The sequence below is a fragment of the Microtus oregoni genome, unplaced genomic scaffold (genome assembly GCF_018167655.1).
Source record: "Microtus oregoni isolate MIOR12 unplaced genomic scaffold, Mior012 000021F_ref0000039, whole genome shotgun sequence".
In the NCBI taxonomy this organism is placed as follows: Eukaryota; Metazoa; Chordata; class Mammalia; order Rodentia; family Cricetidae; genus Microtus; species Microtus oregoni.
This window is the reverse complement of record NW_024543080.1, coordinates 36,716,887-36,788,975: the sequence shown is the minus strand read 5'-3', so window position 1 is coordinate 36,788,975 and position 72,089 is coordinate 36,716,887.

Genomic DNA, 72,089 nt, shown 5'->3' with positions numbered 1-72,089 from the left:
AAGAGTATTACACAGCTGTTTTTGTTTTGCTTTGTTTTTTAAAAAAGGATACCAGGAGATTTGAAGGCAAACAGATGGAACAAAAAAAAAAAAAATCTTCGTGAGTAAGGTAACCTAGACAGAGATAAACATGCATGGTAAATACTCATCCATAGGTGGATATTAGCTGTAAAATAAAGGATAACAATGCCACAATACTCAGACCCAAGGAGGTAATCATGTTGCAGGGTGGCCTGGGAGGAGAAAAAAAAAAAAGACTACTGAGATAGATTCATGGAGATGGGGAGGATTTCAGGGTCAGGTAAAATCCTGGCTTGAGGGAATCTCCCAGGAGTCTACAGGGAGGATCCCAGTTTAAGTTTCTAGCAGTAGCAGATAGGAAGCCTGAACTGGCATCACCAGGAACCAAGTTGTTGCCTTGCCCTGTTGTCATGAAAGAATGGTCAACCATCAACAAATGGAGATAGGTGAGGAACTACTTCCAAACATTAAGTGGAATTCAGGGATCCTGCAAAAAAAGCAGCCTATGGATTGTGGTAGCCAGAGAGGTCAAGGACACCACAAGACGCACTCACATGGTCAACTAAGTTTGACCCATGGGGGCTCAGGGAGCCTGAGTTTGCTTGAGACTGACTTAGGATCTCCGCATATATATTGCAGATGTGTTGTTTTGTCTTTTGTTGGACACCTGGTGGTGGGAACAGGCTCTGTTTCTCATAGTTTTTGCAAGTTTTTGAGCCCCTACTTCTCGTGTTGTGTTGCCTTGTCCAGCTTTGATGCATGGGGAGGTGTTTAGTCTTGCTGTGGCTTGATATGCCAGGCTTTGTTGATACTCCTGGGGAACTTGCCCTTTCCTAAGCGAAATGTAGGAGAAGTCAACTGGGGGAAGGAAGAGAGGGATTTGGGTTAGGTACTGGGAGAAGAAATAGATGGAGGAAGCTATGGCCATAATGTAACATAAATAAATATACTTAAAGATTGCTAGTCATTTGCAGAGGTATGAAACATACAATCCTGTTATTTAAAACCATCTGGTTATGAAGCCAAACAAAATCCTAGCAAGAAGAAGGAAAACTGAGCACAAAGTCTTAAGTCAAACCAAGAAGCTATTTGTAATTGATAGCTTTGGGGGGGAGGAAATACCAGGTTTTTGTTGGTTTTTTTTTTTTTTGTTGTTTTGTTTTTTGTTTTTACATTGGAGTGAAAATGAGTATATCAGCTACACACCAGGTCAGGTCTCATGCTGAGGAGCAAGTGACCCAACAAAACAAACTCCATGTTGTTTTTATTTGTTTTTTTTTTATATGTGTGTACATGTTCTGTTTAGATTTATTTGACTTTAGCTTTGTTCTTTTAAGAGAGGGAAAGTACATGGAGTTGGGTGGATAGAGAATGGGATGGGGAATTTTGTAAAGGTAGGGGATGAGCAATAATATAAAAATGTATCGTGTTAAATTTTTAAAAGTTTAAAGATTAGAAAGGTACTAGATTCTAATTAATGCGTAGCGATAGTTATGTAGATGAAACTAATGTAAGTGGAGTTTGCCATGACGCTGAAGGACCTTCTGTGTTTTTCAATGTCTGTCTATTTTTCCCGTTTTAAATTAGCACGTGGCTTTGAACAATCATAATTAAGCGTTTAGCTGTGGCCAACATGTAGGTAAAATAGAGCTGTCAGTAAATGGGAAGAAACTAGAAGCCAGAGAATATGCAGCATAGAATATGAAATCAAGGACAATCACTCATTTATATTCTATTATTCTGCATGAATGTAGCATAGTAGAGCTGTTTGCATTATGCATTTTGACCAGGCATGAGTGTCTTATTTAGAATTTACTATTGCTGTTTAGAGACTCCATGACCATGGAAACTCTTAAAAAGAAAACATTTAATTGAGCGGCTCACTTACAGTTTAGAGCTTCAGTCCATCATGGAGGGAGCATGAAGGCAGATGTGGTGCTGGAGCTGAGAGTTCTACATCTTGACTCAGAGGCAACAGAGTCCACTGACTGTCACACTGAGTGAAGCGTGAGAAAAAAATAAAAAAACAACTCAAATTCTGCCCCCACAATGATACACTTCCAATACAAGTTGTGGCCCAGATTAAAGTGTGCCCTCAAGCCTCGAGGTCTAGATTAAAGGCATGTGGCACACAGCCCTCTCCAACTAGAGTACACTTCCAAATGTGTTACTCTCTATGAGCTTATGTGGGCATTTAAACTACCACAAAGATTGAGGGATGTTTAGATCAGAGAGCAGTGAAATCTTAGCATTAAGGGAGGTGGTAAAATGCTTAGTGTTAAAAGAAAGCATGGAAGTAAAAAATGATAAGCAATAGAGTTAAAAGCTAATGAAACTAAAAGGAAAAAGAAGGGAGTAGGAGAGGATGTGGGATATAATAGAATTTTATGAGGACAGAGTCAGTCAGTGGAATAGGATACCCCAGATTAATTATGCTAGAAGTTTTAAATATTAAGTTTAGAAACTATTACTCTTGAAAAATTATTTATTCAATAACATATTTGTATTCTTTTTTATTTTTTTAGCTTTTTGGAAGAAATGGAACTGGTCAAAGAGCATAGTATTGAGTATAATAGTTATATAAAAAGGGTATATAAAGGGCTTGGCTATTGTCTGCAGTTCAGAAATTCTGTATAACCACCAGAAGCCATTGCTTGCATTTATATACATGATTAGTATGGACATCAATAAAAAGTTCCTTATATAAAATAAGTAAAATAAAGAAAAAATCTGTTTATTTTACTCTCTTTGAAAGCCCAGTAAATCAAGTTAACATGCCATCAAATGTAATATTACTTTGTTTTAAGAAGATGATAACTTATTTGTGTCCAATGTTAGCCAGTGTGGTACTTTGAGCAACATCGCCACTGCAGGCTCATTTGTGAGAATGCTTAGTAACCAGGGAGTAGAAATGTTTGACCAGATTAGAAGGATTAGGAGGTGTGTTTTTATTAGAGGAAGTGTGTAACTGTGCTTGAGGTTTAAAAAGCTCACTCTAAGTCAAATGCTGCCTATAGATCATGATGTAGTTATTAGAATCTGCCCGAATGCTGCCATGCTCACAGCAATGATGACAGTGAACCAAAAGCCTGAAACTGTAAGCAAGTCCTAGGTTAATGCTTTCTTTTCTAAGAATTGTATTGGTCATTGTGTCTCTTCATGGCAATAGAAAAGTGACTAAAGTAACTTATCTTGTCTTATGACATATGTTAAAATTTTTCTTTGTCAAATTTAGTGTTTTCACAGCAACCACACATACTAGAAAATACATATATAATGGCAAATATTTTAGTGGTATGCGTGTGTGTAAAATACCAACATGCTAAACATATACATACAAACCAACAACAACTACAACATTCGTTTTTCCCCAAACATTTCTTCATACTACCTTTAATCTTAGAAGATGTTTAGTTGACAACACACCATACATGAAATGTTACTGTTTCCATTGTCCCTAAATTCTACTTATTCTACTCACTGAGAAGTTATTTATGGTTCTTATATATCCCAATTGTTTTATAAAAATAGATAATATCAAAATACTTTCTTTGTTTGATATTCTATAGGGGATTTTCTCAGACATGTCTTAATTTATACTTATTTTCTTTGTAAACATTGTTTAGTAGTAAGTAGTTATGGTGAACCTGAAAATTATTAACTGTTAAATTTGAGGACATCCTTTGCCATTATGCTTCTCATTCTCCTAACTTTTTTATATATCTTTCAGTGACCACTCTTAATACCTGTTCTTTCTCCTCAAGTGCCATACTGTTTTATACCCTTCATATATAAGCCTCTTCATTTCTTCTATGATTCTATTTTTAAGATAACTTAATCTACCCAGACATAATTACACACAAACATGAATGCCTTATTAAATTTAATATTTTATAAAGAAGCCAGAAATACACACTGGAAACAAAAATCAAACAGCATCTTCAACAAATGTTGCTGGTCAAATTAGAGGTATGCATGCAGAAGAATTCAAACAGATGACTCAATTACAAAAGGATCAAAGACCCCAACATAAGACCATATACACTAAATCTTATAGAAGAAAATATGAAGAATAGCGTTGAACTCACTGAAACAGGTAAAGATTTTCCGAATAGAAAAACATTAACATAGGCACTACGGTCAAGAAATAATAAATGGATCTCATAAAATTGAAATCTTCTGCATGGCAAAACAGTTTCTTCTGAACAAAACTGCAGGTTACAGAATGGGGAGAAAATTTTTTTACCAATGACACATATGATAGGTTTCTAATACCCAAAATATATAAATAATATAAAAACTGGATATCAAGAAGAAAATAATGCAACCAAAAAATGGAATACAAATCCAATCTAACAGAGAATTCCGAGAGAGAGAGAGAGAGAGAGAGAGAGAGAGAGAGAGAGAGAAACTCAGATGGGTGAGAAACAATTAAAAACATGTTCAACATCCTTAGCCATCAAGGTAATGCAAATCAAACTACTTTGAGATTTCTTCTTATACCAGTCAGGAGTATGACTAAGATTAGTAAAACAAATAATATATCATGTTATTTTAAGAAAGGGAAACACTGCCCATTGCTGGAGGAGGGAAAACATATACAGATGTTTTAGAAATCAGTTTAGCAGTTCTTCAGGAGGAAGGGATATGCTCCATCTCAAGATCAAGCTATGTCACCCTTGGGCTATATTCAAAAGAAGCTTCATCCTATTACAGGGACACTTGCTCAGGCATATTCATTGTTGCTTTATTCAAAATAGTCAGAAATTGGAAACAACCTAGATGTCCAATTAACAGATAAATGGATAAAGAAAATGTGGTATATTTTCACAGTTGACTATTACTCAGCCATTGAAAAATGAAAGTATAAAATATGTAGGTAAACAATTCAACTAAGAAAAATAATCCTGAACGAGGCAATGTATATGCAGAATGAAAAATACGTTATGTGTGCATTTATGTGTTAACTGCTAAGTCAAAGATAAGCAAGCTATAAGCAGTAGAACCACAGTGATTAAGTATTGAGTAAGGGACTAGATGAAGGTAAAAGATCCCTAGGAAGGCAAAATAGAATAGATAGTTATAGATGGACCAGGGGAAAGGACTGAAATGGGAAGATAAAACTGAGAGGATGAGTAAATAACGAGATGAGGGAGAAGATACAGGGAGTGAAAGGTAAAATCAGGAAGCATTTGACTGTCCTCTGAAAACCCTATTAGTTTTCTCCAAGGCAGTCTAATTTGGAAAACAAATTATTCTCAAAGGTATACTGCTGGCTTAGAAGTAGATGGCCAACAAAAAAAAAATAAATAAATTCAATGCCATCTTTGGAGGGTTTTTTGTCTCTAATGTCATATTATAGCTTGTTTCTTTCATTATTTTCATTTTTATAAATTTTTATGCTTTTTGCTTTTAGTGTACAGTATATGATCTTGTTTTCTGTTTTATGGGATTACCAAATAGTTGAACAAGTGTGTTTTTGAGTCTATATCTGCTTCTATTTTTACTTGGGCTATTATTCTTCTTTTTATTTTCTCATATTCTGATTTATTTGTTTTTATTATATTGTATCTTAATTTATTATACCCTCAATGCCTTTTTATTTTTTAATTTGAGACAGAAAGGGTCTTGATACCACTAAGAGGGAGGTAGGAGAAACTGGAAGGATTAGGGGAAGGAGAAAACATAATCCGAATATATTATGTGAAAAAAAAATCTATTTCCAATAAAAGAAAAACAGAAAATGTAAAATTTAATTTAAAAGAACTCCCGTTATCTTCATCATTCTCTCTTCATGTTTATTGATTCCCTTGTATATTTCCTTAAGTCATTCATAAATACATATCATTCAGTATTAATATTTTGATTATTTTCTTTACTTGTATAAACATATGTCTTTTTTTGCATGTTGGTTGCCTGTTTCATAAGAATAATATCTACATTGTATTTTGGAGGCAATGTCTTTCTTTGTTTCTCTAAAATCTTCTCCTAGTTCCTTTAATTTTTTGTTGTTGGTTGGGTGTTTGATTCCAAGTTGATTTTATTTCTGCTAGAACTTTATCTATGGCATTTTGTAAGGTTTTGCTGAAAGCAATGCTCCAGAGATTGCTTGTATTTGTTTCTGCCTACTTCCTACAGCTACCCTGGATTACTTAAAAATAACTTTTCAGCTTGAGAGATTTGGATCACTACCGGCAAGCCAATATGGTGCCAGGTTGTATGAAATCTCATGAGAGATTTCTGTTTCTACCCTTCTCAGAATATCAACACACTTATCAAGTTTTCACTTCTATATGATACTGACTTACTTCTGTTTTAGTCTATGGAACCAATAGACTTTCAATTAAGTACAACTGATTTAAGAGTTTTACATTATTATCATTAAACATTCTTGTTCTACTTGGTTAATAATAGAAAATTCTCTTATTTGAATATATTTCACAGACAGGCCTCCATTGCTTCAATTTTGTAAATAAAAATGTTGATGCATTTTTCAGTTTTATAGAACAAATTAGATCAAGTTAAATTACAAAACTAAATAATAAATTGAAACATGGTCAGAAGACATACAAATAGTCAGAAAACAAATGAATGGGCCATTGACTCATATATAAGCATAATATCTAAAATAAATCAAGCATGGAAATATCTAATATATAATAAATGTGTTTCAAATTTTGAAAACATTCAACAATCAGAAGAGATATGGGATATAATGCCCTTTCTTGCTGAAAATGCTAGGTTATAGACAAGACATGGGTGTTGCCCAGAATTTTATTGGCCTTCATAATCAAAACCCAGAATCAGATATCAGGGGGTGGAAGCTGAAAGAGCAGAGAGGCAAAGGGACCAGTCACTGGCTATTACCTCTATAAAACCCTCAAGCTGAATAAGATATCCTATGTCTATACATGGTTCCAACAAATTTCTCACAGTTTGTTCGGAGTACAATAGAGTACTCATTTGGATATAGTTCTTTGAATATTTCCTTATGATTTATCTACTTTCTACTTGAATATGTTTTAAAGAAAAACAGTAAACTAATGGACGCTATGTATTATGTAACACTAAGGTCCTTCATACTGTTCCCAACTCAGCAGATCATGAAAAACATAATGCATGGTTACTTTTTCTTCCCAATTTTCTGTGTCTCAAGCAGAGCCAAGGTCTCTCAGACCTCACTTAAGTTACTGTGTCTCAGATCACGAGTTTCCTTCCTACAGCCTACATTCTATTCTTCTTTAATTCCTCTTACGGTGATATTGACTCATCAATACAAAACATGTAATTGTTATTTAATTACACATTCACACACACACATGCACGCATGCACGCACACCCCTACGATTATTTTCTGTAAGTCTCATGGTGAAAGGTTGTACTTTCATTTTACACTCTATCGTGCATACCATATAATCAATTCTAACTGGACACAAAGTTTGCTGAAAGAAGAAAAGTTTGATTAATCTTTACTGTTATGAAAAATAAATGCAGGATAAGAAACATAAATTAATCCCCTATCACTAATAATACTTTTAGTAATTACATTTCTTTCGTTTCTAAGAATCAAAGCCAGAATCTAAATAATGTTAAATATGCAGCCTACTATTGAGTCACTTCTCAAGTCACTGTAGCCACTGTGCTTCATGAAAGCAGAAATACCTCATGGACATTATGAGTTTCCTCCAGTCTTTATTTCCATAATGTATTTATCCTGATGCTCAAAAATAGAGTAGCATGAGAAAATATTTTGTGCATTATTTAGGTGAAGTACTAAATTGTGAAGCAAATACTTAGTGTGTAGCACTTATAAGATTATTCCTAACAATAGAATGTTGCTTGGACTGATTATTTAACAGCAGTTTGAGATAATCTGGACTAAGAAGGAGAATTCAATACAAATTGGATATGGAATTCAAGAGGAAATTTTTAAATGATTGAATAATATATAATTTATCTGTTATTGTTGCTGAAAACAAATGGATAAAGTCCATTTGAGATGGAAAGGGTTTGCTTCTGTTTACCGATTCATATCACATTCCAGCATCAAAGGAAGTCAGGACAACACTTTAAGGCAGAAACTTAGAGGAAAGAACAAGATAAGAATCCATGTTGCTTACTGGATTTCTCAACCTGCCTTCTTAGGTAACTCAGGACCACCTGCCTAGGGGTGACATCACCCACAATGCTCCCCACCTCAGGAATTACTGATTAATAAAATGCCTCACAGACTTACCCACAGGCCTGTCTTTAAAAGACATTTTCTAAGTTGATATTTCTTTCCAAATGACTCAAGCTTGTGTCAAGTTGATATAAACCAACCAAAGCAATATACCTAAAAGTTGTAAAGGTGAAAATTTGCAGAGCATTTGTTCACAAAATAAATTATATGTATTACTAGATGTGAACTCTGTGCAAATGGGGATATTAGAATGTCTGAGATCTATGACAGTATTCGTAAATAATGTAGAACAAGAAATTTTAAATACATATACACATATGTATATTCTGTATTTAACTTAAAGGTTCATTAATTATTTTGTTATGGTTTTTTATTATTATTAATGTCTGAAGGGTAAATGCCTGATATTTCAAAAATCCAGAAAAGTGTTGGCTATTTTCTGAAGGTATTGAAATCTTCAAATACACCCGTATCTATAGAGGGTAGATATGAATGATAAAATTCTAGGAAGAATAATCATTTAAAAACAAACATTTACCTCCAAAACATTTAGACAAGTTATAAGACCATAGTATATTTGGCATTAAGGCTGCCTTCTGTACTGCAGATCAAAATAGGATGGGAGTCCCATCCTGGAGGCTTCTATATTCTCTTTACAATTTAACCTATGAAGTGTAACTGATCACGTGGGTTACAGATGCATTGGGTTATAAGTGTGTATTCTTCCTTATAAAAGAGAGGAAAAACACATAAATGATGATCTCTGCCTTTATTCCATATCCCATATTTCAATAGGTTGCTAAAACACATGCCATCCTTTATGGCATTAGTCATATCAAAACTATTATGAAGGTGGAGCACTGTGACACAGATAATGTAGTATATGAACAAAATAAACCAAACGAAATTAAGAAAAGCTTTAGACTGTGGCTCTGAAAAGTACTGCAATGATTTTCAAGAATTGGCTTCATGCATGGCACCATGAATGTTGGTGGGAAATTTAAATCTTTGTTCATTAGAAATGTTAACTTTATTTGACTGGGGTATATTGAATGTGATGGGTAAGCCCATCTGCTTCCTCTTTTCCTGTTGGAGGAGGATGCTTGTTTGTCCCAGTCACCCAGAACCAAAATAACAACACAGAAACTGTATTAATTAAATCACTGCTTAGCCCATTAGCTCTAGCTTCTTATTGGCTAACACTTACATCTTAATTTAACCCATCTCCATTAATCTGTGTATTGCCACATTGCTGTGGTTTACCAGGTAATAGTCCCAGCATCTGTATCTGGTGGGGCTACATGACCTCTCTCTGACTCCACCTCATTTCTCCCAGCATTCAGCTTAGTTTTCCTCACCTACCTCTGTTTGCCTATAGCTCTGCTATGGGCCCAAAACAGTTCCTTTATATATCAGTGGCAATCACAGCATACAGAGGGAAATCCCACATCAATTTCCTTTCTTTATTCTTACTGAAAATATATTTTATACAATATATTCTGATTATGATTACCATTCGATTTTCTCCCATGATCTCCCCACCTACTGAATGCCATACTCAACGCATTCCATTTCTTTTTCTCTCTAATTAGAAAATAAGACAGCACTAAAATCATAAAATAAAATAAATACAGATTAACCAGAATAGTATATAAAGAAAGAAAGAAAAAAATATAGAGCTAAAGAAAAAGTGAAAGAAATACATATAGATTCAGAGACTCAGGCATTTTTCTTCTTTATTAAATTATTATTATTGTTGTTGTTATTTTATAAAACAGGGTGTCTCTATAGCTTTGGAGCCTGTCCTGGAACTAGTTCTTGTAGACCAGGTTGGCCTTGAACTCACAGAGATTGCATGCCTCTGTCTCCTGAATGCTGGGATTAAATGCATGTGCTACCACCAACCGGCTTTTTAAATTAATTTTAAAAACAATCTTTTCTCATTTTACACATGAATTCCAGTTCCCTCTCCATTCCCTCCTCCCACTCCCCTCACCTTCCATCCACCTCACCCCTTATCCACTCCTTAGAGAGGGTAAGGCTTCCCATTGGGAGTAAACGTATTCTGGCATACCACTTTGGGGACTCAGACATTCTTACAAACAAAAAAAAATCCCATAAAAGAAATAAAGCAGAAAGCATAAAATATAAGTGAAATACCTATACTGTTCAAAAATGCCTAGAGAAAGCATTTGAAACAACAAATGATGAAAATTCATTGAGTTCTTTTGTGTTGACCATCTATGCTGATTTAGGATCTGTCCTTACATGTGGTTTGTATACCCAATGATGTCCCTTAAAAAAAAGAAACACGTAAGTTTTACATTGTAAGCAGTTATCAAATAGAGATAGCTTCAGGTTTAGACATGGGCACCTGTTGTTACTTTCCCTCTCAGCACTAGGACCTCATGTGTCTCAGAACTGTGCTGGCCCTGTGCATGCTGCCATAGTCTCTCTGATTTCATACGAGTTTCAGCACTTGCTATGTTTAGAAGGCCTTGTTTCTTTGATGTCTTCCATCTCTACTGGCTCTTATATTCTTCCTACCTCATCTTCCCTAGGGTCCCCTGAACCCTAGAATTGATGAGGACATCTCACTTAGGTTTGGCCATTCCAAAGTCTCTTACTCTCTTCATTGTGTCTCCCTGTGGGCCACTAATTATTCTGACGACGGCTTAGCAATGCACTGAATTTTAAATATATCATAATGCCATTAGGAATGCTTTTATTGATACATTCTTTTAGCAGAACATTATCATTTACCATATTATCCCTTAGGTGCATAGCCTATTTTGTCTAAGAATCATGGCAACTTAAGCAGTGTTAGTCGTGGATTCGATCTCATGGAGTGAGCCTTAAATCCAATCAGATAATGGTTAGTTACTCTTACAATGTATATGCAACAATTGCAGCAGTGTTTCTTACACACAAGTTAAATTTGCAGATCAAAGGAGTTGTAGATGGGTCACTATTTGCTTTTTGCCTTTGGTAGCATGCCAAGTGCCTTCCAGTGATATGGACAGTAGTTAGTAAAGGTGATGCCTCTAGGCAGGCACCAACTTAACTTCTCTATTTCATTGACTTATATAGGTGCTGTCTTATGCAGTAATGCCTTACTGTTTTTGCTAGAGGAATCAATATTCTTGACAATATCCTGGCTTGTTTGGGAGGCTTCCATAGAGATTATTTGGCCAACAACTTGGTTTCCCAGAACTGGAGTCTTCATTTGGTGGCACTAGAAATGTAATTGGAACTTTGTATATCCCTTGTTATTTGGTGGTTCTATTTAGATTTCTATCACAAATATACAGATTTCAAGTAGCTTTCCTGTATTAGATTTCCAATTTGATATTAGGTTTAATTTGGCTCCCTTTGTTCTCCTCCTTAGCCTGTTTGTCTTCCCTCTCCCATTTGATCCTCCTGTTTTAATCCTCCTCCAACCATTTATCCATAACTGTCTAATTTATTTCCCCTTAATAGTGTGGCCCTTCTATCTCTTCTATCCCCCCTTACTCTACAACTAACCTCTATGGTAGTAGGGATTGTAATCTTTTTATAGGAAGTGAGCAGATTTGCCCTCCATCATGCTTCCTGTCCTGAGAGGTAGCCTAGTAGGAGGCATGAAAGCAACTGGGCAGACTGACTATTGAGTGAATCCTTTGACATTGTGAGTCAAGTAAAATTTCTGTTTATTAAAATTTTATTTTCTCAAGTATTTATTAAAGTACTAAAAGTATGATAAACATGGAATAGTGGGAATTCACCAATGAGATTAGATGTTTGTCAGAGTTTTGAAGAAAAATTGTGTTAAGTTCAGACAGAGAGAACAGGAAAAGTAGCATCACTAGGAAGTGTTCCTGCATCTCTTGAGGAAATACTTACTTACTAGAATCCAAGGCAGAAACTTCTCCAGAGAGATGAATTTCTGAGTGTTAGTCACAGATGATTACTAAAGAATGGGTTTATAACAACAACAAAAGAATAAATGTTCCACTAATAAACCATGGCTATTTAGGTGTTTTAATTTTAGTATATGTGAAACATTAAAATATTGACAATGTAGAAAATAAACTATTCTTACTTATAGTCATTTTAAATTGGTTTCTATCTCTTGAATTTGCATGATATTATATGATCTATTTATAGCATAACCCAAGTGTTCACCAAATATGACTATGGCTAATTTTAAAGAAAGTAGAAAGAAAAGTTAATTTGAAAATCTATTAAATTCTTATCATCTTTATGAAACAAATAAATGTTGGTATAAATTTAATTTATGTTCATTTAGATTTCACAAATAAGTGAATCTAAAAAATTATATCAAAAGGTTATAAAGCTAGCACTTATATTATCAGAAGCCAGATATAAATTCCCAGTATGAGAGTGCAGGCCAATATACTTTCTATATGTTGTACGGGAAAACAATTGATTTTTTGTTACTTTGTCTAAATCATTCAATAAACAGTATTTTCTATTATGTCAATCATCAATGATTTATTCAATTATCATGTTTAAGACAAACTACATATGTAGTTTTATCTCAAGTCATAGAGATACATAAGAAAAACATTTATAGAGTTGGATGGTATTTCTTGTCATAGAACACTGGAGGACTGTATAAAAGACTCATGGTTTGCCAGGCGGTGTGGTGAATGCCTTTAATCACAGCACTCGGAGGCAGAGGCATGCGGATCTCTGTGACTTCGAGGACAGCCTGGTATACAAGAGCTAGTTCCAGGACAGAAACCAAGAGCTACGGAGAAACACTGTCTAAATAATCAAACAAAAAAAAGAAAAAGAAGAAGAAAGAAAAAAGAAAAAAAACCTCAGGGTTTGGTTTTCAGTATTGCAAAAACATTTTGCAAGTTAAAAGTATAACTATAGTCATATTATCAACTATTCTTTTACTTTTTATTCTAAAGTGATGAATGCATTATGTAATTCATTTAGGTTAATGATTAGAAAATAAAGCATTTCTAAAGTAACATTCAATTAAAATTTAAACTCAAAATTATTTTCAATTTGAAGATAGGGTATTGTAAAACAGGAAAATAGTGAAAGTAAAGTTTAATATAAAATGAGTCACTTAGTCTTCTAAAATCATTAATTTAATCACCCCCACATACATTTTATTATAACATATTTCAAGTTTTCAAAGTATTAAGTGTGTGGAGAGAAAAGCAAAATATTTTTAAATAAATTTAGATTATCGATATGAGCAATCTCCCATTTACATAGTTTTTGGACTACTTATGTAGCTACTCTTATGGATGCCATGGCGATAAACCATTGCATTTGCAGAAGCATTTATGCAAACATCTTGTTTAAGAGAATGTTGGTACATTTTTCCATTTTACAGCTTTATTTATGTAGAAAATGTTTTATCCTTTTGGGGAAAAAGCATCTAATTGAACATAAGCAAAATCCATTATGGTAATATATAAGCCACAGTGGAGGTATAATTCAAAGTAAAAGTTGAAAAATATCTCACTGTGCAGTTTGAATGGTATAGAGACAATTATTTGAGCTAATTGTCACAACTGGGACTTAAACACATGGAGATTATTTAGTCAAGGAAAAGAAAACTAAGATGATCCTGCACAATTTCCTAACTCAGGACAATTATGTAGCACTTCTGAATGCCGAGACTTTTAATCACCATTTTATACACCCAAATAGCATATTGAATCTATATGTATTTTCTTAATCATAGAAAGGTATCACATGGTAGACACAAGACACCAAAGAAAAATTAGAGACTTGAGAAGGAAAAACAGTGTATCTAAATATAAAGTTTTGAGTCATATAAATCTACAGGTAGAGATATACAGATAAATAAATTTATACATAGATAGATAGACCTGTGGATAACTGAAAGCAAAATAGAGAGACAATAAACAGTAGGATTTCAGAACAAATATATACTGTTGTGAGTGTTAGGATGTTTGTTTTTGACACAGCTAGTTAACTGTCAGCCTTAGGTGTCCTTAACATACCACAGTGTTGTCAATATCATTCCCATCATTAAGGAAAGTGTGCTTTGTAACTAAAGCTAAAAAGGCTGTGCCCAATGGGTATAGAAGAGACAGATTAATCCTACAACAAATGGTTTTTATAAGTAACTGATCTGAAAAAATAAAAATGGCACTTAAGAGCTGAGTAGTCTTGTGATAAAGTTATACAGGTTTTCAACTTACGAAGCTGAGAAGTAGCCAACTTTCTTGATGTGCAGTAACTATAGCTCAGCTGTAACATTTCATTCATAGTCAGGGTTTATATTTCCTTAAGGTTCATAGTCAATGAGTCTCCTTAGGGGTAAGTGACCTTCTGTGCATTGATTACCATGTTGACTTTATAGTTCTTTAAAAACTCTTACCTCAAACTTACGAATGATAAATTTTTATATTTACTCATGTAATATGTTTCTTCAGAGAAATAAAAACAGTACTAAAAAGGGAAGGGGTAAAATTTGCATTGTACCCTCTGTATTGTGATTTAAAGGTATACTACAAACCTTAAAGGTACAGAAATAGCACCCAAACCAGCAGGATCAACAGTGTACCACCGAAATAATGAACCCATGCATTCAAACGCCTGTATTATGGTGAATGAGTTTGAAAAGTTTATTTCTCAACGCCTATTTATCCTCACTTGTATTTTCCTCCTAACACTGACAAGAGAGAGCCCAAATCCTGAAACTATAAACAGTCACAAAAAGGAAATATCCTAAATACTGGAACTATTGGTGAAGTGAAGGGGGAACTTGACAGTTTTTACTCTGAATTTACTATTATAGAAGAACACCAAGTTCCCAAATGTGCCAATGACTAATTTTCAAAGCTGGAGAATGTGTTAGTTCATACAACATAGCATTGTTGATTGATGTGTTTCTCTTTTTGGGCTACAGTGTCAAGGCACCATAGATGGGTGGCTTGCAAAATAGCTAATTTCCAGAGGAAATTCCCTCCCAGCTTGCTTTTCCCAGCAGTCTCTTTCTTTGACATGCATGTAGCCACCTTCACCTTACTGTGGTCTTGTGTTTTTGCACAGTCATTGCTAGTGTCAATTTTTCTTCTTGTAAGAATAACAGTTCTATTGAACTCAGGCAAGCACTTGAAACGTTCCTCTAATGCTAATTTGCCACTTAAATTAATGTCGAATCCAATCAAGTAGTGGAGGCTTGGAGATTCAACATCACAATCTGAGGCAAACAATTCCACTTAAGAAATGCTAGTATGAAGAGATGACCTTGATACACAGAGGCCATTTATTCTGCATTTTCAGGGATGACACTTAGGGATCACAAGGTTTTCCAAACATGGAATAGGAAAACAGAATAGTCATCTTCAGAGAGATATGAGCTGAGAATGAAGACAAGCAAAAGTGTTCCAAGACCAAGGGGAGTGGATATGCTGTTAAATCTGGAAAATAAAATAGGTACATAAATTGGCTGAGTATAGACTAATGAATGTCATCTCATGTGTCAACCCTTAGGTAGGTAAAATAATGAATTTTATTAAACTACCAAATCCATGACAATGTTTTACAGCTGCAACTAGAACTGACCTGAATTCTCTAGCTGCTCACCTGCCTGTATATATCCTGTTTCCAGGAAGTCTACTGCCTGCCATTAACTACCAAGCATGCTTTTCACTATATTATACTGTACTTAAATTGCATAATAAATGGCAGGAATAAAGTGATAACCAAAACATAGCATTTACATCTTCTCATCAGCACTCTGAATTAGGGAAATAAATTGACAGTCTGGCAATCCTCACATAGACAAATTTAATGATAAAAACAGAATTAGTTTAAAAAGAAAAAATGTATAAGTGGTACAGACTCATGGACATTGTGATAAGCATATTTCTTTTGGAGAAGAAGAAAAGTAAATCATTTAAATAAAGCAATTAGGCAAGTAAATTTTAAGTAACTATAAAGTAGTTTGGGAATGCAATAAAAGAGACTATTGTAAGAGATGTTGATCTATTTGGAAAAATGTATATACTATTAAGCAAAGTTACCAAAATATTTTGAATCCTACAAATTTGATAACTGTTTTGAAATCCAACAACATTTTTTTTCTGTTATTTTACCAGAAAATAAGCAGCAGTCCTTGAATGTCAGGGTCCTTGACGAAGATGAAGGAAGTGTCAAATTCTAGTGTAGACCAAACTCGGTGAAACCTAGCAGTTACTTCTACCTAACTGTCCTCTCTTTCCTGTTTGGGCTTTGAAAGACAGCGTTTTGTTCTTTGTGCTTTGAGGTACTTTGCATAAATAAAAGAATAATTTTAGAGATACTCAATGGAACTGTTTTACATATGATTTTCCCTATTTTGTGGAAATGGAATCAGAGTGGAGAAGGCTCTTGGGGTCAACCCAAGTGGGAAAATAAAAAGCTGTTAATCTACATCCAGAGAATATTGCTGGCTGGCCTGATGCCATTGAATAAATCATTTACTGCAAATATACTTATCTAAAGGTAATAATGAGAAGTTAGTAGGGTAGGGCACTTATCAAAGGGTTCCTGCTAAATATAAAATAGACGGAAATTTTACAGTACCATGAGCTAGTATCGAATACAGCAAACAAAGTTTGCAATAATTGAGAAATGAGATGTTAAGTATTCTATTGACTATCCACACAGGACAAGGCAGCCAGGTGGAAAGTTCTATAAAATATTTGAAACTCAGATTCTCAATCATGTAGTTTGACCAAAGAACCCTACGTGCATACACATAATACACACAGAAACACAAAGATACACACACACAGAGAGAGACAGAGAGAGACAGAGAGAGACCTACCACACACTCATTCACAGAAGAGCATTCAAAATCTTCAAATTTATTTTTGTTTCACATTTAATTTTATTTTGTTGAAATATGTATTGAAAAGTATCAGATGGCTTAAATTCACTTCATTGGTACTTATTAATTTTCTTTAATATAAAATTCAGCCATAATATTGGATCACTTTAGTTTTACATCCTACCTATTCTGGAAGACTATATCTGTTCACTTTATCAGGATTCTTACATCTCATCAAATAATCTTCCAGGCCAAGACAGCTTATTGGGTATCATCCTAAACTCTAAGTACATGCAAAAAGAAAATCTGACTCTTTTAAGTTTTAATTCCAAATTAGTTTGCCAAATAAATAGTCACTCTTTAAAAATAAGAAACAAGCACAATTATAAGTACAATCATCTGTTACTGTAAAAAATACTTTTTTTGTTTTAAAATAGATGGTCCATGTTAAGAGTATTAAATCACTGTATTGACCAAAACTAGCTTATGTGCACACCAATAGAGACTATGGAGAATTACAGGAATATTACAATAATAAATTTACAGGTATTTACTTAAATCTAGTCAATGGGAAGAAATGGTATACTTCACTTTCTATGAATCTGCTGTCTGATAAAGATTATTATATTTTAGTTGTTTGAAAGTATAATAACTGCTTGCTAAAGCATATTTCAGACTGTTAGTAGTAGTACTATTTTCATTTTATTAATTAGGTTTATAAGTTGCTATCTATGATTTCCCTTCTTGGGAGAGTTTTATTAATTAACCCAACAACACACAGTTTTTCACAAAAAGAAAATGCACATAGCCAATAATATTGACTATAGCTACCCTAGCTTTGTTTCAACACTGAGTGTCAGAGAAAATACAATTGATCAATTAAAAGAGAAAATTATATTTTATGAGCATGGAAGTTACAAATCTGAGATAAGACATTCTATGTCTGATTTCATTCTAATGCTGCTTTCTTGACCATTAGGAGCCATCCTTTCCTTGTGACTTTACAGTTTATTTGTGGGTCTCTATCCTAATACTTTTAAAGGAACATTGACCATCCTAGAATCAGAAAAAAGGTATCTTTCTTTTTTTTTTAAATCTAGGTGCCTTCCAAGTTCCTACCTCCAAAATCAGTCACATTCAAGGGCACCCAGGGAACAAACAGAGAGTACCAGGAAGAAAAAACTTCAACTTTGAAAATGAACAGTATTTTGCGTTTATATTTTATACATTTTTCTATCTTTTTTTCTCCTTCAGATTCAGTTATGTCAGTGAACCACAGACTCCCATTTGTTGATTATAAAAATAGGAAGATAGACTCATTTGTCTCTTATAGTGGCTTGCTGTCTATGGTTAAGAACTGGCTTTTCTATTGTACTTGAAACACGCTTTGTTGACCAGTTTTCACACTCATAAATCATTAATGGCAAAATGGAGAGTGTGAAAAATGAATTTGCCCTCTCCTAGGCAATCTGTCATGCACAAATATCTTCATTTTAATGAAGACTTGTTTGCTCATGCTACATTTCTCTTAAAGTTCGTATTCTGTTTTTCTCCCTAACTGAGCAAGATTATTTGTATAAATCCAGTGGTATTTATTCTTCCATATGAGAAAAATCAATATTTAAGAAAAAATATTAGTTCCTAAAGTTACAAATCTGACTTAATTCATGGATGAACATAATTTAATATTATTATTCCTGAGCTCTTAACATTTGCTTTTAGTTGTATGCATTTAATACCTTCCATATTGAGATCTATCATAATTATGCATTAAAATTCCTGAATTTTAATTTACATTGGTCATGATAGTCAGATATAGTAAGTCATATGTTTTATATTTATTTATAAATTATATTATTTGAAAAGTTAAAACTATATTTTATGTAACTTAGGAGATTCTCATATTATTTTTACAATTTTATCAGTTACAATACCTATAACTTGTTGCTTGTGATATATGTGTATTGATTGCATAATAATATATGCTTTTCAATAATTGTAAGGAATATAGGATTTAGCAATATTCATTTAATTGTTATGGAAATGAGCACTTATTATTAAGTGACTTATAGAAAATCTTTTCTGTTTGATGTGCATGTAATTAACTTTGAAACTTTCTGATTGTGTGTGTATGTATGTGTTTGTAAGTTAATGTGTATGCACATGTGATAGAGTATATGTGTACTGCTTCCTTAGCAAATGGCATTTGTATCGACTATATATTTTATATATTCATTCATGAATACTGAATCTACACAATTACTACCTCCTGTCTTTTCGACCTTTAACTCTTCCCACACCATGTGGTCCCTCTTCAATTTATAATCTATTCTGTATTTATTATAATATATTTTTATTAATGAATTTGACTATGCTCCCCACAAAATAAATTCATTTTTCTGAATGTGTGTTCGACCATGACTGTTACCATTACATTAACTAACTATATAGTTTTTATTACAGTAAACAGTAAATGAAACCATTTATTTAAAGCCAAATATTTAGTTTATAATTTAATTGACTTTAAAATTTTCTTGGAGACTGTATATATTTTTATTTAGGCATGTAGGTCGTTTGCTTGAATGTTAATCTTTTCACCATGTAGTTTGCATTGCCCTCAGAGGCTAGGAAACTACAGTGGCTACCTGGAATTGGAGTTACAGGCAGTTGTTAGTCATCATATGAGTTTTAGGAATCCATCACAAGTCCTCTGGAAGAATAGCCAGTGATCTTAACCATATGGCAAGTTATGCATCCCTAAAAAAATGCATGTACAGAAATCTTTGATCTTTAAATGAGGAAAATATTTATATTTCTCTTACATTGATTCAGAGGCTCACAGAATTAGAATCTCAATATTATCTTTTTTCTGTTAGAGTAAAAATAAAGTGTCCTATGAAAATGTCTTACTGATTTTTTTTGAGAAATATATCATGTCCTCTGGTATCTTGAAATGTACTATAATATGGATTATATTAGTAAATATACTTGTTATTTGATAAATATTTTTTAGAGTGGATCTTAAATGTATAGAAAACTGGGCAGTAAAGTGGTTTCCACAGCAAACTCTCTTCTAAAATATAAGTTTGTATATAGCATATATGTATCATATGCATATATCATACATATTGATGTTATTCTGAATGATAGTTTATACTTTTTTATTTCAAACTCAGTATACTCAGTTGTTGCTGAGGTCTAGATAGCCTTCAGTTTCTTTCAAAAACACAATCCCCAGGCGAGATTTGGATATAGGATTGTAGAAAACTGCCGTCAGGAGATAGTGACCTCCCATGCAAAGCAAGACCTCAAGGCTGAAGGAAGAACTCAGATAAAGGAATCAAAGGATAGCTCTCCTTGCAGGGCTATGTTGAATACTTGGCTCTGAAAGCCTTTGTAAACAACCGTATGAAGTAAAAACATTGTTTTATTTCTTTTTTTTCTTGTTTTTTTAATATTTATTTATTATGTATACCATATTCTGTCTGTGTATATGCCTGCAGGCCAGAAGAGGGCACCAGATATCATTACAGATGGTTGTGAGCCACCATGTGGTTTCTGGGAATTGAACTCAGGACCTTTGGAAGAGCAGGCAATGCTCTTAACCACTGAGCCATCTCTCCAGCCCGTTTTATTTCTGAAGTGAATCAGAAGTCCAGTGTCTCCATGTACCATTACCCTCCTTTGCAGACTTCTACGCTGCTCATAGCTGCCTGTGCATGTCAAGTTGTCTTCTTTGCATACACATGTTTTTCATGCACATGTATATCCTCTCTAGTTTTTATTTATTTCTAGGTGGTACAATGACATTAGTTCATTCATATGATAGCAGTGCTTTGGAAAGAAAAGAAAGTAGAAATGTTGATATTAAAAATCCCAGTCCATTGTAATTTGTCATCCAAGAGCACATAGAAACTATCTAGGAATAATTTCCGCCTGTGAGATTATCAATAAAACTTCATGCCAAAGTCATGAAAAGGATTATCTTCAGATGGAATGCCACTTTAACTCAAATAAATTTCCTCTATTGATAACATGTTGTGAATAATTCAACACTTCCCTAAACAAATCCAAGACTATTTATTTATATTACCTCAGTTGAGACTATTGTATACTTTGTCAGTTAAAGTCACTAGATGATATCATTTATATGTTCTTAAAAAGAGGCAAGGCATAGAGATAACTGTGCACTGTGATAAGTAAAAATGTGTGATATTATCAGGCCAAAAATATATGGTTACTTCCCCAAAAGATGATTTTATTTCTATCTCCATGGCTGCAAATATTTGGGTGTTAATATCTTTATATCCAATCCTATCTTCCACATAGCTATGGCTTATCTAAATTTTTTTTTATTTTCTTCTGATGTTGGCTAGTCAAGACAATGTTCCATTTCTTTTATCTAAGATTTTCTGCTTGTTCAATAATGACATCAACCATATTGTGAAATTTAACAAAGCTAACCCAGCCTACTTCAGAACTGATCATGGATTCAGTACATATTTTAGTGAAAATTTTCCTTTTAGTGTTGAACATTTATATACTGCAATAAAATATTTTAATTAATTAATGAGAATCAGCAAATGATTGGATACAAAATCTAATCTATGTAGGGTAGATGCTACCAGCTCTGTTTTTAATGAATTTCTTTTTCAGAACCTTGAACACAGTCACTAGAGTTCAAAGCAGGAATGAAATAACATTTCTTCTTTAAGGACACCAAGGTGCTTGTGGACATTTGGATACTGAGAACATTGGATAATTCTGTTTGATTTAAAAATTGACTGGGATTCAATTATCTGTGTTTGTCAAATGTCACATAAACACTGTGTGTTTCTCAAGCTGACTAATTCATGTTTTTGAACAAGCTCTCTTTATGAAACACTGTCATATTAACAGATGGCAGATGTAGTTGGAAAGTAAATCTTTTTGACTCCATCCCTCTCTTCTTCTTTTGAGTGCCTCTTTGCTATATCTTTCATCATTAGTACTTAAATCTGGTTTTCTCATTCTGCCAAGTACTCACTCAAGATCATATATCCCCTGTCCTATTATACTGCTTCAGTGCACTGGCCTTCTGTTTCAGGCTCTTTTCCCACCTGCTTTATTGTGGAAGCTCTGCCAAATATATTTTTTCTCTGAATACACAATCATCTCCCTTTCCTACTCTCTTTTTAAAAATGATAAATAAGTGCTCTGATTATACTATTATATAACAGTATAATTTCTGTCAGCTTTGCTCCTATATTAGGGCAATGCCTGCATATTAATATTTAGTAAAATTAAACATAATTTAATATATATGATAACCTCTAATAAAAACAGTTTGGTGATCTCCTTGTCATTTTTTCTTGTTTTTAATTAAAAAATATATTTTTCTTACAATATATTCTGGGTACTGGTATTTCTCCCCATTCTCCCACACTTTTTATAGTTGTTACTGTTAAGCCAGACACTACTGCTTTTCTGAATTTGTTAAGACAAATGTTGCTCTGCTCTGAAATCTCCACCAAGTTTTGGTCATGAGGTGAGGAATGATCAAAGAATGGACCTTGATCAATTTTAAAATCTGCTAAGAAAAATCTTCTTAGAGGGAGGGATTTGTCTGAAGCCATTGCCATAAATTCATGTGGCTATGATCCCATAACTAAGTCATGTTACTAGCTATGGCCATGTTGTGACTATGCTTGGTTTTCAACATGACTGTATCCAGAGTTAACTAAAACCAAACTGGTTGGGTAAACCTGTGAGCCATTCTTCTTGATAGAATCACTTGAAATGGAAAGGGCCCCGCTAAATTCAGAGAGTTGAAGGTGGGAATAACCAACTTAAATCTTAGCCACATCTGAAGACAGTAATTTTGGAATAGTTAGACCATAAACTGTTAGCTACTGTAATAAGTTATACCCATTGAGATAAATGGATGGACACACACACATGCAAATACATAGACAGGGGCTGGGGAGATGGCTCAGAGTTTAAGAACACAGATTGCCCTTCCAGAAGTCTTGAGTTCAATTCCCAGTAACCACATAATGGCTCACAAACATCTGTAATGAGATCTGGTGCCCTCTTCTGGCCTGTGTCATACATGCAGACAGAATACTGTATACATAATTAATAAATAAAACTTTAAAAAAAAACACATACACACCCATGGTGCAGGACAATTTGCTATATTCTGTCAATTATGTTTTAAATAAATGCTGATTGGCCAGAAGCCAGGCAACAAGTGCAAGAGGGACAACCAGACAGGAAGTAGAGGCAGGTCAATGAGAAAAGGAGAATTCTGGGAAGAGGGAAGTTCCCTCTACAGTTCTGCCCAGAAAAAGAAGAAGAAACATGTGACTATGCCACTGAAAAAGGTACTGAGACATGTGGCTAACACAGATAAGAATAATGGGCCTATGTAAGTTATAAGAGTTAATACGAAGCCTGAGCTAATGGGCAAATGAGTTTATCATTAATGTAGACCTCTGTGTGATTTCTTTGGGACTTAATGACTGTGGGAACCAGGCAGGACAGAAACCTCAGTCAAAACACAAACACACACACACACACACACACACACACACGCACACACACACACATACATACACATTTTTATTCTATCAGTTCTATTTCTCTAGACCCTGATTAATACACATACAGAAACTTTAGAGGTCTTTATAGGACTTTGAATAAACACAAAACAGAATATCTACAGAGTTTTAAGTTATACATGTAGTCACAGGGGAAATGCAAGTAGGCACTAAATAAACAGATGTTAAATTGTGGCAAACTTGCACAATCAACATGTATAACACATTGTATATGTTAAAAAGAAAAAATTTTAAATAGCAAATCAGAGTGAACATTTTCTCTAATAAGCAAAATATCTAACTATGTACCTTCTTGTTGAGTCCATCTCTTCATTTTATAAAAACTTAGAATCAGTAATATGTAGAGTTACCCTTTCCTCAATAATTGACTTTTGCCATAAACTCCTCTATTGCATCCTTCACCTCATTTGTAGTTTCTATCATTCTACTGTTTGTCTCATGGATTAGATTAGATTAGATTAGGTTATGAGTGAAATTATACAAGCACCATCTGTATGGTTTTGCATATACTTTCAGAGGGTTAGTATATGACCAATATAAAGCATTATGGTAGGTAGGCATGGTTGTGGAGCAATAGCTGAAAGCTAGCATCCTGATCCAAAGGCAGATAGAAAGAAGAAAGACTGGGACTGTTCTGGGCTTTTGTTACCTCAAAGCATACTTACAATGACACAGCACATGAAATAGGGCCAATTTTTTTAATCCTTCTTAAACTGCTCATCAACTGGGTATGAAACATTCAAATATATGAGTCTATGGTGACCATTCTTACTAAAACCCCCTATCTATTGACTCATGTAGACTACAGAGAGTAGTTATAACATGTCAAATTTGAGTAGTTTCCCAGTTCATGTTTATTAAATATATAAATTAAAATTGAAAATATAAGCCATAAATATCCATCACATTTTACATACAATCAATATAAATAACACTGTAGGAAAAAAAATTAGAGCTAGTTAAAACTTGGAAATAAAGATCAAATTCTCTAGCTATTTCAAGCACTAATCTAAGGATATTAAAATTCCCTTGAAACTTTGGAAGCACTTAAAAATTAAATGAACATAAAGTAAATGCAGTCTAATGAAAGAAATAGAACCTATCCATAAGCAACTATAAAATAAGATAAAAAGAGAATTAATTTAAAAAATTATAAGATGAGAAACAATAGGTCTCTGAAAAATTTTACTGGGTATAGAGATTTCATTTTGCATTTATTTTCATCTTAATTTCTATTAATGCAAGTGTAGCATTTCATGGTTACTTCTTGGAGGAATTATGAATAGAATGCAAATATTGATAAGAACAATTTAATAAGGAAAGAAAATATTGTAACGGCAGTAGCATCAGGCATAACAGAAAGCAGAAGAAATACAAGAGCATTAGTTAAGATGTAACATAACATACTCACCACTGGATTAAAAACATGTAGAATATGTTGTATGAAAAATAGCACATCATCTATTTATAAAATACTGGAATACTGGAGACCCTTTTTTATTCAGTAGCATTGATGTAACTGGATGCCATTAAGTTAAGTAAATTAATAGAGACACAAAAACACAAGAACCAAATATTCTCAACACTTTATGGAAACAGAAAATTAGTACTCATATGAAATTTTAAGATGTGGTCATTGTAGAATAAGAAGTATGTCAGAGAGATGAGATGTGAATTAGTCATGACTATAATGAAGAGAATTTGTGGTTGTTTTCTACAGTTTAGTGAAATATGGTATACATTTTATTTTCAATGGAAAATGCCATTCACAGACTCATTTTTAAATAGTTGATACCTAGTTTGGTATTACCGATTTAGGAAAATTTTAGGGCCTTTACTTGGTGGTGCTTTATTGGAGGAAGTAGGTCACTGAATGTGGACATAGAGAATTTCTAACCCAGCCATGCTTCTTGTCCACTCACTCTTTGGTTCTAGTCTACATACAATGTGACAAAACACTTTGTGTTCCCGGTGTATGTACTTTGTTTCCCAAGAAATGCTGTATCCATTTTTGTCCATGTTCCTAACTAAATAAGTCTTGTCATTTTAGAATTGCATTTATCAGATATTTTGACCCAGCAGTAAGAAAAGTAACTTATTATGATCTGTTTCTCTATAGAACATACAGAGGGAGAGCAACACAGAGAAATAATTACTGAGGAGAGTGGATTGCAGACAATGCTAATATTTGATTATTGTACACATATACCAAAATCTTTTGCACCTTGAATCTATGAAAATTAAACCTGTATCTATAATAATTACAATCATTATAAGTAAAAGTAAAATTAATCACTCAGAGAGAGTCAATATAACTTGCATTCTTGAAAAAAAAACTTTGAAGTACTTCAAATTTTTAATTTGCATACAATTATTACCTAGTGTATTATATAACATTTACAGAACTTTATTTCCGAAAGAATTTTCTATGAACTTCTTATGACTTCCTTAGTAGTCAGAGAGTATTAACTGATATTACAAATGGCATAAGTCACTGTGGCCTACTCATATCATTTAACTTCTCAGATCAGCATCTCTGGAAGGCAATGTTAAGCCACATTCCATCGTGTTTCGCTGCCACCATTTATGACTCTGAATTCCTCCAGAGAATGTCTAATTAGCATAGGGCAGGCAGAGTGAATGAACCCCCGGGTATTATCAAAAGATAAACTTGTAAGTGACATAGATGACATTATCCATAATAAATTAGGTGTCTCACAGTTATGTATGCCTCACTTTGCCACAACACAAATATGTGAGTCTCTCTACTAGCAGAAATATTAATTGCAGTGAGTGTGTAGAGGTCACCTGAATATTTACTCCAATAAAATCTGTGCTCAGACAGAATTCAGAGAATGTGACATGGCCACAACCATCTTAGGGAATCAAACTATTATTTATATTAGAGTGTTAATATTTTCGATAATCCTTAAAATTGTGAAGACATTAAGCAAGCAGAAAATGGAAATTTTGTGCAATGTGTTCAGTTCCACTATATCAAGCAAAGAACAATAATTGTCATAGAAGCCAAGAGATGCAAAATCTCATCTAAGGAATTTGGAATAAGAAAAGGATACACTTCTAAAAATTAGATTAATCATCTAAAATCGACAGACCACTTACCAAAGTTTGTTTGTCATGTTTCATAACAAATTTATACTCACTGCAGAATGGTTATTAAAATATATTGTTTAGATACTTGAGTGATGATTTTATGAATAAGAGCGTGTGTTCTTCAGAGGACCCACATTAACTTCCCATTGCCCAGAATTGGATAGTTTATAAGTATCTGTAACTCCAGAGGGATCGCAGCATCTGAAACCTTCTTCTGGTTTCTTTGAACACTGAACTCACATCTAAATCTGATCCTATACACAATATGACTAGGTGAACCCAGTACTCTAACAACAAGAACGTCACAATTTATGATCAGAAATTTGAAAGATCCTAGGAAACATTCAGGGAGGAATTGCTATGAAACAAGGACTTAATGACAAAGACAGTGCAATTTCTCCAAGCACAGCTATGAGGAGAATGTGTTTATGCGTGTGTGACAAAGATGATCGTTATCGCAGCTCTGAAATCTGAAAGAAAACTTAATGATCTCGAACCATTTTGTTCCAACTGGATTGCCCTGTTTATGCCAATGCATGTTCTGCATTAGCACTTCTTTTGATGAAGATATTATGGGTTATATGGCAACATAAGAGATATTTCAGTCACAAAGGAGACCTCAAACAGAGGTGGCACTAGCCTGTCAGGCAGACAAAAACACGTAAATGTGTCCAACATTCTTCATAAATTTGTTTCTTTATTGGCAGCAACAACAGTGGAACTATAAGAAGAGTGGACATAAACAAGGGTAGTGAATAAATCTGATGTCTGTCAAATACTCACAGAAAAGAGATACACTAGATAGGTTTGCAGCATGTCCACTACGAATTTGATTCGGAAGCATTGTATTGAGATGCAGAGGAGGAGTAAATATATTGAGTTAGGAAAAAAAAGAGCCATATAAATTGCTCTGCCATCAGCACAGTAATTGCTAGTTTGGAGATGAACAACTTCTGTTTATACATTAGGGATGGTTTGATTGATAGTGATAGCATAAAATACTGCATTCAGATTTGAAATTGTAGGTCGGTAAACTCACTTCCCTTATCTTCCTTTATCTTTCTTACATACACATGCACACACAAAAACACACATAGACACACACTAACACAGAACCATACTTAAATAGAAATTAAGAAGTGTCTCTAGCCTTTGCACTCACATTTTATGCATATAAATTCACTTTATAATATATAAAGCTGAAGAGTATTATTTGAAATGAATTTTACTTCATCTGAGCAAAAATTACTTTTTTATTATCAAGCCTAAATATAAAAGTATCGTATTTGAAAGCACGTTGAGTTTGCTCTGATCCAAATGAGATGTTATCAATAATGTTGTACCATTATTTTTATTCTACAATATTAACCTTAAAAGCAAGAAACCAAGTTATCTTTAAAGTTCAATGGTCCTTGTTCTTCTCCACTTTTTGCTTTTATATGTTAACTATCTCTAGGTCAATTAAAATATATTATTAATGCAAAGGCATGATTTCATTGTGTCTATAATTAGAAACTTATTTTAAATGTGGTGTCAAAATGGATTAGTTAATAATTTCTCAAATAAGAAAGCTGCATTATATATAGTATCAGTAGGATTTAAAGCTACATACCTACATTGCAATGTCTGTAGTAAAATTCAGAACTTTAAAGTCAGTCATTTACTAAAAAAAATCACAAAATAATCAATAATAAATAGAATAAATGATTTTTAGTCTTGGAAAATGTCAAGCTATATTTCAAATACACCAGTAATTTATTGAATATGAATGTTTTAAATTCATTTAGAGCTTGGTATTTAGTAAAATGAGCAAAACATTTTTTTAAATAAAAACCTAGCCAACATCACCATGTAAAATGTATTCTTTATGTAAAAGTCACTTAGAATATAACAACATAGTTTGGTTTAAAGTAAATAACTGAAATTTTGCCATTTTTCATGTGTGTATCTGTGTCTGTGTGTGTGTGTGTGTGTGTGTGTGTGTGTGTGTAAATGGAGGCTGTGCTTTGTTTCCTGGCTTTCCAGACATGAATAATCACACAGAAACCATGTTAATAACAATACTATTTGGCCAACAATTTAGACATATTCCTACCTAGCTCTTATATCTTAAATTAACCCATTTTTATTAATCTGTGTATTGCCACAAGGCTGTGGCTGACAAGTAAGGTTCTAGTGTCTGTCTCCTTCTGCAGCTACATGGCATCTCCTTGACTCTGCCTATTCTCCATACACGTTTCTGTTCAAATTTCACACCTGGATTTACTGTGTTCAGCCATTGGCTGAAATAGCTTTATTCATTAGCTAATAAAAGCTACACATTCTCGCATCATATTTGATTGTCAATTTTGATAGATTGTGAAAGGCTTAGGGATCAGTGAAACATGCTTTTGAATATGCTTATGTTATTCTAATCACTTAGCTTAATTTCTTAAGGAATCACAATATGATGGCATTAGTAGCAGTTGGTGAAAATGGGAGGTTGGGATCAAGCCTTTAGAATGAATCTCATCAAGGTCTTTTATAATCTTTCTCTCTTTGCTTTCTTTTTGTCATGAAGCAGCATCTATGTCATATAATCTTTAAATGACAATGAAGCCAAAGGTCATGGATGAAGCCTCAGATACTATGGGCAAAATGGATGCTATTCCATAATGTTATTCTCAACAGTGTTTTGATCAAGATTGTAAAGATAAGGGAACATACCAAATGAAAGTTAACTTACAAAACAGACTTGAGGAGGCTGGTGAAACAACTCAATGGTATAAACACTGCTTGCTATCTCAGCAAAACAAGTTCTGTTCTCTGTACGCATATAATTTCTTCGATACAGGTCTAGTGGGGTTAGTACCCTCATTCAGTCCCTAGAGTCACTAAGCATACATGCCATGACCATATATCCATGAAGGCAAATAACCATACATACAAAATAAAGATAAATAACTACTTACAAAGAAATAAATGTCATATGATGACATAGATTAGATTTTAAAATTAGGAAAACCATAGAGATAAAAAAATCAAAAAAGATACCATATAATAAATAACAATAAAAAACAGTCTAAGTTAACTAAAAATGTTAATTATTTACCAAAATAATTTCATGGTCATGTATGTCTTCTCCCAGCAACAATGCAAGTAGTTATGGAGATGATTCAAGACATTGTTCCTACTTTTGCTAATATATAGTATAAAGCAGAACTATACTTGTCAAACATGCTTTAAAATCACTTAATACAAATAGATATCTTACAATGAGATCTTCTAAAATTCTAATATTAAGAGAACTCATGCTTTTCTATGTTGTTTAACCTCACTTTGATACAGGTACCAATGCAACTTTGTTTGACTACAGTTTTTGAATGGAACATATAAAATATTATTTTCAATAAGGAAAAATGGAATCTTGTCCAATTTATGTTATTGAAAGATAAATCTGACCACAAGATAAAGAGAGAAATAAAATATAGGTTAAAGGATGGGAATGTGAGATATCTAGATTTCTGGGAACAGTACTGGGGACAAAATGGTGGGAAAAGAATATATTCAGTACAAATTAATTTTTATTGATGAATTCATTTTTTTTCCTTATTTAGGTCTCAGAATTCATGTTCAACTATTATGTGATTCTAAATGCATAGACTATTATTATGACCAGAAGAGTCAAAAACAAAAGAAATCAACAACAGAAGAAAGCAACAAACAAGCAAATAGGCAAAAAAAAAAAAAAAAAAAAAAAAAAAAAAAAAAAAACAAAGAGAGCCAGATGAGCTGCAGATTTTTTTCCTTCTCTATTTGCTTTCTTCAAGCAAAATGTAACTAGTTTCTTCCATGCTCCTGCTTCCAATGCTGAAGCATCTTCAACCATAGAGTTGTCTTTACTGTAATGAACTTTGCTTCAAAGCAAGTGAAAACAAACAAACAAACAAAAAAGAAAATAGCATAGAAGCCTAATTATCTTAAATGGCTTTTCATTAAGAATGTGATCATAACAATTGAAAATAAGTAATCCAACAATTGTTAAGCAGGTAGGAAATGGTTTCTGTTCTAATAGAAGAACCAAAGCTCAAACATATAGATACTTACCCCGTGCTGGGATGTACAAGGCAAATGTGTGACAATACAGAGTCAACTAGCATTCAAGTTAGATGATTCTAATATAAAACCTGACAGAGCAGAAACCAATTTTGTTTCACACCTATTACAAAGGCCATAGATAAGTAAGCGGGGGTAGGAACAACTGCTGGAAAGTGTAAACTCAAAGTGCTAATAAAATATGCCATCACATAGAGACCTACAGTTTGAAAAATAAGTCTGTATTATCTTTCACGCACTGAGAAACTCATAGCTAAGAGTTTTAATAAAACTCCTAGATGCATTTAAAGTGCCCCAAACTAATGAACACAATTAGAAATTTTAGCAATCAATATTAGGTTCACATAATAACAGAAAAGTTTTGATTTTTCTTTATTATTGTCATTTCATTTCTTTCTCTTTTCTGTAGCATGAACAACTGAATCAACGTCACATGTTCCAGCAAGTTGTCTAAAGTATTCTGCCTCAAAATAGATAGCTTTTATTTAGATAATCATGTTATTTGCCTAGAAAGAGAAATTTAATTTTAAATGTAAATGACTAAATAGATGAGACTAAATGAAACTTTAGTAAATTACATAGAAGTTTTATATTCCTGTGACCAGGTCTAGAATAAATGTATACTAAATGTTTTTATTGAATAATTTTATTAATAACAGATGAATGATCAAACATATTCCATTTAAGGTATACTACTTGTTAAGACCCTGGGAGGAGTTTCAGTGCATCTTCCAAACAAAAGTTAAAAATAAGAAATTATAAATAATAGGCAATATTAGAGCTGAAAGATTGTTTTATAGAAATGTTTTAATTTGAGGGAGGAAGATATGTAGTCCACATATCTATTAACAAGAGATAATTTTAGCACACTAAATTTCTATTTTCAGTTGAAGTTTTCACTCCCGCCAGGAACAATGGATCAGCATAGATGTGATAGTTCCATTCTACAGAAAAATTTGATGAATTTTTCTCAACTTTGTCTTTAAGAAAAAAAAGTCAGGTATTATTTTATTACTTCCTTTTTTTTTATTTTTGTCAGTAGGGGTAGGTCAATGAGAACAGGAGAATTCTGGGAAGGAAGAAGACTATTCTTCCATAGTCCTGTCCAGACACCAAAGAAGGAAGACGTGACCTGTCCTGCTGAAAAAGGTACTGAGCCATGCGCCTAACATAGATAAGAATAATGGGTTAATATAAGTTATAAGAGTTAATAAGAAGCCTGAGCTAATGGGCCAATCAGTTTATAACTTATATAGACCTCTATGTGATTTTCTTTGTGGCTTACCGACTGTGGGAACTGGGCAGAACAGAAACCCCAACAAGCAGGCCCTTATGTTACAGTTGTCCCTATTCCATTATTTTATTTTAGGATTTGAATAATTATTTCCATCTACTCTTTTATGACTTTTTGTTGTGGAATAGAATATTTGTATACATAAAGATGCATTGCATTTGCTTATTCTGCCTTTGTTAATTTATGTAAAGATGTGCTGCTGTTTTACATTGCTTGCCTAAAGCAACTGATTTGTCTAATAAAAGTTGAAAGGTGAATAACTAGGCAGAGGAGGTATAGCCTGGGCTGGTGAGCTAAAAGAAAAGGAGAGTCAGTGAGCCCTGTTGGGGGTTATGGGAGAAAGTAGTCAATCAATGACCAGACAGCTTAGAGAGTCAGACAGTGAAGGTAACCCAGAGGAAGCTGGAATGCAGGATGGACAGTAAGTAGATGTGGTATACAAGAGTGGGTCACACATACACTAGTAGAAATGGATTAATTTAAGTTAAAAGAAAGCCTAGCCGGAAACAAATATTAAGCTAACACTAAATATTCAAAATTAATAATAAATCTCCATGTCCTTATTTGGAAGCTTGTTGGCAGTCCAAAGAAAATTCCAGCTGCATTTTTGTGTGTGTGTGTGTGTGTGTGTGTGTGTGTGTGTGTGTGTGTCTTCAAGGCCTTAAAGTAAATTCTGGAGTTAATGATCTCAGAGCCATGATCATATAAACAGCACTAATTGAATTTATTCAAAAGAAAAAATATGAATTTGTCAAGAAATCATGTTAAAGGAATATAAAAGAAATTTACTGGGGAGAATTAAGGGTCTGTATGGTCTATATGTTAAAATTTCATATACACATGGAAGAGATAATAAGAAACAGTTATCAATTTAAAATTAAAATATTATTTTAATGTTTTTATTAGTATATATTCATTATATACAATAATGAGTTCCATTATTACATTTTTTCAAATGTAAACAACATTTTCAACCATATTCACCTCATTATTTTCTTGAAATTTCTTAAATTATAATTACATAGCTGATGTGGCAATCCCCTTTGTATGCTGTGAATACTACTGGTGAATAAAGAAACTGCCTTGGCCTGCTGATAGGGCAGAATTTAGGTAGGTGGAGAAAAGTAAACTGAATGCTCAGAGAAAGGAGGCAGAATCAGAGAGAAGCCATGTAGCCCTGCTGGAGCCAGACAGAACTTTACTCAGTAAGGCTCAGCCACCTGACAATACATAAATTACTATAGATGAGTTAAATTAAGATGTTAGAGTTAGCCAATAAGACTAGAGCCAAGCAATGTTTTAAATAATATAGTTTCTGTGTGATTATTTTGGATCGGAGCTGGGAACAAACAAGTGGCCCTATATCAACAAATCGGAGTGCCAACCTGAGCAACTAAATCCAAATAAATCCTCAGAAAGCTTAAAAAGTAATCCTAGACACAAAGGAACAGAGTTAAGCATGGTTTGGTATTGCCATTTTCTTGGCTGGGCTCTGTTTGCTTTTAGCATACAGAAACATCCTTTAATAGATGTTTTCCTAATTTGGTGGTAGCAGAAAAAAAGCTGTGGTACTGAAATGCTGGCTTTCTTCGCCATACTGCCAGCATGAACTCTCTTTCTGGAGGTCAAGCTATGGAGCATTTAAATGGATTTTGTGAACAGAGTGCTACAGCTTGCTTAATGGCAACACAGACTGGCCAAAATAGGGTTCTGAGCATAGCTTGAAGAGCCAGCAAACAGCTCCACCATGCTGGACAGTAGTAGGACAACAGGCAGGGCCATATTTCTCCGAGCAATGGCTCTGCTTAAGTTCATAAGAAGGGCTTAACATTTTAAGAAGCACTTCTGGTCAGAAAATAATTACAGATATGCAATAAAGACAAATCCAGATGAAGAAGACCTCTAAAGGTACTGTGTTGGATAAATATACGTAGGTTTGGGAAAAAGAAGAAAAAGACTATAGTGTATTAGAAAAGAAGTAAATCATTTAAAAAAAATAAACAAAATCTTTAAAGAGACATAGTATCGACAGTCATAGAGTAAAAGGAGTAAAGAAAAATCAGCCACATAAAAAGCAAAAATTCACAGAGAGTCTGTATTATGTATACTATTGTGTTTTCTTTGAATTATTTGATTGTGAATGAGCTAAGTACAGAGAGACTATGGAATATGGTATTTAAAATGTTTTAAGAACTTAGAACTTTTTATGACATTGAAACACATCTGCTCCTGAAAATACCGATCTACTTCAAGAGTAAGATAGGCATTGAAGAGGCTCCTTATGCTGTTTGTTAGTTATCTGGGCAAAAAACTGTGCTTGCCTGGACTGATTGATGTTATGCTGTGCAAACTAGATATGCAGGACCCACAGAGAGATGACTGCTGAACTTGCCTAAAGGTGAGAAGATCCTTTGGGGATCCTGTTTCATAAAAGAGACTGCCAGAAAAGTTTGCCGAATACTATGGGCCTGTAGGCTGAAGATTGTTGCCCCAATGTTAGAGAAGAACCTTGGGTGACTGCTCAGGCAATGAGATGTCTCTGTTAATTCTAGAGTTTTAGAAGTTGCTTAAAATGCACTTTCTGTTTACTAAGGTAATAGTATATCCTTCTGGAGTCTTTGATGGAGTCGAAAAAATACAGCTATAGTTATAGTTTCCTAGTTATAATAAAAGATAAAGTAGATATAAATTTTGTAACTAAAATTCTTCCTTGACACCTACTTTGGTATATGTAATTTCACTATGTAAAGTTAAAACCTTCCTTTACATTTAAACAGAAAAGGGAGATGATGTGGATTCTCCTCTGTATACTGTTAATAGCACTGGAGAATATAGAAATTTCCTTGGCCTGTTGACAGGGCATAACTTAGGTAGGTGGAGTGAAAACTAAACTGAATTCTGGGAGAAAGGAGGTAGAGTCAGATAGAGAAGCCATGTACTTCTGCCCTGTGGGAGTCAGATGGAACTTTACCCGGTAAGCCACAGCAAAGTAGTAATACACAGATTACTAGAGATGAGTTAAATTGAGATGCAAGAGTTAGCCAATAAGAAACTAGAGCTAATGGGCCACGCAGTGATTTAAATAATGTAGTTTTGTGTGATTATTTCAGGTCTGAGCTGCTGAGCATCTGGAGACAAACAAGTGAACCTCATAGCAACAAATAGCAATTTTGGTTTGGTAATTTTTATGCTGAACAGTGAAGGTACAATCCTTATATTTCGTATTTACCAACACTATTTGTAGTTTTATAATATAACATTGTTTAAAGTAAATTCATTCAATTAAACAAAATTTCCTTTATAAACTTTCACATTAAAGCTCCAGGTGATTGTACACAACTTTGATATCAGCAGCAGGGTGGCAGAGGCAGGCAGATCTGTGAATTTGAGGCAAGCTTGGTTTACAGTATGAGTTCCAAGACAGACTCCACAACTACACTTCGAAATCCGTTCTTAAAAAAACAAACAAACAAACAAATTCCCATTAGAAATTTAATGAAAAACAAAAGTCAAAATATTTACTATGGATCATTTCACTTTGATTTGGAAACAGGGTCTTTCAATGGCATTAGACAGCCAGTAATTTGCTGGCTAGCCATGCCTGGCTACCATCCACAACATTCCTTCTTTTTCTGTTTTGATATTAGGATTATAGGCATGTGCCACTATGCCTTGTGAAAATGTTTTAATTAAGTTCTTAATTTTAACAGATAACTGTTGTTTGAGGTTTTCTGTTATGCCTGGTTCCTACAATCATTAAGTCCCCAAGAAATCACACAGAGGTCTACATTAGTTATAAACTGATTGGCCCATTAGCTCAGGCTTCTTGTTGACTCTTATAACTTATATTAGCACATTATTCTTGTCTATGTTAGCCACGTGGCTTGGTACCCTTTTTGGGGTGGCAATCACATCTTGCTTTGTCTGCATCTGGGTCAGGACTGCAGAATAAGCTTTTCTCTTCCCAGAATTCTCTTGTTGTTGTTGCCTCACCTCTACTTCCTGCCTGGTTGTCCTGCCTATACTTCCTGCCTGGCTACTAGCCAATAAGCATTTATTGAAAATTGACAGAATACAGACCATTGTCCTACACCAGATTACATTTAAAATAAGAAAATTCTATGAACTATTGGAAAATATTTGTCAAAATATGTAAACCAATATTGCTTTTTGATCTTGGATGGTAGCGTATTGGAAGTCCATATAATTCTATACTTTCAACACTTAGGGAATTGATATAAAACAAATTTAGCTCTAGACATGTGAAATTTTATTGACTACTTAGCTGCTTAGCTTAGCTGCTAAGGATTCATATTTAAATGTAAATATCTTTGCAGAGTGCAGTGTTGGAATTACTAATTTTCACAGGAGATATTTTAAAATTTGCATGTATAATTGCATATTTCCCCATGCAAATAAATCTTAGTTTTACCCTGTTGGCAAAGGTAGTTATATATTTATCTGTGCACACTAAAAGTGTATGCAAACATTTGAATTTACATACATACATATTTATTGTGTTTATGTATCTGATGTTTTTATATCTAGAGTATAGGCAGGATACTCTTCATCGAATTAGTATTGCTACTGTTTGATTTGACCCTCAACAAATCTAGAGATGACATATTTGTCATTTACTTAGAGTAACTAAATCTTATACATATTAAATCTATTGAGAATAGAGGAACAATTTCTTTTTATATAACTACAAAGTATCTGGTGTATGAAATTTTGAATCTTTGCATATACTTTAATGATATGGGAGGTGATGTATGCTATGAATATGTTTTATTGACATTGCTTAATAAGCAAACTGCTTTCGGCCAATGGCTTAACAAAGTAAAGCCAGGCTGAAACAGATATATATATAGAGAGAAAGCTGAGTCAGAGAGAAGCCATGTAGCTGTCCCCAGAGGACAGACTCTTCCGCCAGAGCCCACTAAAACCTTGTCAGTAAGCCACAGCCATGTGGTGATACACAGATTAATAGAAATTTTTTGATTTAAGATATAAAAGCTAATTAGAAATACGCTTAAGTTATTGACCAAACAGTATTGCAATTAACAAAGATTTTTGTGTGATTATTTGGGGAATCTGGGTGGATGGAAATGAGCAAACAGCTTCCAGTTAAAAATTGGCACTAATGTGGTCAACTAAATTGACTTCAAACCCAAGAGAGCTTGTAAAAGGAATTCTACACAGACAAACAAACAAACAAACAAAAACAAACAAACAAACAAACAAAAACAGGGTTTAATGCAGCTTCTTGCTCTGTTTGCTGGTGGAAAGCAGAGGCGTGGTTCTTTTAAGAGGTTTCCTGACTCAGCTTTAGTGGCAAGAGCTGTGTGGTTTCTTTAAGGGAAGGCTTTCAGGTTTGTGCTAGTTATTGGAAAAGTTCTGGCTCTTTTGTGGAGTTGATGCCCGCCATTCCAGGTCCAGACTATTCTATGTCCCCGTTTGGTTGGGAGGAATGTAGCTGAGACCATGCCCTTGTATCTGCACTCCCCACCTGGGCAGGTGGTTCTATTAAGTCTGCTAAGAGTTCATAGGCAGGCCGGGCGGTGGTGGCACACACCTTTAATCCCAGCTCTCCGGAGGCAGAGGCAGGCGGATCTCTGGGAGTTAGAGGCCAGCCTGGTCTACAAGGGCTAGTTCTGGGATTGGCACCAAAGCTACAGAGAATCCCTGTCTCGAAAAACCAAAAAAAAAAAAAAAAAAAAGAGTTCATAGGCAGGAGAGCATGACAAATTTCTGTTGCCACACAGAGAAATATTTCCAGGTGCTGCATGGCAGATTTAGCTTTTACTCAGAATAAAAGGTTTTAAATGCTGCATGGTGCTCCCAGAGTTGAGTGGTGAGATTAGCTTTTACCCAGCATTCTCCAATGCTTCTGCCATTTTGAATTGGGTGGAGTCAAAAGGCAAAACAGCTTTAATCCTAGTCATACCACTTAGCATTTTAAGAAGCACTCCTGGTCAGAAAAGAATCACGGATACACAATAAATACAATGAATTCAAATTAAAAAGATCTCTAAATGGGTCACAGTATATTAAAAAAAAATGTATGTATGCTTAGGAGAGAGAAGAAAAGAATACAGAGAGTTATAAAAATAAGTAAATGGCTTTTAAAATTAAAACAAAGTCTTTAAAGAGACAGAGTAAACTTGTTGAAAAAGTAGTAGAGGAAGAAAAATAGTCCATGTAAATATGAAATATACGCAGAGAGTCTGGATTATGTATATTATTCTGATTTTTGTTGATTTTTTTGACTATCAGTGAACTAAGTACAATGAGACATTTTATTGTACAGGCTGCTAAACTAAGGCAACATATATGTTTAAGAGGTATCGTGTCTTAAAAATTTGGGTCTAAGGAAAAGTTGATTTGGAAAAAAAGTTTCTACTTTTGTTTACACAGAGGATGAGATACTTTGGATTCCTTCTAGGCTAATGTGGTTTATTGGACCAAGACCACATGAAATGTCTCCATGAAAACCCCCTAAAAGAAAATACTTCATTCAGTAAAAATCAGGAAACAATTTGGAGAGAAATACAGCCAAATTTCCAAATATTGTTTATAAATGTTTATTTACATATAAAGGGGTATCTGCTGTAGAGATTTGCATAGGTATGGATCTTGGTTTATTGATATAATTTTAAGGCCAATTTTGTTATATATATATATATATATATATATATATATATATATATATATATATATATATTCTGCTCTTGTTTAAGGTATTGCATTTGTGTAGCTCATTTAAAAATGTAATATATAATTAAGAAATATAGGTAAATAGATAGTCATCTGTAATAGTCAAGCTTGTAGTCATGTTAATTAAGTTTTCTAGATGTGCAGAGATACATTTCAGATAGAGAATTATTCTTCAAACATCACAAAGAATATGTCATTTAAAATGTTTTAAGACTTTTCAAGACAATGAGACATATGTGCTCTTAGAAGCATCAATATCATTCTACTTCAAAAGAAAGATGGGCATTGAAGAGGCTCTTTATGGAGTTTGCTAATCATTTTACTAAGAAACTGCTCTTGACTATACTACATGATGGCATGCTGTATGAACTTAAAATTCAGAAGTCACAGACAAATTACTGTTGAGCTTGCCTAAAGGTTAGATCATCCTTTGGGATTCCTGATTCATGAAAGAGCCTGCAGGACACAAAAGAAAGCAACTGGTAGACTTTGCCATTACAAGACAAAACAGATCTTTAAATTTCCTGCTTCATGGAAAGGTCGTGTGGATACAATGGGCCTGTGGATTTGGATAACCCAACATTACAAAAGAAATTTGGGTGACTGTCCAGGTAGCAAGATATCTCTGTCACATCTAGAGTTTTGGATGTTGCTTATAATGCACTTCCCGTTAACTTAGGTAAGATTATACCTTTCTGAGGTCTTTAATGGAGTTGAAGAATAAATAGTTATAGTTTTCCTTAGTTTGTGGACTTGATGCCCACCATTCCAGGTCTAGACTATTATATGCCCCCTTTTGGTGGGGAGGAAAGTATCTGAGACCATGCCCTTGGATCTGCACTCCCCACCTGTGCAGGTGGTTCTATTAGGTTGTCTAAAGCAACATTTTTAACAATCAAAAACAAAAAAAAAAAATTTCCCAGCTTATATCATCTGCCACATCACCTTTCCTTTTCTGTATAAATAAAAAGGAAGATTTTTAACTTTAACGTAACGAGATAATATGTAACAAAACAGGTATCAAACAAGAATTACAGTTACAATATTTAAAGCTTTAGGCCAGTAGCTTCACAGAGTAAAGCAAGGATGAAAGGGATATAGAGAAATAGGTGGAGTCAGAGAGAAGCCATGTAGCCACCCACAGAGTACAAACACATCTACCAGAGGCCCTTGGAACTTTTCCATAAGCCACAACCACATGATGATACACAGATTAATAGAAATGGGTTAATTTAAGATATAAGAGCTAGCTATAAATACATTTAAGCTCTTTGCCAAACAATATTGCAATTAATAAAGATTATTCTGTGTGATTATTATTTTGGTTCTGAGTGGCTAGGAACAAAAGAACAGCCTCCAGTTACACTTTGATGTGCAAATACTTCTTGTATACTCTAAACATATTTTTACCAGAAAAAATATTAAGGGCATTTGTAGATTTTTAGCCAGGCAGGTCTGCAAATAAGAAGTAAAGATATGAAAAAGAATGATTGTGTCCACCACATATGACTAGGCATCCACATAGAATTTTCTTCTAACATATGTTTTCTAGTATGTAGACTGTGTCACAGCCATTTTGTGCTACAGTCTTCTACGTTTAAACACTTGGTGTTGTCATAATACATATTTAACTTCTAAGATTGATGGATTGCTTCAGTGAATGAGTTTATAAGGCTTTTTTTCTTATCTGAGTCAATGTTTTTCACAATACCAGGAAGTAAATTAAAATAAAGTGTTTAAATCTACTGCTTAAGATAAAGAAGACCAAATCTCATTCTAATAAATGTGAAATACAGCTTGTCATGTTCCCGTCACTCTGCAGAAATGCTACCACAAGGCTTTGCCAGTTAAGTCTAATATGTTGACATTTATTTTTGCTGCAATAAATGTTAGGATTATATTTTTGCATTAAATTTTGGCATTTTTAAAGATCACGATGACAAGTAATTTATTCCTCAAATCACTCTGGTTTGTTTTTACTTTTTGAATATGGATTTGGCCATGTGTCTCCAAGGCACAATACAAAGCATATTTCATATGTTGTACAACCTATTAGTTTGATTTAAAACCTCTTTTTCCATCTGGATTTATGCAAGATTTCCTTGATGTTGTTTGCTCTGAATTATTGCCCAGAAATAATCACACTGAATCCAATTTTGCACTGGCTGTGTGGCCTACCACGTCTGTCACTGTAAAGCTTTAAGGCTTTTTATTGCTTGTTTCAATGAGGGCAATTTCTCTAGTATTCTACATGTGAATATGTAATACCATCTTCTTAGACTCAATTAAGAAAATTTCCTCTGCCTTTCTTTAAGTATGGAATGAATGTAATCACATGGCTCAGAAATTAAAGTCATGAAATATTAAGTAGAACAGACTAGCACATAAAAAGGATGTCTATGCCTTTAGGACCTATATGTGACAACTTGAGTCAATATGAGTAAGGCTTAAATCAAAGTCCCAAAATTGGGAAATTCAGTACCAAAAGCACTTATGAAGTTCTTTGTGTAACTTAAAACTTTCTTTTAGTGACTCAAGAGCTTTAAGAAAAAGCGAATTTGAGTTGCAACTGTTTTTGACTATTCAGAAACTTTTCTGTCGCAAGAAGTAAAATGTTTTTCAGCTAACAAAATTTTTAAATTCAGTTAAAACATCATATATATATATATCTGAATTCTATAACTATATACCTACCTATTTGTATATACATAATCTCTATTATATATAAAATTATATATAATATTCAATTTGTTATCACATATATGATTATATCACACATACATTATATATATATATATATATATATAATCATAGGTATATACTTGAAAGAAAATTTTGAAAAATCAGTCATTTGTTTTTCAGTGATCTTTGGAAAAACCACAAACTTAAAATTTATATAATAAATTTATACAGAAATCTGAGTTTTGGCCCCATTTATAAATCCAGTGAGTTTTCACTGACACACAATGTCAGTGAAATGTGTGTAGGGGGTGATTGATGTCCCTATAAGTTCAATTTCTATTCCAAATGCTTCTGAGAAATTCAGACTACTTAGTGCTGTGAACTGAAAAAATGTCTAAGTTCAGGCTCCAATTCTTTCTCTGAAATATAAGTAACCATAATCTTACCTCTGGCCTCTTTTATTCTATGATTAGAATTGGCATCTATATTGCAGAGAGTTTAGGGATTAATTCACATTACTTATTTTTATGTGTTCCTAAGGAAAAAGCATATAGGAGTTAATTTATACTTTATATTCCAAATACAAACCTTCTTACTATATGTTTGAAATGCCATTCCAAAACAGAAGAAAGAACAATGACCAGAAGTTTTCTGGAGTTTTCTGATGTAGACTGGTCTTTTTGTTATTGAGGTCAAATACACACAGACAAAGTGAAATACAGAGATGGTGAAGTTATTTGTTTGATCCTGGAGTTGAAACGAAAGCCTTAATTTTGACTATTTAAAAACAGAGACACCTTTTCAGCTAATTAGATTTATTTAAATAACTACCTTAATAATCCTTCTTATTTTGCTAATATAGGTGAAACTGCATTCATATTTCATAATAAATATAATTCAGTTATTGGAAATCATTGTCTATGGTTCTGTTTACTTTACCAGATATCATCAGGAAACAATCATATAAACTACTTTGCTCCAACATATCTTTCCAAATAATATGAAAAAAATTTCATATTATTTATAATTTTTTTCAAAGATTAACATTGCAATTTACAACACTGTGAAAAAGAACACATTATCAGTAAAATCTTCTCTTTTACATGGCAATATATGTTTTAACATAAAATCAAGCTTTTGTGAAAATTATTTTAAAATTTCAGATGTTTGTATTTAGATGAATTTATTTTACATTAATTCATTAAAATCTTGAAGCATTTAATATAACACTTTGAAAGTTGAATGAAGTGTGCTATTAGGAGACAGCATTAAAAATCAAATTAGTTATTGTTTTTAACTTAAACTTTAGAATGCCTGGTAAGATTACATTCTATATTAGCAAAAGTACTATACACAAATTATATTCTATCAAGGAAAAAATGATAAAAATTCATTTTATAAATGAATTCACATTATCTGTGATAGAAAGTAAATTTAAATACTGTTGTTAGAAATTGTGATAAGGATTGTGGGTCAGTACCTCTGTTGGTAAAATATTTGCTCTGGGACAACAAACACCTGAGTAACATTCCCTAAACTGAGCTAGTCAACATGTACTGACTTCATACGAAAACTGTGAGCTAAGTAGACGGGACATTTTTAATACATGCTATAGTGCTTGGACAAGGGCTTTCGCACTAAAAATAGTATGTGTGGGAGGAGGTAGGTAATCACCTACAACAACAAGAAGCTCCACAACACGATAGCAGATTCTTCTACACATCTGATGAAACTGACTCATAAAGATCCTGGGAGAGGGTCTCCATCAAATTCAGGAAGAATGAAAAGGGGAGAGATAGAGATAGTTACCTTATTGAGTACTCTACCTTGGAATAGAAGATCTTTTTAAAGCTCAATGATAATGAAGGAATTCTGAAACATATGGATATTGGCAGTGACTCCAATCTGCAGGACACTGAGCTTACAATTGTCTTAAATTTTAAACATGGTACTCATTGAATTTTAAATATAGGAGATTTTCTTCTATTTTATAACATTGTCAATAAGCCTGGAGACAACAGCAGAAGCTGGATGGGTTCCATATTTCAGTGTAATGGAGATGGAAATAGGTAGATTCCTGCTGCTCACTGGTTCATATACTAGCAACTTGTAGTTTTATTAGAAACTACGTCTCAAAAACAAACAAATGGTAGACACCAAATGTCCTCAGCTCTGTTTATGTCCTCTGCATGCATACATACACTGCCATCACACACATGTGTTTTTTTTGTTTGTTTGTTTTTTGGTTTTGTTTTTTTTTTTTGGTTTTTCGAGACAGGGTTTCTCTGGAACTAGCTCTGTAGACCAGGCTGGCCTTGAACTCACAGAGATCCGCCTGCCTCTGCCTCCTGAGTGCTGGAATTAAAGGCGTGCGCCACCACCGCCCGGCTACACACATGTGTATTGACACAAACATATACATATACACAAGAACATTTGGGCTTGTACAAAGTAAATTAATAAATTAGTTTCCAAATCACAACATTAAATAATTAGAACCCAGGGCCTTTGAAAGAGTAGTACTTTATCTTTAACCTCTTAGGCAATTGTTTTCATAAGATATTTAATTTCCTTGGATTTAATCAATCTTCATGCATATTATCTTCATGGTACTTTGAAAGTATGTGTACACTATGTCCTATTGGTATACCTACTAAATTTAGTGCAATGATCACAATAAATCTTCAATGGTTGCGTTATTTAAATTTAAAACTGAACTACCAGAATTATAGAGAATGGACATGAAAAAGACTGCAAACTAAAATATCCTAAGTACTAACAAATTTTGCAATTATCAAATGAATTGAAACAAATATCACTTTACATTTCTAATCACTGCCTTTTATTGGTTAAATTACTTTAAGCCATTCCTAGGGGAAACAATCCTATAATTCTATATAGACAGAAGATTGAAGTAGGAGGATTGTACATTTGGTAGATGATTTTTTATACAGTGTTTTCACCACTAGTCCAGATAATATGATGAGAGCCATCTCCAACTTACAAGTAAAAATAGAGCCATAGATATAGGTCAATGGAAGGGTGCTTGTCTAGCAGCTTATGTGAAACTCTTACCTAAATTCCCATTAATGCAAAAATAATATTACTAGTAATAAAGTTTATTTGTTTTCACTATTGAAAATTTATTTCTTATCTTTTTTAAGTTTTGTGTATTTTGAGAATTTCATATATGAATATTGTATTTAAATCATTTTTACCCCTCTATCTCCCCACTTCAACTCATCCTACATTACCCACAATTACCTCTTGAATTTGTATCCTACACTTCTTTAATTATTATTGCTACACCCCCACAGATACACATATATACATACATACACACACATACATACATACATTAATACACAAGCAGAATGTATTCCACTTATTGTTGCTCAAATATGCATGTGTTTATAACTGCCCAATTGGGTTTGGATAATTTTTTAGAACTCATAACTAAATGATTCTCCCTTTCTCAGTACTCTCTGGTTACCTATATGTGGCCTGGTGGTTAGGCCTTGTGAGATTTCTCCTATCCATCTTTTTAAGCATAAGGCTATTCATTCATTCCCAGAAGCTCAGACCTAAAATAATACAGAAACCATATTATTCACAATACTATTTGTTCAATAGCTTAAGCATATTTTTAGCTTACTCTTATATCCTAAACTAACCCATCTCCATTAATCTGTGTATTGCCATATGGCTATAATTTACCTGCAAATATCCATGCATCTGCCTCATGTAAGGCTACAGGGCTTTTTCTTGACTCTGCCTTCTTTCTCCCAGAATTCAGCTTAGTTTCTCCATTTAGCTCTACTCTGCCCTATCATAGGCCAAATCAGTTTCTTGATTCATTAACTAATAAAAGCAACACATATACAGGACCTCCCACATCACATCTTGTCACGTCAGTTAGTTTTATTGTGTTGGTATTGTTTAGGCGACATTTTTAAAAAGATATAAATGGTGCCCATCACTACCATGTTGAGAAGAAAGTATGTAGCATCCGTATTGTCTAGTGGTTACAATCTTTTTCTTTCTTCCGTTATAACCTCTGAAGGTATCAGTTTAGGGATTAACACCTAGGGTAACCTATTTCTCTGCATTTTGACCTGTTATGGATTCCTGTAGCAGTCACATTATATGACATTAATAAGTGCTTTGATGAGAAGTGAGAAATACACTTAGTATGGGTATAAAAATATTAATTTAGAATACTGATTTAAAAATGGCAGCAGAAGGGGTCACCTCTAGGACTCATGAGTTTTACATCCACTAGCAAGAGGTTCACAGACAACTGATAATCTACCTTGTATATCTAATGTTATAAGATTCACAAGAAAATATAACTTTGGAGCCTTTCTGATAAGTTCTTCCAAAAATCAGGTATTATTTTTATTTGTGGTTCAATACTGAATCAAAAATATGTATTTTGGAAAATACATAGCTGTTTAGAGGGAGATATTCAAATATATAAGAACTTTATCTACACTGTACTTTAGTCTTATTGAAGTGCATAGTGTGTTTTCTGCCTTAATTCACTTATGTAATTGACAATTTGGGAAGAATTTTATTCAACCATTGTGCCAAATGATAGAAAAAGATCTTTTTAAAGCTGAAAATCTTTTATAAAGATTTGAAAATACTTTTCATGATAATAGAACCTCTCAAAAAGTTTTTAAAAAAAAAACAGAAACTTTTCATAATTTTTTTTTATTTCAAGGAAAGAGATAAACACCTAATTTTAAAATAAATGAAACTCCTGTTTGTGGTTTCTTTACTGATCCAATTTCGAAGTGTATCAAAGACTTCAACATAAAACCAGATAGAAAGAACGTAGGGAATAGCCATGAGTGGAGTGACACAAGAGAGGTCTTTCTGAACAGAACGCTGATTGCACAGGCAGTAAGATCAACAATTAACAAATGGAAGCTCATGAAGTTGCAAATCTTCTGTAAGGCAAAAAACACTGTCAATTGAACAAAGCAGCAGCCTAAAAAATAACAAAGATTTTTTTTTCTTTTACCAAATCCACCAGCTGATATAGGACGAATATTCAAAATATATTAAGAATTCAAGAAAGAAGGTATTAAAATAACAAATAAAACAGATTTTAGAAGGGTCATAGATCTAAGCAAATAATTCTCAATAGAGAAATCTCAAATGGTTGAAAAACACTTAAATGCTCAACATCCTTTGCAATCAGGGAAATGCAAACTAAAACTACTTTGAGATTTCATCTTACATCTGTCAGAAAGACTAAGATCAATAACACAAGTGACAGCTCATGCTGGCAAGGACATAGAACAAGAGAAACACTCTCCTTTGATGGTAGAAGTGCAACCTTCTAGAGCCACTCTGAAAATCAATATGTCTTTCCTCAGATAGTTGGAAATTAATTTAACTCAAGATCCTGCAATACCACTCTTAAGGATTTGTCCAAAGCTTTCTCCATCCTACTACAAGGACACTTGTTCAGTCAGGTTCATTGTGGCTTTATTCAACATGACTGGAAACTGGAATCAGCCTAGATGTTCCTCTATCAAAGAATAGGTAAATAAAATGTGATATATTTACATAATGGAGTATTACACAACTGTTTACAAAATGACATCATAAAATTTGTAAGTAAATGGATGGGACTTAAAAAAATCATCCAGAATGAGGTAACCCAAACCCATAAAGATAACTATGGTATATATTTGCTAATTAGTAGATATTAGCCTTTAAGTAAATAATAACCAAGCTATAATCCAAAGAAGATACAGAGTCTAGGGGGATACATAGAACTCCCTGGGAGAGGAAAGTAGAATAGATTTTACTGGTGGACTGGGGCCAGGCAGAATGGGTAGAGCAGATCATGTGGTGGGGCAGATAGAGTGGAGGGAGAAAGTGTGGGAAGAGAGGACTGAAGATGAAATTTCTGAGGGGTTGTGTGGAAACCTGCTGTAGTGGAACTTCTTGCACTCTATTAAGGTAATTCTAATGAAGACTTCCAGAAATGGGGGATATGGAGTATCAACAGGTTATTTCTTGTTACCGTGGGAGGCTTTCAGTTCCAGAACTTGTTTGCATTTGGTTGAGTTATTGGTCAAGGAGGCACCTTGGAAAGCCTTAATCAATCCAGGTTGCTGCTAAGACAATGAGTTACTCTTGGCAAACTGACAGTAGAGACCCACTGCTGAGGACAACACCAACAACTTAAACATGAAAAAGTAGAGCTGGTATTTACATGGAGATTTCATGCCTGTATCTATTCACTTTGGTGAGGGAATATACTTTGTGGCTACTGAAGGAGAAACATCTATAGCAACTCAACCATAAAACTTTAAACTATAGTCTGTTGTGCCTATAAAATATGCTAAGGCAATGGTAGCACAGATCTTATGGGAGCAGCCTACCAATGGTTGCTTTGACTTAAGAACCACTTTACTAGAAGAAACCCATAGCTAACACTGTTTGGGTAACCAGAAAATAGACAGTCCCGAGACCTAGGGTAAAACCAAATACTAATGGTAAAAAAAAAAAGGTATCAATAAAATGATTCCTAATTATATTCTGCCATGATGTTTCCTCTGACAGCAGATGGGAGCAGATGGAGAGACCCACAATCAGACATTACATGGAGATAGGGTTGAAATTTGGAGGTCTCCATTATTTTTTTCCCTCCTTAGCTCCAGGAATCTGATAGAAGGAGAGCAAGAAAGATAGTAAGAGTTATAAGGGATAAAGGACACCAAGACAGCAATGCCCTCTGGAACAACTAAGAAAGGATCATATGAGCTCACAAAAATGAAAACAGAAAATACAACGTATATAAGAGTCTGTATCATGTCATCCATGTATATATTGTAGCTATTAGCTTACCATTTGGGGGGAGACTCTTCACTGTGATAACAAGTGAGTCTTTGACACTGGTGCCTTCACTTAGGACTCTTTTCCTCCTTTATGGTTGCCATATCCAAATTTTACCTCATAGTTCTTGCTTTATCTTATTATATTTTATTTTGTCATGTGTCTAAGTTTTTCTATTGCTGTCAAGAGACACCATAACAATGGTATCTTTTATAAAGGGAAACGTTAATTCGGGTGGCTTATAGTTCAGAGGTTTGGTCTATTATTTTCATGGCAGGACATGATAGTATGAAGGTTGACCTGATGAGGAAGAAGGAGAATCCTACATATTGGTCTGCAGGCAACCAGAAGTAGTCTAAGTGTCGCACTGAGCCAAGCTTGAGCAAAGGAGAATTTAAAGACCACATCCACATTAACACACTTTTTCCAAAAAGACAACATATACTACAAGAAAGCCACACCTCCTAAAGTGCCACACCCTATGAGTTTATAGTGGCCAATTGTATTCAATCTACCACATCATGTTTAATTGTTATCTCTTGGAAACCTGTTCATTTCTGTTGAGACAGAGATGGAGTTGATCTGGAGGGGAAGAGGGATGGAGAAACATTGGGAAGGGTGGGATGAAAGGAAACTATTATCATGATATATTGAATGAGAAAGAAATTTATTTACAATGAAAGAAAAAATGCATAAAGAAGTTCATGGGGAAAAGTCCTTGCCCTTCTGGGAGTATCTTAATTGATACTTGGGAAAACTATGGTTGCACCAGAGAGTATGGGCCTTCAGTTGGTACAATATTTTAAACTTGGTTTGAGAATTACATGAGAACAACAAAGATTAAAAAAGCAGTGTAAAACAGAGTCTGCGTGTCGCTGTGATACCTGCAAACAGCTAAGACTTTCTGAGTTGCTGTCAGTCATAGCCTTTTAAATTCTTTACTAGGTAACTTGGAAGAACTTATTCAAAGCATATATATATATATATATATATATATATATATATATATATAAAGCAAAAATGTGTATTACCGACAGGAAAGGGTTAGTATATTGAATAATTGAGAGAAATAAATAGGACAAGAACTTCAATTGATTTAGGGGAAAATGACAATTTGGAATATTTTAGTTGACTAGTGTCAGTGAAGTAAGAAGTGAGCTTGAGAGTGAGACTATTATCAGCCTTAAGGGAAGTTTTATTTTGTGTCTCCTCCTTAGCTGGGTTGAAAGATCAATGGCTTTTTTACTGAATACTAAATTTAAATGTTAAGGTGAAGAGGTTTATTGTTACCTTGTTGATGCTGAATGTGTGTCCCTCACACTTTGAACAGGCCATGTACAAACCTGATTTACTGAAGGAGTTCATCTTGCACATATGGGACTCATGCACAAGAAAGATGTCCTGAGTAAAGAGCAGAGTGGCAAACACTGGCAAGCTACCTAAGGTCTTAAAGCAAGGATCAGATTTAGCAAATGTTCTCTGAGGACGTTTCCACATCTCTGCAACACTGGAAGCTTCATATTTTGTGAATTACCAATGACTTCAGGCTTCTACATTTCCTCTTGTTTTCTGTGGTTTGTTTTCTTGATCCTGTTTTTATTCTGTTTTTGAACAGGTCATAAGTTCCAGTTCTCCCACTTATGCTTTATGTTTTACTTAAAAAAATCAACAACCACTTTTAACCACATGTAATACGGTAAGTACAAGGTGGTGAATGCAGCAAAATGAACTATTCAAGATTTTCAAAAGCATTTCAGAAAAATTTTTGTTTTTAAGTGATAGATGAGAGTTAGATGATAGATACCAAGAAATTCATATACCATGCATCATAAAATTCTTTCATGCAAACAATACAATTCCATGCGTTTAGTATATATATATATATATATATATATATACAGAGAAAGAGAAAAACATTAGATAGATAGATAGATAGATAGATAGATAGATAGATAGATAGATAGACTAGGTAGGTATATAGGTAGATGGATAGATAGTTGGTGATAGGTAAATAAGATAAGATAATAGATAGATAGATAGATAGATAGATAGATAGACAGACAGACAGACAGACAGATAGATAGAATAGAAACAAGATTTGAAATTGTCAATCTGGTCATAGGCTAGACTTTAAAAGGAAAATTCAGTCTGATAGGCAGTTTGGGATGTTTTGTGACGTTGAATACCATGGGTTCAAAGCAGTACTCTTATATCTTGTCTATAAGCCTACAATTAAGTTGTATTACATTATCTAGAAATATTTTGTTCATTTTAGTTACTGTGAACTAATAAGCTAAAAAGACTTTGCTATTTAACCATGACAATATTCAATTGTTAAAGCGGATTTATTTTACCAAGTTAAAAAACTAAACCAAATGTTTTCAATACATATGTCTTCACCCTAAACTGTTACAGTGTGATTGTTCGAGGCTAAACTTCAGAAAAATCTTTTCCATGGGAAAAGTCATACTGCTCTATGAACCTTACTCACCCCCAGTTACAGTTATAAATGAAATAGTTGTCAACGCAGAAACAGCTGCAAATTTTGAGTGTGAAATGGTAATTTATGGTAAAGATCCCTGCTCTCCGCAAATTGAAAAGGGCCCCAACCAGTGATAGCATTTCTACATACTGCCTCATCACTTCTGCTCTGTAAAAGGATCAAAATGTGATGACAGGTATCGAGGTTATAATGATTGACAAAAGAATAGCCTGAATGTAGGCAATTTACAAATTGCATTTCTTTCTTTTTTTTTTTCCAGAGGCACCAGGGACCTGGTATTTTGAAACTTTCTTCCTAATTAAGAATGAGTATTCTAAGGCTTTGTCATTAGATTTAGTTTGGAAAACTTGTCTGACCCTGAAATTAATATACGGCAAGAAATGAAACAGTCATCTGAATCTTACACCTAACTGAAATAACACTTCTCACGTATGGAACTCCCTCTTGTCTTCATCCATTCATCAATTGACTCATGATGTTCAATTTGCATTGCTATATTTCAATCTCTGATTTTCTTTTCAAGTTGTATGTTGCTATCTCCCTTACTCAAGCCTTCTTTTGCTTACATTATAGGCAGCAAATGATATGTAAATTGGGAATGGCATGAAAAATGTGGACCAGAGTCTATGAACTAGCAAGTATGTTTCTGAAATGTAGGGATAAGTCCCGCCCCTTAGGGGGCGTGTTCTCCTCGGGCTAATGTCTGCCTATAAATTTGGCAAGCATGCTCAGAGCTCTCTCTTCTGCTTTCCTGGTCTCCGGGGGAATGGTGGTTCTATAAGTCTATTTCTACATTAAAACTATATATATATATATATATATATATATATATATATATTAATAATCTGTCTGCATTCGTTTACGCCGCTACACTGAAATATAAACCATCTATTGAGGTATTGATATATTAGGTATATTTTTCTTTTCTTTCTTCCTCTTTTTTTTGAAAATAGATTATTCTCTCATACGATCCATTCCGACTACAGTATCCTCTACTTCTCTAACTTCCACCTCCCCACCACAACCTTCTTCCTCCCCCAGAAGTACCCACACTCCTCCCATCAGAAAAGATCAGCGCTCCTAGAGAAAACAGCCAAACATAACACCACAAAATGCAATTAGACAAGGCAAAAACATTCACACCGAAACTGGAAAAGGCAATCTAACAGTTGAAAATGAATTCAAAGAGCAGGCAACGATTCATAGAAACATCAACTACCACAATAAAGAGTTCCACAGAAACCCCAAACTAAGAGCCACAGCATACACACAAAGGACACAACATAATATAAACCCATGAAGAACACATGCTTGCCACTTTCAGTCTCATTGGATCCATATGAACACTGATTAGTTGATTCAGTGTGCCATATTTTTCTGATTTCACCTATCCCCTATAATTCCTAAATTTGTTTTATTCCTCTTTTCTACAAGGTTATCCATGATCAGAGGGGATGGGCCCAATGCAGACCCCAAATTTAGACTCTCTATGCATAATGTTTGGTTGTGGATCGTTGTAATTGTTCCCATCTGCTGACTAAGGAAACTTCTATGATAATGACTGAAAAAGGCACTGATCTATGAGTATAACAGAATATTATTTGAAATCATTTCATTCTTTTTTGCGTTTCTTTTGGCTTGTTTGTTTGTTCGACTTCAGAACAAAAGTGGCCATACCCTTTGTCTGTGGGCTATCCAATCTCTGGTTCCTGGCCACCCAGGCATTTTTGGACATAGGCTCTCTCTCATGACATGTTTCTCAGTTCACATCAGAAACTGGTTGGCCACTCCCAGAAGTGCTTTGTGACTATTACCACAGCACTTCTTATAGAAAGGACAGAATGGTGGTCAAAGATTTTTGCTTCTCTTTCTTTCCCTAGTAGAGTACCTTCCCATACCAAAGGAATAAGAACTTAGGGGTAAAAGTTCCATAGAGGCACCAGATTCATTTCTTTCTATTCAACTAACTGTGTAGATATTTTTCAGGGAATAGGGCCGAACTTCCCAAGAGATTCAATTGTTTTGCCTAGACCCCTCTTTTTTACCTAAGTTCTCTGGATCTATGGATTGTAGTTTGGATATAATTTACTTAACAGCTAATATCCAATTAAAAGTGAATACATACTGCGAGGGGTGCACCCACACACTGAGACAATGGGGATGTTCTATTGGGAACTCATCGAGGCCAGCTGGCCTGGGTCTGAAAAAGCCTGGGATAAAACCGGACTCGCTGAACATAGTGGACAATGTGGAATACTGAGAACTCAAGAACAATGGCAATGGTTTCTGATCCTACTGCATGTACTGGCTTTGTAGGAGCCTAGGCAGTTTGGATGCTCACCTTACTAGACCTGGATGGAGGTGGGTGGTATTTGGACTTCCCACAGGGCAGGGAACCCTGATTGCTCTTTGGGCTGACAAGGGAGGGGGACTTGATGGGGGAGAGAAAGGGAAATGGGAGGCGGTGGTGGGGAGGAGGCAGAAATCTTAAATGAATAAATAAATAAATAAATAAATAAATAAATAAAAGAATCCTTCTCTCATCTTTAGTATTAAGTTGTTGAAGCTTGCCTCTGCAGTTTCTGCTCAAATACCCACTTTTTCCATTTCAAGAATTCCATCAGTTTGTGTTTTTTTTTGTTGCATCTATTTCCATTTTTATGTATTAAACAGTAATATTAGTTTCCTTCAACTATTTGTTTATTCTTTTCTTCTTAATTTTCTTTAAGGATTTTATTCATTTCTTTCAATTGCTTGTGTTTTTCTGGATTTCTTTAAGGGATTTATTCATTTCTTCTTTAAGGAACTTTATCATCTTCTCATAGTTGTTTTTTGTTGTTTTTATTTTGTTTCATTTCTTTGTGTGTGCATTTCTGCCATGTTATAATATTCAGGATCTTCTGTGGTGGGATAGCTGGGAATAAATAGAGACATATTCTCCTAGCTGTTATTGAGTTCCTACACTGTTGAGGCATCTGTGTTTGGTATAATTATAGGTCTGGGTGCTAATTTTTGAGTTTGTATTTGTTAAATGGTTGTTTTCTTCCCTGGTTTCTGATTCCCCTCTGGATTTTCAGAGAGTATGATGGTGGTGTGTTGCCTATTTTACTGTCCTGTTTGGCTGGTGCCTTCAGAGGCAATGGCTTTCTGGTGTTGGAGGCCAGCGTTCAAAGATAAATGGGATGAGAGAGGTCATGATAGAATGGTTCATTTGGATGCCCAGGATTTTTGAGGAGGGTGGAAGGGATGCTGCATCTCGTGATATGTTGTAGCACTGGAGAAAAGACAGACAGATTGGGTCTGGGGAAACAGAGCAAGCAGAGAAGAGCTATGGGGAGGCTCTCTAATTGTTTGTTCACTCGAGATTGTTGAGAAGAGGCTGGATACCTTTTCCTTATATTTTCTATAGCCCTGTTAGCCTAGAATTCATGGTCATTTGCCTTAGCATCCAGGGAACAGCTATATGCTACCATCCCCACCTTCCAATTCTTCCTCTGAGAGAAATTTTGGGAGGAAGTATGGTGTTTGGCTTAAAGCATACCTAATTAAAAGTGCTACAATTGGAGATTTAATGTGGAAATAAGGAATCAAACAAATGATTTGAGCAGGAGTCATTCAAACGTCATAGAAACTAGAGGGTTATGTACTTCCTATGGTTTTGATAGGAGCTATTTGAAGAGCTTTATGAGAATTACCTCATATGTTGACTTTACATGATGCTTAAAACATCACTTTAAGATATATGATGATTTATATTTTTAATATTATTACAAACATTAGAAATACAGGTGAGGGGGTTAAAGTCAATGAGTTTAGAATTATAGAGACAGGAAACGTTGAGGGTTAATAAGAATTCATGAAACTGTGATCTAGTTACTTCAAGGACTTTTTCAAATGAGCAGGATGACAACAGAAAAGGGCCTGTATCAGCATACTCATGCATATAAGAAGAGTGGAATATTTGTTTTCCTAATATTTTTTAGCATAAACACCAATGGAAAATCTTATGAGAAAAGCAATTCTCTCACATATTTTGTGGCTTTAAAGCACTGTGCCTCTTGAATCACAATAAACTAATAATATTTAATGGAATTATGAAATATGAGCAGATGGAGAACATACTTTTAGGATGAAACTGTAACTCTGGATCACAATTTGTGTGTGTGTGTGCACACGTGTACGCACGCTCACGTGCATATGCCCACATGATCATGCATATGTGTGAGTACCCTTTTTGGTACATACACGGAGACTGGTATGCTTGCCTATGCATTAAGTCAGAAAGAGATTGATGCCATGTATCTTCTAACTTATCACTTTCCACTGTATATTGTGAAATGAATACATCTCTCTAAATTTAGTGAACACCATTTTGGCTAGACTCACTGTCCATCTAGCATCAGGGATTAAGTTCTCTCTGACTCTACCTGATTGCAGTACTTGATTTATAAGTGTTTGCCATTCTGCTTGGCTTTATGAAGTGTTGGTCATCTAAAACAGACTCTCAAGCTTACAGAGAAAACTTTACCTACTGAGCCATTTCTAACAAAAACTTTTTAGATGAGTCGGAGGTCTGGTCAATGTAATGGTTAGGAACAAGAGACGGAGAAGTTCAATATTTTTGATGAAATGGGAGCAAAAATGAAGTAACCACATATCCATAAAGACAGGAGTGCTTGCAAAATTTGATCATTAACAATTAACCCTTGCTTTCAATAGCTCTTCCTAATGATAGGCCTCTTTTCACTTCTGGATACAGTTAATGAACAAAAGATAAATCCCTAGTTGGCATATAGACACTCTCTTCTAAGCCTGCTAAATAGCCACACAATTATTTAGAGATGAATATTTCAGATTTTCTATTACAATTGTAAATATATGGGAATTAAGGTAAAGAGATATTTCTTAAGGCTTATAGATTTTAATTAATATTTAAAGTTTGGATTCAATTACTATATTTGGCTTCATTTTGTCCCAAATTAGTTGCCAAATTATTTAGGAGAAATAAGCCTCTGAGATTTTGTGTAGCTATAAACCCCAATGAAATGTTGAGTTCAGTGTTTTCCTACATCTTTTGACTTATGGCAGATATGCTTTATGTTCAATGGTTCTTTGAAGAAGGTGCCCAAAAGTACACTGTGGTTTTTTTGGGTTATTTTTGCTGAAAAAAAACCCCATGAATTCTTTACTCACTGTAAACATGAATACCAATAGACTAAAGGGAAAAATAATATTTCTGGTCCGGTTTGGGGCTACTTTCGGGGTTGTGTGTTACCCAATAGCAACTCCATTGTAGGGAAATTTCACCCAAGGAAAAAAAAAGGAGGGGAATTGGAAGATTCACTACTGACTTCCCAACATCAGGTAACTTTCCATTTGATATTGACCTTACCACAGCCTCCAAGGGCATGTATAGCAGGCATACAGGAGGGAGTATAGCTGGAATCTCTGATGAAGAATTGGTGAGCCTCTCTATCACTGTTTCCTCTTGAAAATCAAAAGATACTTACAATTACTATTGAGCTAGTTGTCATTTATTTGCGAACTTCATTGTCAGTCTATGAGGACAAGATTTTCAGGTATTCAACAGAACAACCTACACATTGAAGGTCAGTGGTTTTTCAAGTCTGATGGGCATAACTTTCATTTTATAATGATTTTTAGACTAATGTATAAATAGATCAGTATATACTATGAAGTTTTGTCAACTTTGTGAATGGTATGAAGTTCATTACATATAATTATGAATGGTTCACTAGGAAAAACATTTGTGGCACAAACATGAGTACCTGAATTTTTACATAGTTCAGAAATTACTTTAAGACAGGTCTTGTAACACACATTTGTATTTCTAGCACTCATATGTTTGGATAAGGGGCACAGGAAGCAAGAATTCCCCAGAGTTCTTGGTCTAGTTAGACTTGTATATTTAGTGAATACCTCTGCCTCAAGCAAAAAAGGACAGTTAAGAAAAATTTTCTAGGCTTTTTCCTGACCTCAATGTGCACAATGACCAGTATATGTCTTATTCAAAATCTCTGCCTCTGTTTCTGTCTCTGTCTCTGCCTTTCTCTCCCTCTTCCTCTCCCTCCCGCACTTACTCTGTCTCCTTCTGTTTCTCTGACACACACACACACACACACACACACACACACACATACACAAACAGGCACACATATTATTAAAAACAATGAAAAACATCATAATGAATGAGTTAGAATAACTCAGAAGTAATTTTTAAGATGAAGGGGCCAAAATTTTGTATACTGCTTATGGAGAAAGAAATGTAACTTTGTGTTAAATAACCATTTTTCTGATAAATGATCAAACCCCTTCAAATTAAATCATTAATTAAAATATATGTTTGGTAGACTTCAACATGTATTTGGAGCAATGATTTTTATGCTATCATATCAAGGGAAAGCCATTCAGAAATTTATGTCATTTATTATACATTTATACCAATGGGAAGAAGTTTTAACTGTATTATTACAATTGACTTGTATTATTATATAAGAAAATCTTCTTATAGAAATCAGTTTTGTATAGATAGCTATAAAACTGGAATATAATGGAATTTATATGGAGTCACTTTTCACTTTTATTGAGAAAAAAAGTAGCAGTTTTAGTTGGCTGTAGACAATCTGTCTGGCCTTCATTTTATCTATTCCTCACCTCCTTGCCTCCTTCCTCATCACTCATGTTTAATCTAGAGGTGATGACTGGACCTCTAGTACTTATTCTGAAGGCACAAGACATAAGAAAATGACCAATAAAAGAAAAGTAGGCATTGATTGATTTATTCAAAATACTTTTGCCCTGCATTTTTGTTAATTGGGAAATATGGTGATGATGACACAGTGCTTAACGGTTCCAAATGCAGGGCTTACAAAGGACAGAAACTTTGGAATTTCTCAAGTAATCTTATGACCATGAGATACAGAAGAGGAAGATGACAGTCCTATATATTCTCTAAAAAGTGCTATGACAATATCACAAACAAGAGACTTTCAGGAAGAGAAAACAATGGGACCAAGCTCCCAAACAAGTCAGTGGAAAGCCTATTTGGAAAAATAAGGAACTCAATGTAGCTTGGAAGAGAATATATGTTGAGGTACAATAGAAATGAAAGTCAAGGGTTTGGAGGGTTGCTTTTATGAGATGTTGTGAACCACAGTAAGATATTAATTTTTAATCTGAAGAGACTGAAAAATTATTAGAGGTATTAGAACCTGAAGTGACTTGATTTCACTCAGGTATTAATGCAATTTTACTGGTTTCTGCTATGAGGAAATAAAAACTAAGACCTAATCTGAAAGCCACTCAGAAAGGCATTATGACAATAATCCAGAGGATTCGGAAGGTTTTTGCATGCAGGTGTTACAGCGGAGCAGGTGACAGGTGATCAAATTCACATAAATTATGAAAGGCCATTCTCAAGATTTGATGAGGGGTCAAATACTATGGAAAGGTATAATATGTTATACATTACACGTGTGTGCGTGTGCATGTTTGTGTACAGTGTACACATGTATATAAACAGACATATATATCCTAAGCCCATGTGTATTAGTATTAACTGTAATGGTTTGAGATCTTTGGGAGGGTCATGTTCTTATAAGGGACCTTAAATACCTCTTTAGCCTACTTTATATTATACAAGAGTATAAGAAGACATCAGCCTACATTATGGCAAAAAACCTTCATGTACCCCTGACCATACTGCCGTCCACATCTTTGACTTCCCAGTATTTAATAATATGGGAAACACTTCTTGTTGTCTATTTTTACTGCTGTTATAATTGTGCTGGTTGTGATTGTAGCAGTTTTATGGCTTGCCATATTGGGAAGGCTGATTCAACTAAAACAAATAAAGATGGAGGTTGGTCTAAAAAAAAAAAAAACAAAACGGAACGTACCCAGAGGTTTGGTCACATACAAATTTTGTGTTTCCCATTCCATTTCAATTTAATGCTACGTTTCCATTGCTCCTCACTCTGTGAAGCTCCAGAGAGAAAACTGGAGGAAACACAAACCTGAGAATAAGCAGTATATAGATAGTAACTAATGAAGGTACTCATCAAAAGACATGACTTTCTATGGGAGATTTTTTTTTAATTCCCAAGAAGTTCGTTGATACTTCAAAATCAGACTACAAAGAAATAGACTAGTTTTCAAAAGAAAATAAGAGTAGCTGAAGGAAATTAGGCAATTGTAGTGATGAGCTGCAGGGAGGCCTCCTTTTCATCCCACCAGGCTCCCGCTCAGCTAGCTTAGCCCCGGAAATAATAACACGGAAACTGTATTCATTTAAACACTGCCTGGCCCATTAGTTCCAGCTTCTTATTGGCTAACTCTCAAATCTTGATTTATCCATTTCTATTAATGTGTGTAGCACCACGAGGTGGTGGCTTATCAGGAAGATTCTAACCTGCATTCATGTAGGAGAAAAGAGCTGTGGGGTCTGCCTCATTGCCTTCTTCCCAGCATTTTGTTCTGTCTACTCCACCTACCTATGTTCTGACCTATCAGGCCTAGCAGTTTCTTAATTAATTAACCAATGAAAGCAACACATAGAAAGAAGACCCACCTACATCAGGCAATATTTTGTGATGGAATCTAACAGAGGCTGACAATGCATTTGTCTTCTCAAGCGGGAAAGAGTCTTTCTCTCAAGTCGGATGAAATTTGCAAATGTAAATTATCTAATTGTAGCAACTTGGTACTTGTTCCTGAGTTATTCATAAGGATCACTAAACAAGGGTTTATAAGTGAAAATAATGGCAGTGAGTATGAACCAGTAAGAAGAAATACTTTGAAATTATCAAAATTATTGTCAGGTGGTGGTGGCATAGGCCTTTAATCTCAGCACTTGGGAGGCAGAGGCAAGTGGATCTCTGTGAGATCCAAGGCAGCCTGGTCTACAAGAGCTAGTTCCAAGATAGGCTACAAAGCTACAGAGAAATCCTGTCTTGAAAAACCTAAATAATAATAATAATAATAATAATAATAATAATTATTATTATTATTATTTCAAGACACTATATTCGACTATGGAGGGGAATAGTAGGTGGCTCAGTAGCTGTAATGATTTGTAGCTAGTAAAATAAAAACTAGTGATGCTTTCACTGATAGGAAAACCTGGGCATTTGAATTTTGGCTTTATTGAAGCCGCAAGCTTCATATAAAGGGCAAAAGGAAGCTTAGAATGTTTAATAATTAGTTAATATAATTATATTATCTCAACATATTATAATTAATAATTATAATATATCAATTAACTATTTAACTAATGATCTATGAAATTTACCATTAAATTATTAGAATAATAAAATAAAATAACAATATTTTATTTTAACCAGTGCTGGACCAGAGCTTCTAGATTCTGGCTCAGATCATTTTATTTTACCCATATTTAAGAACAGAATAATTTTTGAAAAAAGTATTCAGATAATAATTAACTGAGTCCCTGGTACATAACAATATAAGAATTTTGATTTCTTGCCAAGGACATCTGACTTCTTTTACAAGAATGGGTGCTGTTGACCTAGAGCCCGCGATTTAGATTCTAGGGAGTTTGACTGATGTAAGCAAAATGCCTGTGGGTGTCAGAAATAGCCTGGCCTTAAGATAACATAGAAGTCACTTTGGTTGTTGTAAACAAAAGTGATGTAAGAGTGGGGATTATGGCCTAAACCCAAAGTCAAGATTTAGGAGGAAAGGTGTTGAATAAGTAAAAACTTACATTCTTAGAGATATGGGCAGAGCCTGCCTCATGAGACAGTAAAGGATCACCAGGTTGAGAAAGCACAGCATCCCTAGCATTACAGGAAGAGCAGCTGCTCATCTCACTCCATTGAAGATAGAAGCTGGGGGTTTAACTTTCCTAGCTTCACGAGTACTTATCTGTGTGCCAAACCCCTTTTCTCCTCTACATTATTGTATTGAAAAAAAATTCTTCCTGAAAGATAAGAAGGAAATGACATTCTGTTTCCTCTCCCCAGTCAGTAAAACCTTTACAATCCTATGCATTAATAGTGGTTAAAAGAAAAAACAAACAGCCGGGCGATGGTGGCGCACGCCTTTAATCCCAGCACTCGGGAGGCAGAGGCAGGTGGATCTCTGTGAGTTCGAGACCAGCCTGGTCTACAGAGCTAGTTCCAGGACAGGCTCCAAAGCCACAGAGAAACCCTGTCTTGAAAAACCAAAAAAAAAAAAAAAAAAAACAAAAAGAAAAAACAAACAAACAAACAAAAAAAACCAAAAACCCTCCATCCTATTTTAAGAGTCTATCTTCTTGACACTTAAAACAGTGTCATAGTTAAGCCAAGCATTTTAGTGTGCCCTTTTTCCTTTTGATGATGTGTATATGTATCTTGATAAATTAGATTATTCCACACAAAATATTTTGGATAAGAAATGATGACTTTAGATTTTTTTTTAAACAAACCAGCCACCAGGACCTTCTGGTGGTAGATATACATCAGCCAAGCATTCAGTCCTAGTAAAATGTGGAAAGATTCTATTTATGATTAAATAAGAAAAAAGACAGAAAGATAAAGAGAAAAAAGAGAGAGCTTTTTTTGGTCTCATATATCAATCACATGTTTCCTAGATATGGCATATATAGCTAGGGTTAAAAATACATTGACTACAACAGATCCTCTGGCCTCACATATCTCCAAGACTATTTAGTAAACAATATTGTTAAGCATGATAATTGGAAAGAGGAATTAAAAACTAGATCAAACATAACATTATTGGGACTCATAATGTTGACATCTTCATAAGTCACTAAAACTAGGGGATCTAGAGACTTCAAGTTGAATTAGAATCAGCATTTTTGGCATTAGCTCTATTTCTGAATTCTTTACCATTTTAGTCTAAGCATATTGTTTGCTATACAGTCTGTGCTTTTGAGGTTTTTTTGTGAGAAAAAAAATGTAAATTAGAGGAAGAACTGTAATAGAAACTATAAGAACAGCAGAGAATGGCATAAAATATATATCCAATAATATGGACTGTGTTATATGCCTTGTTTTTACTAATTATTACAATTTTGAAGCACCTACTGTTTTTCTTTTTTTTTTTCTTTTTTTTTTTTTTGTCCAGCAGGACAGCTGCACCTGAATCTGCTGCTCTTGCAGCCAATGATTGTGGCTCCAAAATTACAGTACAGCTTCTCAGACAGTGGTCTGGGGGTACTTTTCCTTCTCTCCAGACCCATCACTGCCCTGCTACCAAATGTAATTTTGACTAAATCTCTATAGTTCTATTTATCAAGACTCGGGGATCAGAAGCTAGTTCAGAGAAGTTCAAAAGCAACTACTGACCTTCCGTCTTTGCCAGCATGTTGGAAAAGAGTGCTTCCTTCTGCTCTGCCAAACCAAAGACTCACACTCATAGTCCCTCCCTACTGCTTCCTATGTTTCCTTCTATTCTTCTTCCAGATACCCTCTGACTTTCTACGATTACATTCTGTCAACTTGTTGCCATCTATACCGCCTAATCCAAGGTTGATTTTATTCAATTAATGCAAACACAGACTTGAGGTACATAGTGTTATAATATATCCTGCAACAACATTCCTTGAAAATATACAGAAAAAGTCCTATGCAACCTATGTTTACTGACATAGACAATTTATACTTAATGTTTATTGAAAAAGTCAGAATTAAATTTCATTGATGTAGTAGGTACATGAAATAATGGAGCAGAAACAGCAATTTATTGTGCCCAATTCATTGTGGCTATAGACTCAAGATACATCTAGATACAATAAGGCCTACATTCCCACACTTGTAAGATAGCCCTGACTCATTCTTTGAGAAGTGCTTCCACAGAAAGTCTTTGGCCTACGAGTCTTAACCATGATAAATACATTCTCTTTATACACAAATTTCCTCTGCTGCTTTGCTTGTCTACTCAGCAGTACACTGTCCTTGATGGGCATGTTAATAGGCCTCTCTAGCCTAAAGGCAATGTTGCTCTTTCATAGTCAATAGACATTAAAATGTTGGCAAAGAAAGCATAGCCTGAAACTCATTCTAAACGTAGACCCACTTTTCTCTGTCTTGCATGTTGACGATAGGTACTGTTTTTCCTCTTTTTTATGTGTATGTTCATTATATTGCTCCACACCCCTGCCTTTGCTAGCATCTCAATTATTTACTGAGCACTGTCAATTTTCCTTCCACTTTTACAAATGAGGAAAAGTCATCACTCAGGAAGCCGTAAGTTTGAGATGCATCTAGATATACATCCTGAACTAAAGTAATAGTACCTTTTTGTGTGTTCTCTGCTTTTGAGAGTATGCATACAAATACATTCATTTGTTCTTACAGCTGACCTCTATGGTTCGCATGGCCTTCATTCCTTAATTGCCATATTATCTCTAGAACTGCTCCTAAAATTTTGTCTTCTGTATTTACTGTGGTGTTTCTGAAAGATAATTGGCTATTGTTGGGACCAATTAAGTCCTGGCCTTCAGTTGGATGTTGGGATTAACTGAGTCCTGGCTTTCAGCTGCTCTACCCTGCTAGAACCTTCTAAGTGAAGTTACTAGAAGCTGTGCCTAGTTAGAGGATCAGAGGATGGGATTATCACCTGTTGGCCATTGACTACAGTGTATTTAAGTCTACATGGTGTTAATAAAGGGGGGCTTTTGGTACCAGTGATTAAAGTCTGCGTGTTGGTCTATCTCTGCATCTGTGTTCTCAACCTCCAGCCCCTTTCCCGAAGCTCGCGAACTGGGGGCTAGTGCCTAGAGCCCAGACCTGGGCCGCGATGCGTGGCAGGCTATTTCACTTATTCACGTACTCATTAATGCACTCATACTTATGGTGTATTATGGTCAACCTTATTTTGAAGTAGGTAGGGACTATGTATAATGGTGTTAGAAAGAAGTACAGAACAAGTTTACATTTGTTTATATGTATAAAAAATAAATATGGCTATGCAAATATGAGCACAGATTGGAGTTAGTCTATAAAACTGGCCAGTAATCCTTACCTTTTAACATGCCAAATCCTGCCAGCATTCATAAATAGTGTATTATTCTGTTGGTCTTCAACTATGAGCAACTTTGCTACCCTAGAGACTTTTCAGTGTCTGGATATATTTTTGATTGTCACAGTCCAGAGGTGCCACTGGGACATATTGGGTACACTAGGGATGCTACTAAATATCACGGAAATAATAGACTAGTCAGTTTGGGCCCCAACAATAAGTAATAATCTGTACACAAGGCAGAAGTCGATTGATCCCATTATAACTACATTTTCTTTTACATGCCGTCTGACTTCATTTGTGCTACTGTACCAGAGATGAGAGACTGCAGTGGAGACCACATATTCTATGCAGACTGTTCTGCTTCTTGTGTGTCCCTTTAAGAAAAATTATTATGGCTTTTGATACATTCTGAGAAGGGGACTATTGGAAGGGTGTAATGGAAGGCTGGGTTTGAGGTGGGAAACACAACTAAATACCAAGGCCTTTTTCTGCGATTAAGCAAGAGAAACAACTAAAATTGGGAGGCATTTGAGGGGTAGCATGGAAACCTAGTACAGCAGAAACTTACTAAAATATAAACATATATGAAGGTGACCTATATGAAATCGCCAAATAATGAGGAAGACCAAGCCCAACTGGACATCACTTTTTAACCAAACCAAGCTTCCAGGGCAAGGTTTGGGTTACATCTAATTGAGTTTCTGGCTAAAGGAGCCCCAAGGGAATCCACCTATAGTGCAGGCTGTAGCCAAAGCTATAGCTTTCTCTCCATAAACTTGCAGCCACTCCCCACTGTTAAAGGCAACACATACACAACCTATTAAAACTTGATTTATAGAGCTTGTGCCCTACACATAGAACTTTACCACTACATTCTAATATCTTTGGTATAGGAACCTACTCGACATTCTCTCAAAAAAGAAACTTATATGCCAAGCCAGCACGGAACACTTTATCTTCCTTCTGTGGGGTTTCAAAATGTATTGGGCTTTTGGTTTTTCTGTTGTTATTTTGTTTTGTGTTTTGAGAAAGACCTTAAAGTTTGGTTGGTGAAGGGGGGTAAAGGATCTTAAAAAATTTGTGGGAGGTGAAGAATATGATCAAAATATACTTGAGTTTAATTTTTTTTTTGAAAAATAAAGAACATAATAAAATATAGTTTAAAAACATAAACTAAGTAAAACCCAGTACAATACGAACAAGTTACATATGCAAGGGAGAAAGCACACATATTCCAGTTCTACAAAACTCCTTGATAGACAGAAGACAGAGGGGACATGGAACTTTCTTTAAATTGTGCTTTAGGGATGTTGAGAAGGAATATCTGTAAAAGAATAGGAAATAAAATGGGAGTCAGGTAACATAAGCTGTATTAAGACATCTAGGCTTTTTATTTTTAGTGAGAAATAAATGGTTTTTAGTCATGGAAGTATCCATAATTGATTAATACTTTTAAAAAATTACAGCATAAAATATCAATACAAATACTTTCTAGGAGGCATGTGCAAAAATATTATTTTCTATATAGTTCTCCATAATTCTCAATGTTTATCAGAAAAATTACATATATGAATATTCAATAAATATTTTCCATATTAAAACAATTAGAGATCAAATTGTTATAAACAGTATAGCTAATATGGAAAAATATGTACAAAATTTATTCAGGATGGAAAACCACAATTCAGTCTACAAATAGCAAAAGACCATTGATATAAAAAGATGTTGGAGGAAAAGATGAAAATGGAAGGTTGTGGTGAGATGCTTTTCTGTTTTCTCTGTCTCCAACTCTTCTTGAAAGACAGCAAAGAAACCTCAGGCATGAAAATGTCCTGTGATCTATTGCCTGAAAACTAAAAGACCAAGGGATCTGGTAGCAAAATTTAGCATGGGTTAAAGACGTGAACACCATGGGAGCGAATAGATTAGACCCACCTCTGTGTCAGAGAAGATGAGAAATGTTTCAGCTGAAACAGGATATAAAATTAAAAATGACCTATTTGTATTTTCCCAGGATGATATGTAGAGTAAAAATTAAATTTAAGCAATGCATTGACTTATACATACTCTTCACTCCAGTCACCTTACCTGTGAATTCTTTTATAGTTTCTGAAGGTTCTAGGTTCACACTGAGGACATTTTCTCAATATCTTCTCATTCTCATATTGTTCATGGATCCTTTAGGAAAACAAAAAAGCAAGCAACAATAACAAAACATTCTGATTTAATCTTTCCTTTCTGAAAACCAATTTTTCTTACCTAAGATATATCCTACAGTTCCCAGGACCCACTTCATGTAATTTATAACCACCTGTACCTTCACTATGAGGGCATTTAATTTCTTATTTCGAACTAGTGCAAAATTGTACTCACATGCATAAGTTCCCACTATCCTTACATACACAGAAATGACACTAAATATAAAAATTTGGTAAAATTATATACAAAATATGTTTAATATGCACATAGCCATAAACCATTTCTCTATCCCTATATTATTCCTCACACTGTAAAACTGTTTGCCTTCTTATTTTAATAATAGCAAGCATGGAACATTAATATAAGCTAATTTCAAATTTCAAGGTTATCTTGTTGATATCACATTACATTGCCATGTATTGAAAATAATTTACCATTTTTATACCATAAAATTCAATATCTTGAACATATAACTCTGTGATATTCAGTGTGTTCATGATGTTGTACAACAAGCACTGTGATGCAATTCCACATCATTTCCATCACTCCCTCAGGAAACTCTTACTCCTATTAAGTTAGTCTCGATTCCCTGGCAAGTCAATCTACTCTTTATCTCTAATGAGTCTATCCTGTGTTTGCAATGGATCAATGATGCAAATAATTGTATAAGCAAAATGCACAGATGATTTCACAGGGGTCAGTGTCTGACATGAGTTTTGAAAAGCATGAAGTTGAGCTACAGTAAAGAGCAAATAATAGCAGAGTTGGCACAAAGGAATCTCTGCAGTGTTGTTTAGAGGTTAGAAGCACTCAGAGTATCTGAAAATAGATTGATCACTGGTGTTTGGGACACTCTGGAATGAGAAAATCTTTAGAGAGAAAGGATTTTAAACAAGCCCTGAAGGAACGACAAGTTTGAACTGAGGTGAGAATGTAAGTAGAAAATTCTACTTTATATTTTTTCTAAATGATGAGAGATAGAGCAAAGTGACTGCTATCCAGGAAAGTAGTGGGGACATTCGAATCTTTTTCTGACCTCCTATGGAGGAATGTTTCTTATTAGTTTTAAGTTCCATTTCTACATTTTGTAAAAGATTAAAATGGTACCTGATTCAGACCGTGGTTCCATGGTGTGAGTGTAATAGAACATACTTCACACTGTGGTTAAAGCCCAGTGCTTATTTAAAATAAAATGAACTTACCAGGAACTCTGACATTTAACAAGTACTCTCTAAGCTATTTTCATGTTTATAATCAGTCATGCATGTTTGAGTGGAATATTACTGACACATAGCATTTGGTAATGTTGGAAAAGAGTCATGCAATACATAAAAGCTTTATGTTGACATGGAGCTGTCCAGAGAGACATGGCTGACCCTGTGATACCTTCATTACATCATGGGAATAGTTTGGATTCTTCCCTCCACTAAATGACTTTAACTTGAAGATGAACTAGGAAATCACGGGTGTATGAATGAACACAATTGCAAGAATTTAGTGAAATTGTCTATGTAAATGTAGTTCTTATTCTGTCATGAGCACCAGGTTAGAGAGACTCCCTAGATAGGCCAGCAAGAAAAGGAGAATAATTTTGGGTAATCAAGGATTTGCCTGTAAGATCCATCATTGATGAACAAGACACAGGTGGATTTTACAAGTTTTCTGATGAGACAGACTAGCTGAAAGAACAAGTTTCTGATATACAGAATAAATCTTCTTTCAAGAGAATTCGGTGGAAAACAACTGAAAAAGACACCCTAAATCATCTGCCATTTTCATATATAAAATTATAAACATCCACACACACACACAAAAACAAACACATACAAACTCATAAGCTATAAACTATGGAGAAAAAGAGAACAAAGAGATGAGAAAGGGAGAAGGATCAGGTGGAGGACCAGAAAATGAGGGGTATTGATGAAGGGTAACAAGGTAGGAAGCTATTGTGATATGGAAAGGGAACAAACCTCCTTTGATATAACATTGTGTGTGTTGTATGTGTGGTGTGAAGGCAGATTGTGACTGCTCTTGGAAACCAGAAATTAATATTGGAATGTGCTTCAGTCACCTCCATATATATGAAGACAGAGTGAGTCTCTCATGTAAGCTTGAAGTTTTCTGATTGGCTTGGATGGCTGATGAACAAGTTCCAAGGCAATCATCCTGTCTCTTCACTAGTACTAGGGTTAAAGGTATGTGTTGTACTCTAAGCTTTTGTGTAGTTACTAGATTATTCATGTTACAAGGCAAACACTTTATTCACTGAGCCATCTCCCAAATCAGAAAGATTAAATAAATAATCATTTCAAAGACATGTGTATGTGACTCTTCTTTCCCAGTACATCTCTCCAAGAATGTCATGAGTAATGTCATTTATAGTAAAAACATGTCCTCATGGTGCACTTCATGTGAGTCATGATTTTCCCTTCACAGATCCTTTGCAGCCAAGCTAGGGATATAGTTTTACTATTCAAAAGATAAATGAGGCAAAGAAAGAGAGAGAGAGAGAGAGCGAAAGAGAGAGAGAGAGAGAAACAGAGAAAGAGAAAGAAAGACAACAAGAGACAGAGGACAGAAACCGAGACAGAGAGGGAAATCCCCAGAACTTGATGAGAAATGAACCCTAGGGCCCCTCCAATACTATTCATGATTACTGCTAAGATAGTCTGATGCTAGTCCCCTACGATAAGGGCTATGAAATCCATTGGAAGGTCTTAATTATATCTTTGAGTGTCTCTCTATCTATAACATCATGCTTAAATAATACTCTGACTCTGCTCCAAATTGGCTCATTCTAATCTCCCTTTCTGGGACAAATTTACATATCAAGCTTCATTTGAAAAGGAACTCCTCATCCTTCTTGCTACAGTTCTGTTTGTGTCTCTTACTGAACCACGGCTGACAAGGGGAATTGATATTTTTGATTCATGGCTAAGGTTCATTCCAGTTACATGTTACATAACTTATATTTTTTATAATACCTGTTAATGACCTACAATATTTAGTCATTTTGCTAGCATTTGAAGTATATTAACCCATCTACCCATTACAACCACACTTTTTAAAATGGTTTGTTTATTAATAAATCATTAATAGTTTATACCAACACATACTGTTTAAGGTACAAAAATAAACACCTCAATAAATCTTATCTCTGACATTATAGCAGTGAATTCTAAAAAAGTTAGCATGGATATTAGGCTCATTAACCTCAGGATGCTGTCTCAAAGTCAGATAATTCTTGTTGGACCAGAGGGAATATTTTATAAAATATTTTATTCTTTATTTTGAGATTATAGAATAATTACATTGTTTCTCCCTTCCATTTCCTCACTTAAAAACCTCTCATATAGCCTTGCTTGTTCTCTTTCAAATTTATGGTCTCTTTTGCACTAACTGCTACATGCATATATGCAAATACATATATATTTTAAAACATAAACTGTTACTTGTGTGTATAATTTTAGAGCTGACCATTTAATATTGAGGAAGACTATTTCAGAGAATCTAATTTTAACAGCAAAGGTAAAATTTTCTGAATATTTTTGTACTTTTGTCTTAGTTACTGCTACTTTGCTGCTAAAGCACAACATGACCAAGGCCGGTTATATGAGAAATTATTTAATTGCAGACTTCCTTAAAGATTCAGAGGGTAAGTTCATGACCACCATGGCAAGAAGCATGCTATCACATCCAGCAAAGCCACATCTCCTAATAATCCCCAAACAGTCTATCAACTGGGGAGCAAGAATTAAAATATATGGTCCTATGCAGACAATTCTCATTTAAACCTCCATAAAATCCAAACAGCTATTCAGTTTGTATTACCTCTTAAGAAAAAGAGTGACAAATTCTGCATTTCTTTCAATTGCTTCTTAAAAATACAAATGTAAAGAATCTGTGTTTTTGTTAAACAGAGGTGGGTGGTAAAGTTTGGAAATTATATTTGGTTCAATAATTTTTCACAATGACTTTTTTGCTTTTGATTAAGAATGTGTGATATAACTGATGGTAATTTCCCTTGAGATCTATAACACGAAAACTCAAATAGAAAACATTGAGTTAGGGTAATCATGAGCTTCACATTCACAAACCCAAATGTCAATTTCTATTGAGCCAAAACTCGGCTAGGCAATGTGAGGGTTCACATATTTAAACTCTTTTATTCCCATTTTCAGTTCCTATGGCTTTGGAGAGATAATATTGACAGGATTGAATCAAACCTAATATTAAGGAGTAGGAATCAATTTACATTAATCATTATAAACTACAGTGAGTTATTGTAAATTCTTTCTTTTCTTGAAAATAGTTTATCCATATAATATATTCTGATTACTTTTTCCCTTCACTCTACTCTTCCCACATCCTCCCGATTATCCCTGCCATCTGGAACTATGCTCTTTCTGTCTCTCTTTAGAAACCAGGAATTTAATTAATAAAAATTTAAAAATTAACTTACAAATTGGAATATGCCAAAACAAACATACATGAAGAAGAACCAAAAAAAGTACAAGAAACCCATATATGTAAAGAGAGATACTCACAAAGATATAGATACTCACAAATTAAAAAAAAAAACAACATTGAAAACTGGGAGTCATAATATGTGTGCAAAGGAAGTGAAAAGTAGAAACAAAATTAAACGAACAAAAATTAGCTATGATTTAACATTATGAGACAAAGCTCTTCCAAAGATGCTTTTGAGTTAGCTTTGCTGGTCTACTCCTGAGCATGTGGCTTACTCTTAAGATTTGGTTGTTTCTCCACTGAATTCCTTTGGAGAAAACCTCTTTCATTTGCTAGTGATTATCAATTGGAAATAACTCCTGAGTTAGGGATAGGGTGTGTATCAAGTGATGTTTTCAGATCTAGGAACCCATGTGGTACAGACATTGTACGTGCACACACAGTCTCTTTGAGTTTATATGTGTACCAGCTCTTCTGTGTCTAAAAGACTTCCTCAATTCATTGTACAAAATAGAAACAGAAGGAACATTGCCCAGTTCTTTTTAAGAGGCCACAGTTAGTCTGATATATAAGCCATATAAAGAAATACCAACAAAAGAGAATTACAGCTAATTGCCATATATAATGTAGATACAAATTTCTCAATAAAATATTTGCAATACAAATCCAAGAACATATAAAAATATCATCCATCATGATAAAGAAAGCTTCTTTCAGAGATGCAGGAATGATTCAACATATATAAATCTATAAATCTAATCCACAATGCAAGCACACTAAAACACAAATCTACATCGTCATCTCATTAGATGAAGAAAAGTATTTAAACAAAATCCAATCCATTCTTATGAAAAAATGTCCTGGAGAGATTAAGGACACAAGGGACATTTCCACATAACAAAGGAACCTTACAGTAACTCATAGCTAATATCAACATAAATGGGAGAAATTCAAAGCAATTCCACTAAAAGCAAGAACAACAAAATAATGTCCTCTCTCTCCATATGTACTCAAATTTATACTCGTAGCATTAACTAGAGCAATAAGGAAATCAAAGGAGATCATCGAAGTGCATATTGGAAAGGAGGAAGTCAAAGTATCTTTTTTTATACTTAATATGATAGCATACATGAGTGACCACAAAAATTTTGTCAGGGAATTCTTCCACCAACTAAACACTTTCATCAAGGTAGCAGGATACAAAATTAGAAAAAAAAATCATTATTCCTCCTAAATACCGATTAAAGTCAAATTGAGAAAAAAATCAGGGAAACAGTAGCCTCAAATAACATAAAATATATTGGATAACTCTTGTCAAGAAAGTGAAAACTTTGTATAATAAAACCATTAAGAGATTGAAGAAAGAAACTGAAAAAACAATTCAGGAGTTGGAAAGACTGTCCATGTTTTTGGATCAATAAGATTAGTATAGTAAAAATGGTCATCTTATGAAAACAGTCTAGATATTAAACACAGTTGCCATAAATTTCCAACTTAATTCTTCAAAGATCTTGAAAATACCATTT